Source organism: Lathyrus oleraceus, chromosome 5 (assembly GCF_024323335.1).
Source record: "Lathyrus oleraceus cultivar Zhongwan6 chromosome 5, CAAS_Psat_ZW6_1.0, whole genome shotgun sequence".
NCBI lineage: Eukaryota > Viridiplantae > Streptophyta > Magnoliopsida > Fabales > Fabaceae > Lathyrus > Lathyrus oleraceus.
The window spans coordinates 306,749,340-306,821,428 of record NC_066583.1 but is presented as its reverse complement, the minus strand read 5'-3'; the positions used below and the strand labels follow the sequence as shown (position 1 = coordinate 306,821,428).

At 35.3% G+C, this 72,089-nt stretch overlaps 2 protein-coding genes across 2 annotated transcripts; both read left to right on the top strand.

The window, feature by feature from the left end:
• The first annotated feature begins 28,505 nt into the window (after positions 1-28,505).
• LOC127084189 (probable beta-D-xylosidase 7) lies at positions 28,506-32,041 on the top strand. Its single transcript, XM_051024589.1, has 6 exons — positions 28,506-28,991; positions 29,231-29,530; positions 29,639-29,808; positions 29,897-29,994; positions 30,385-31,155; positions 31,327-32,041. The coding sequence occupies exons 1-6, from the start codon at positions 28,593-28,595 to the stop codon at positions 31,914-31,916; spliced, it is 2,328 nt and encodes a 775-aa protein (XP_050880546.1). The 5' UTR covers positions 28,506-28,592; the 3' UTR covers positions 31,917-32,041.
• Positions 32,042-32,842: 801 nt separating this feature from the next.
• LOC127080353 (uncharacterized) lies at positions 32,843-33,151 on the top strand. The gene has a single exon (XM_051020680.1). It carries the CDS (start codon positions 32,843-32,845, stop codon positions 33,149-33,151), a length of 309 nt encoding a protein of 102 aa, XP_050876637.1.
• The last annotated feature ends 38,938 nt before the right edge of the window (positions 33,152-72,089 follow it).

Genomic DNA, 72,089 nt, shown 5'->3' with positions numbered 1-72,089 from the left:
GTGTTGAATGTGTTGTATTTGTTTGTGATGGTATTTTCTAACAAAGTTATCATATGAAATAAATTTTGTTTTTTATATATTGCAAAAGAGGTACATGTAAATTTATCTTGTTGTACTCGTTTCAACACTAGAACAGTTAATACGATTGTGATCTGGTTGACGACAGGAACTACATAATCGAACCATTTTGTTCGCCGTATCCATTTCGGTTCGAATACGAGTGCTATTTGGGCGACCCTTTTTCTTTCTTCGCATAACTTCATTGTGCCACACAATATCCCCTTGATATTCTGGCCAATAATCCTCTTTTGCAACCACTGAAAAACTAATTTTGTAAACATTGGATAGGCTTATGGCTTTGTAAACGCCAGATAGTAAGTAGGATGCATCCCTTCGAACCTTTGAACATATCGCAATAACATGGGAGCAGGGCGTACGAAAGGCTTGGAACTTTCCGCAGTCGCACCAACCTCTATCTAGTTCCACTATGTATTGTCCCATCAGCATGCCTTCATTGTGATCCATGGACTCAGCAACACTGTACCAACCTTTAGTAAGGTCAAACACCGTGACCACGTGTGTGTTTGCTTTGGCAGCTTCGTGTCTAATGAATTCCATTGAAGCATCACTGAACAACTGCCTAAATTGGAACACTGAACTCCATTTGGAACGTCTGGTCTCAAACAACGTCCCTAGCCTGAAATATGTTGCCTGCACCAAAGCGGTCATAGATAGGTTTCAGATGCCTTTGAAGACAAAGTTCATTGATTCCACAAGATTTGTTGTCACGTGACCCCAACGTTGACCGTTGTCGTATGCCCTAGTCCACTTTTCCAATGGAATACTGTCGATCCACCGTACTGCATCTGCGTTTGACAATCTTATTTCTTTGCGGTAGTGTTTGAAAGAAGGTTCTGATAATGTGTAACCTGCATTGACAACCTTCTTCCGCAACCTTTTGTCTTTGATCTCCCGCAACCTTTTGTCTTTGATCTCCCGCATAAAATTCTGAGCGATATGTCTAATACAGAAGACATGCGTCGACAGAGGATCCTGCCAGTCATTATCAATGTTTTTGTATGCACTGACTATTGAAGGGTGTCAGTCATAGATCAAACATAAGTTAGGTTGAAGAGCAACGTGCAATCATAGATTTCTTAGGAAAAAACTCCATCCCTCAGCAGTTCCCCCTTTCAACAAGGGCAAAGGCGATTGGAAAAATGTTGTTGTTGCCATCTTGTGCCACTACCATCAGTAACGTTCCTTTATATTTCCCGTATAATTATGTACCATCAATTTGTATAATAGGTTTACAGAAAGAAAAGCCTTTGATGCATGGTTGATACGCCCAGAAGAGACAGTGGAATATTCCATTTCTAATAACACAAGTCCCGTCTGGTGTATACGTCGACAACGTTTCCAACTTGATAATAGTCCCTGGAGCATATTGTTTAAGAGCCAACAAGTATTTTGGAAGTTGTTTGTAAGACTCTTCCCAATTGCCATACACTTTTTCAATCGCCTTTGTCCTAGCTATCCAAGTCTTCCTATATGATGGAGTATAGTTGTATTGTGCTACAATATGCGAGATTATTGTACTCACCTTTAACGACGAATTGTCGCTAATGACAGACAAAATTTCATTGCATATTAACTGAGAGCTAAGTTTTCAATGGCCTTGCATTGGGTTCGTGAGCATGCATGTGTGAACTGGACCCATGGATCCAATCTCCTAAAAATCACTCCTCTTCCGGTACGAAGCTGACAACTTGAAAAGGCAATGCTCGTTTCAATAATAAATTATGTACCTTATTGCATTAGTTCTATCAACTCTGTAATCAGCTGATAGTTCCATGTGAAACGTTTTAATAACTTTTACAAAATCTTCTTTTGTACAAAATGTGTCTCCTTCTTTCAAAGATCCTTGAATTTTCACATAAGGATTGTAAGATATATCTGATGAAGATTCATCGACACCCAAATTCAAGCTTGTCATGTGTTGAGGTGGACAATATACATGACTAGTTGGTAATGACTCCTCTTCTTCATCATCATTCACCATTGAATCAACCAAAAACTCGGCTTCTTCTTCTTCCTCATCTATAACATTGACCTCAGCTTGTTTGTCGTCATCAGTTTCACAAAACACTTGTGACTAGTCAATAAACTGAGACACTTGTTGTTGTTGTGGTAATATATGTACAACTCTATATCGTTGTACCAAGATTGTTCGTGACTGAAAACATATGATGAACATCGTCATCATCTCGAATCTTCTTCTAATAAAACTTTACCTAATTATCTGCAAACCACACCATATTTTTATAGATGATTTGGCCCATAGGAATACACTGCAATTTCTTTTCTATTCTTTATTTCAGATGTGAAAATTTTGATCGTCGGTTTATCGTAAACCGAGTTACTTCTGTGTTGTGAAAACAAAAATCGAATAATTGATGCTCAAATATTTCACCTTCGGTACCTATTCAACCTCTACAACACTTACTCATCTATAAATAGGGCATCAAGTCACAACACTCATCATCTGCAACACTAACAATAAACTTGTGCAACACTCCATCTTTACCACACTCAACCTCTGCAGCATTATGTCTCTATTGACCATGGGTGATGAACATCGAGGAACAATCAAAAATATCTCGACATTTATATGTTATTACTTCTTTTTACTTATTTCGTATTTATTTTGTATTTATTTCTTATTAATGTTTTTATTGTATATTACTTCTTACTTATGTTTTATTAGGACCCAAAATGATTTCGATGCCGTGTACATGAATATGTACCCCACGATCCTTTGATAGAACCATATATTCGAGGATGTGGTTTTGAAAAATCTCCTCAACATAGTCTCGTACTCGGTTGACTACAAATTTATTCTTTCTTTGTTGGAGAGATGGAGACCCGAGACCCACACATTTCACATTCCTTTCGGTTAGTGTACCGTCACACTTGAGGATGTCTACATGTTGTTGGGTCTACGTATCGATGGTAAGGCCGTGAATGGTAGAGTTAACTAGGATAACTCTATTTGAAATGAATTATTGGATGCCTCTTTATGTGACGACCAAGCTGCGGGAGAGACATCCGGTCAAGCTAGGGGGCAAGGTATTAATTTAAGATATCTCAAACAATATTATGCGAGTATAACATTGACCGAAGAATCTACCGAGTACGAAAAAATAATTAAATCTCAGTGTTATATTATGATTTTATTTGGTAATTTTTTATTTCTCGAAAGTACTGGTAATATGGTAAATATTATGTATTTACCGTTGTTACGAAACATAAATAAGGTATGCACATATAGTTAGGGTTCAGCTGTTTTGGCCTATCTATATAGTGCGATGTGTAAAAATGTCAAAAAAATACTTGTAACTTTTATTCATGCGCATATTTGCTACAAGCATGAGGTTGGTCAAGAATGCTGTCACTCGCCCCGGTAAACGAGAAACCATTCATATTCCCGTTTGCAATAAAGTAAGTTTAAAACTTTACCATATAATTAATTAGACTTTATATTATAATTAATTGTAAATAGTATTTTTCAATTGTTTTTGATCTAGGTGGTCAGTTAGAGGGATGAACTACGATAAATGTCTGAAACACGCTATAGTAGCCTATCACAATCTATTGGATCATGTAACACCCCGATAAAATAAGATAATTATTTAAATTGAGTTAATAATATATTTATTAATTTAATTAAATAATTGTAATTTTTATATTATTGGAATTACTATTATTGGGTTATTATTTATTGGAATAAAAGTTGGAAGTTAGAAAAAGGTCCCATTTAGTAAAAAGGTTTATTTTTCACGTGAAAAGGAAAAAGGAGACAGAAAAAGGGAAAAGAGACAGAAAGTGGAAAAGGGCAAAGAGAACAAGGGTTGAAGGAAGGAAAAGCTTGAAGCTCAGAGATTGCCGGATTAACTCAGGTAAGGGGGGTTTATCATCGTTTAATGGGTATTATGGGATAATATGTACTGGGTAGTGATAAACCATTGATTTACCTCTGAATTGGATGATTATGATGAAATTGTGAAATTTTGGGATGAACGAAATTGGGTTACAATTGAGAGGAAATTCGTAGGAATTAGATGCAATAGTGTTAGAAATTGTGAGATCGAATAGGTTATGATTCGTGTTAGATGATATGAACAATTATTGTGAAAAATTGGACTGTGGAAGGTTGAATTGGATAGATCTCGTAGCAGAGAAGACCATAGCAGATCTGGAAATCTGGTTTCTGGTCATACGCGTATGGCACTAGGCAATACGCGTATGAGATGGTCTGGTACGCGTATGGCACTAGGCAATACGCGTATGGTTGAGGAAGATGATGTTTTGAACGTGGTTTTGTCTCTGTTGGTACGCGTATGGGAGAGGTGTTACGCGTAGCATACGCGTATGAGATGGTGTTACGTGTATGGGATTTGGTCAGGAGATGGGCCATACGCGTATGGGGTTAGGCAATACGCGTATGGGCAGGATTGTGATTTTCCTGAGCTGTTGTTGTGCAGTTTTTAACTGTTCAGCTGAGTAACGTAATTCAGATGATGTATGGTATATTAGGGATCATTTCCCGTTGTTTTGAGTAGTATAGGTATTAGTAGAGTGTGCTAATACTGTGGTTGTTATTTGGCATGATATGATATGCTTATGTGATAAAATACTGATGATGTATAATAGTATGCATGATGCTGTGAATGTATCAGTTATGTGTGCATGGGTGAATAGATTGTTTTATGGTTTAGAGTATGAGCATATATCTATTCCTGAATTGTTGTTGATGATGTAGCATTGCTAGGTGATTAGCATGCATGTTGTGGCCTTTATGGTGGTAGCTAATTCCCATGGTGAGGAATTAGTGATGAGTTATTGTGGATTGTTGTTGATGTTTGCATGCTAGGTGATTTAGCGTGCATAGCATAGCCCTTGGGGTGGTAGCTAATTCCCATGGTGAGGAATTAGTGATGTGAGTCACTAGGTCTCAAATGAGTGGGACTAGTGAGCTTGGTAGCCGTACCTGGATTTGGTCGGTGAGGTTGAACTATATGTTCACGAGTAGTCGGTACCGCATGCATGGAGTCTCATTGCATAATATATGAATGTATGGCGTATAATATGAATGGATGTATTCCAATATTATATGTGTGTTTTATGGTTGTTTTGAGTTTGAGTATGATGATGGTGATGATTATGAGTTGATATTGTCGTTGCTGAATATGTGTAATCTGATTAGGGTGATGATATGTGTTATATTACTTAGCATTACATGATATTTTATAATGCTTATTATATCGATTGAGGAACTCACCCTTACAACTATGTTTTCAGGTAACGAGAAGTGATTGAATAGAAGCTAGTCCTGGGAGTCTAGTATAGTCCTTAGTGGGTCATGCTCTGGTAGATGTAACATCGGGATGGGATGTTTTACTATGTTTTCTTTTGGTTGTTGAACAACTTTACATGTAATGTAGTACATGATTTGAATGTTGTTATTTTTGTATCCGCTGCGAATTATGCAAAAGTGTCTTATTTTGATTAAATAAATGAGCATGACAGGATATTTTGATGATTGGTGTGAAACGATTGTGTGACACCCTTCAGGGCATAATTACTCTGATTGATATTTTTATTATTCTAATTAAATATTTGGGGCATTTTAGAAGGGTGTTACATTAGTGGTATCAGAGCATAGTCGGTCGAGTCGAGTCGTAATTATTCTGTTTCCCTGTACGGGATAGGTGTTGTGTAACCCTATCAGTACTTATTGTTTTAGTTTGTTGGGTTTTCAGAATAGAGATGGCTGGAAGAGGTAGAGATGATGCTGCAATTGCTGAGGCTCTGGGTATGCTAGCTGGAGTACTTGGAGGAAATCCGAATGTTGTGGGAATGGGAGCTGCTCGTCAACTGAGTGAGTTCCAGAAGAATAATCCTCCAATGTTCAAGGGAGCATACGATCCAGATGGTGCTCAGAAGTGGTTGAAGGAGATCGAGAGGATCTTCCGAGTGACTGAGTGTGCCGATAACCAGAAGGTCAGGTTCGGTACGCATATGCTGTCAGAAGAAGCAGATGATTGGTGGGTTGCTACCCGCACTGAGTTGGAATCTGCTGGGAATGCTGAGATCACTTGGGCTGTGTTCAGAGAGAGATTCCTGAGGAAGTACTTTCCAGAGGATGTCAGAGGAAAGAAAGAGATAGAATTCTTGGAATTGAAACAGGGTAACAGGTCTGTTACTGAGTATGCTGCTAAGTTCACAGAGCTGTCAAAGTATTATACTCCCTATAATGAAGCTGCTGGAGAATTTTCAAAGTGTGTGAAGTTTGAGAACGGGTTGCGTCCCGAGATTAAGCAGGCTATTGGGTATCAGCGGATCAGAGTGTTTTCTGACTTGGTTGACTGTTGCAGGATTTTTGAACAGGATTCCAAGGCTAGAGTAGAGAGCTATCAGCAAAGGGTTGATAGGAAAGGCAAGAATCAGAATGATCGTGGGAAACCGTATGCAGTTGGCAAAGGTTTCCAGAGACAGAGTGGGATGAAGAGGCCTAGTGGGGGAGACTCCAGTGCCCCTGCTAAGTGTTACAGATGTGGTCAGGCTGGACATCGTTTCCATGAGTGTACCAGTGCTGAGAAGAAGTGTTTCAAGTGTGGCAAGGGTGGTCACTTGGCTGCAGAGTGCCGGTTGAAGACTATGACTTGTTTCAACTGTGGAGAGGTGGGTCATATTAGCCCACAGTGTCCTAAGCCGAAGAAAGAGAATCAGTCGGGAGGCAAGGTCTTTGCTTTATCGGGTTCTGAGACTGCGACAGATGATCGTTTGATCCGAGGTACGTGTTATATTAATGGCTTTCCTCTTGTAGCTATTATTGACACCGGTGCGACTCATTCCTTTATATCTTTGGATTGTGTTGTGAAACTTAAGTTAGAGATATCTGAGATGCTTGGAAGTATGGTGATTGATACTCCTGCGAAGGGTTCAGTGACTACTACTTCAGTTTGTTTAAATTGTCCTTTGAGTATTTTTGGTAGAGACTTTGGGATGGACCTAGTGTGTCTTCCACTTGTGCAGATTGATGTTATTCTGGGAATGAACTGGTTGGTGTCTAACCGAGTCTATATCAACTGTTTTGATAAGACTGTAATTTTTCCTGAGATTGAGGAAGGAAAGAGTTTGTTTCTATCGGCGAGGCAGGTGAATGAGGCAGTAGCAGATGGGGCAGAGTTGTTTATGCTGTTAGCGACTTTGGAGGCTAAAGATAAACTGGTGATTTGCGATCTAGCTGTGGTGTGTGATTTTCCTGATGTGTTTCCGGAAGAAGTGAATGAATTACCGCCAGAGCGTGAGGTTGAGTTCTCGATTGATTTGGTACCTGGTACTAGGCCGATATCGATGGCTCCGTACCGTATGTCTGCTGTTGAGTTAACTGAATTGAAGAGTCAGTTGGAAGATCTGTTGGATAAGAAATTTATTCGTCCGAGTGTGTCACCGTGGGGTGCACCAATGTTATTGGTTAAGAAGAAAGAAGGTACTATGAGGTTGTGTGTGGACTACAGGCAACTGAATAAAGTGACGATCAAGAATCGGTATCCTTTGCCGAGGATTGATGATTTGATGGATCAGTTGGTTGGTGCGAGTGTGTTCAGCAAGATAGATTTGAGGTCGGGATATCATCAAATACGTGTGAAAACTGAGGATATTCAGAAGACTGCTTTCAGGACAAGATATGGACATTATGAGTATTCTGTAATGCCTTTTGGTGTGACTAATGCGCCTGGAGTATTTATGGAGTATATGAATAGGATTTTCCATCCGTATCTAGATAAGTTTGTTGTGGTGTTTATTGATGATATTTTGGTGTATTCGAAATCGGAAGAAGAGCATGCTGAGCATTTGAGAGTGGTTTTAGAAGTTCTACGAGAAAAGAAGTTATTTGCTAAACTGTCTAAGTGTGAATTTTGGTTAGAAGAGGTTAGTTTTCTTGGTCATGTGATTTCAAGAGATGGTGTTGCTGTTGATCCTTCTAAGATAGAAGCGGTATCTAAGTGGGAAGCTCCGAAGTCAGTTTCTGAGATAAGAAGTTTTCTTGGACTTGCAGGTTATTATAGGAAGTTTATTGAGGGATTTTCTAAGTTGGCGTTACCGTTGACGATGTTGACTAGAAAGGGGCAAGCGTTTGTTTGGGACTCAAAATGTGAAAAAGGTTTCCAAGAGTTAAAGAGAAGGTTGACTACTGCTCCTATTTTGATATTACCGAGTCCGTCAGAACTATTTGAGGTTTTCTGTGATGTTCATTGTTGGGTTTGGGTGGTGTGTTGATGCAGAACAAGCAGGTTATAGCTTATGCTTCGAGACAACTGAGGGTTCATGAGAGGAACTATCCGACACACGATTTAGAGTTGGCAGCTGTGGTATTTGTTCTGAAGTTATGAAGGCATTACTTGTACGGGTCAAGATTTGAGGTTTTCAGTGACCATAAAAGTTTAAAGTATTTGTTTGATCAGAAAGAGCTGAATATGAGACAGAGGAGATGGTTAGAGTTTCTGAAGGATTATGACTTTGGTTTGAATTACCATCCGGGTAAGGCAAACGTAGTGGCTGATGCATTGAGTCGGAAATCATTGCATATGTCTATGTTAATGGTTAGAGAATTGGATTTAATTGAGCAGTTTAGAGACTTGAGTTTGGTGTGTGAGAGTACTCACAATAGTGTTAAATTGGGAATGTTGAAGTTAACGAGTGGTATTCTGGATGAGATTAGAGAGGGTCAGAAATCCGATGTGCTTTTGGTTGATAAGTTGACTCTAGTGAATCAAGGTCAAGGTGGTGAATTCAGAGTTGATGAGAATGGTGTTTTGAAATTTGGTAATCGGGTATGTATTCTGGATGTTACCGAACTTAAGAAGAGTATCCTGGAGGAAGGACATCGTAGTGGCTTGAGTATTCATCCTGGAGCTACGAAGATGTATCATGATCTGAAAAAGTTATTTTGGTGGCCGGGAATGAAAAGAGAAATTGCGAGTTTTATTTATTCTTGTTTGACTTGTCAGAAGTCAAAGATTGAGCATCAGAAGCCGTCTGGGCTAATGCAACCGTTGGCTATTCCAGAGTGGAAGTGGGATAGTATCAGTATGGATTTTGTTTCTGGTTTACCGAGGACAAGTAAGAATTTTGAAGCTATTTGGGTGATTGTCGATAGATTGACGAAATCGGCTCATTTCATTCCGATCAGAATTGATTATCCGTTAGAGAGATTAGCTGAGTTGTATATTGAGAAGATTGTAAGTTTGCATGGTATTCCGTCGAGTATTGTTTCGGACAGAGATCCTAGATTTACATCGAAGTTCTGGGAAGGTTTGCAGAGGGCTTTGGGAACTAAGCTGAGATTGAGTTCTGCATATCATCCGCAGACTGATGGTCAGACTGAGAGGACGATTCAATCACTGGAGGATCTTTTGAGAGCTTGTGTTTTGGAAAAAGGAGGGGCTTGGGATTGTTATTTACCTTCGATTGAGTTTACCTACAACAATAGTTTTCATTCGAGCATTGGTATGGCACCGTTTGAAGCTTTGTATGGTAGGAGATGTCGGACGCCTTTATGTTGGTATGAGTCCGGTGAGAGTGCTGTGGTTGGACCGGAGATTGTTCAACAAACTACGGAAAAGATTAAGATGATTCAGGAGAAGATGAGAATTGCTCAGAGTCGTCAGAAGAGTTATCACGACAAGAGGAGGAAGTCACTTGAGTTCCAAGAGGGAGATCATGTGTTTCTTCGTGTTACTCCGATAACTGGGGTTGGTCGAGCTTTGAAGTCGAAGAAGTTGACACCTCGATTTATTGGTCCTTATCAGATTTTGGAAAGGATAGGAGAGGTAGCCTATCGTATCGCTTTACCGCCGTCACTTGCGAATTTGCATGAGGTTTTTCATGTGTCTCAGTTGAGGAGGTACATTCATGATCCGTCGCATGTGGTCCAAGTAGATGATGTACAGGTGAGAGATAACCTGACTGTTGAAACATCACCTATGAGGATCGAGGATCGAGAGTTGAAGCAGTTGCGGGGTAAAGAGATTGCTTTGGTGAAGGTAGCTTGGGGAGGACCAGCAGGTGGCAATGTGACTGGGAACTTGAGAGTCAGATGAAGGAGTCTTATCCTGAGTTATTCGCTTGAGGTATGTTTTCGAGGACGAAAACTCTTTTAGTGGGGGAGAGTTGTAACACCCCGATAAAATAAGATAATTATTTAAATTGAGTTAATAATATATTTATTAATTTAATTAAATAATTGGAATTTTTATATTATTGGAATTACTATTATTGGGTTATTATTTATTGGAATAAAAGTTGGAAGTTAGAAAAAGGTCCGATTTAGTAAAAAGGTTTATTTTTCACGTGAAAAGGAAAAAGGAGACAGAAAAAGGGAAAAGAGACAGAAAGTGGAAAAGGGCAAAGAGAACAAGGGTTGAAGGAAGGAAAAGCTTGAAGCTCAGAGATTGCCGGATTAACTCAGGTAAGGGGGGTTTATCATCGTTTAATGGGTATTATGGGATAATATGTACTGGGTAGTGATAAACCATTGATTTACCTCTGAATTGGATGATTATGATGAAATTGTGAACTTTTGGGATGAACGAAATTGGGTTACAATTGAGAGGAAATTCGTAGGAATTAGATGCAATAGTGTTAGAAATTGTGAGATCGAATAGGTTATGATTCGTGTTAGATGATATGAACAATTATTGTGAAAAATTGGACTGTGGAAGGTTGAATTGGATAGATCTCGTAGCAGAGAAGACCATAGCAGATCTGGAAATCTGGTTTCTGGTCATACGCGTATGGCACTAGGCAATACGCGTATGAGATGGTCTGGTACGCGTATGGCACTAGGCAATACGCGTATGGTTGAGGAAGATGATGTTTTGAACGTGGTTTTGTCTCTGTTGGTACGCGTATGGGAGAGGTGTTACGCGTAGCATACGCGTATGAGATGGTGTTACGCGTATGGGATTTGGTCAGGAGATGGGCCATACGCGTATGGGGTTAGGCAATACGCGTATGGGCAGGATTGTGATTTTCCTGAGCTGTTGTTGTGCAGTTTTTAACTGTTCAGCTGAGTAACGTAATTCAGATGATGTATGGTATATTAGGGATCATTTCCCGTTGTTTTGAGTAGTATAGGTATTAGTAGAGTGTGCTAATACTGTGGTTGTTATTTGGCATGATATGATATGCTTATGTGATAAAATACTGATGATGTGTAATAGTATGCATGATGCTGTGAATGTATCAGTTATGTGTGCATGGGTGAATAGATTGTTTTATGGTTTAGAGTATGAGCATATATCTATTCCTGAATTGTTGTTGATGATGTAGCATTGCTAGGTGATTAGCATGCATGTTGTGGCCTTTATGGTGGTAGCTAATTCCCATGGTGAGGAATTAGTGATGAGTTATTGTGGATTGTTGTTGATGTTTGCATGCTATGTGATTTAGCGTGCATAGCATAACCCTTGGGGTGGTAGCTAATTCCCATGGTGAGGAATTAGTGATGTGAGTCACTAGGTCTCAAATGAGTGGGACTAGTGAGCTTGGTAGCCGTACCTGGATTTGGTCGGTGAGGTTGAACTATATGTTCACGAGTAGTCGGTACCGCATGCATGGAGTCTCATTGCATAATATATGAATGTATGGCGTATAATATGAATGGATGTATTCCAATATTATACGTGTGTTTTATGGTTGTTTTGAGTTTGAGTATGATGATGGTGATGATTATGAGTTGATATTGCCGTTGTTGAATATGTGTAATCTGATTAGGGTGATGATATGTGTTATATTACTTAGCATTACATGATATTTTATAATGCTTATTATATCGATTGAGGAACTCACCCTTACAACTATGTTTTCAGGTAACGAGAAGTGATTGAATAGAAGCTAGTCCTGGGAGTCTAGTATAGTCCTTAGTGGGTCATGCTCTGGTAGATGTAACATCGGGATGGGATGTTTTACTATGTTTTCTTTTGGTTGTTGAACAACTTTACATGTAATGTAGTACATGATTTGAATGTTGTTATTTTTGTATCCGATGCGAATTATGCAAAAGTGTCTTATTTTGATTAAATAAATGAGCATGACAGGATATTTTGATGATTGGTGTGAAACGATTGTGTGACACCCTTCAGGGCATAATTACTCTGATTGATATTTTTATTATTCTAATTAAATATTTGGGGCATTTTAGAAGGGTGTTACAGATCACATTGGACCAGATGCTGTAATACTTCTACACAACTCTATTTTAATTTAAAAATAATTATCAAATTATTTATCATCTAATCATGTCGTATTGTTGTACAGTTTATCTGGAGGCCATATATGGGTCTTGATCATCAGGTTAACCATGATGATGTTATAGTTTGGACAACAAAAACACCAATTATCTGGTTCACTACTGTGGAGATGCACCAGAGTGACCGGGTAAAACTGCAGTTCGGCATGCAGCAACAGATTCTAGAACCTCCGACGTGTTTGGGAGATTAGCATAAAAAAAGAGTCGATGCCCAATGGGATTATTCTGACTGGAGAGACTTCGTAAAAGAGATGTGTCGTCATTGGAGGAATCGACGACAACATATCTTAAACAAACCAGTCATACAGGGAGCCAGACCAACTCAACAGTATATGGCATGGTTTAGGTCAGTTGCAAGGCAATAATTTGTGTCTGAGCCAAGGTATTTGATTGATCCACGCCAACTAGCTTCGTCATCATACACCCAACAATAAGTCCCCGTCCAACACCAATGTCAAACCACCCAAACCCAACAATTAACCTCACACCATCACCCTACCACATGCACCCAACAACCAAACATCCAACCTCGCAACCCATTCATGTCAAATACCCAACCTCGCAATCCATTCATGCCACACACCCAACCTCAAAAATAATAATCAAACCCTATCCACCAACAACCATATGCATCCACCATAACAATCTATAGCCCAGATGATTCATACGATTCACTTCATCGTAACCCCCCACCAATGACCACCCAAACATCTCATCACCACAACACCTAACCATTGTTTAACTATACTACACCCCAAGAACCATTTTTTCGTTTCCAAAACGATTCAATGTCCCAATTTGGGCAACTATACCGTCCACAATTCACCCAACCACATCGACCCAACTACGACAACATGGGCACCAAACTCAATTAAGGAAGCGTCGTTGGCCAGAGCCCCCCGACTATTGGGAACAAATGATGACACATCTATCAAATACCGCTGGACCTTCCACCGAACCTTCACACCAGCCACCGTTGAATCATGTTAGCACTCAAAGACCCCAAACATCTCAGGAAAATCGTGGGAGACCTCGAAGACAGACTAACGCACCTGGATGTGGAACATGGGGACGTTTCAATCGAACCGGTCATTGAATTTTTGGTCAATTCCATGTAATTTTTATTATAACATAAATAAATAAAAATTAATATTTTTTTAATTAATTGTTAAATAAACATTTTTAAAAAATTAAAAATTTAAGGTGTATGCGCAAAATGAATTGACGCATACATCAATGCATAAATACACGCGCCATGGTTGCTGGCGCTTCCATACAATGCTTTGGAAGCATGTGCCAACTCTAGTGACACCTCCTCTTAATGTTAAATGGATGCGCCAGATCAACTGACGCATCTGTTTTTGGAAATTTGATTATTTCGGTATTTTTTTTGAAATACTGGTTATTTCAGGATTTAATTTGAAAAATATGGTTATTTTAAAAAAAATTCAAAATTTCTTTCTTTTTTAATATTTTAAAAAAATTCACTTGAATTTAAAAAAAATGACATTTGGACTTTCACATTAGCAAATGTCAAGATTATATGTTGACTGATAAATAAAGAGCCATATAAACAGAATCTAATCACTACAAGGAGAAAATCCAAAAATAAATAAAAACTCGCTAACAATAACCCTTTAATTATTAATGTATCTAGTTTAATAATAGATCATTTATATTTATTATTCAATAAATCTAAAAAGTAGAATTTCTCTTTTAAATAGGATCAAATGGACTACCATTTAAAATTCGATATTGTAAAGCAAGTCTTGATTATGAACTTAAGTCTTAATTTTAGGTACCCATAAATGCATATTATCTCTAGGTTTTCAACTAGAATTATGAACATAAAATTAAGATGAAGAAGACATATTTCTCATTTTATTTTCATGACTCTTTTTATAGAAATGAAATGAAGAAGAAACATTTTTATTTTTATGGTCTTTTTCCTAATAAAGCATAATAAATCAACCAAACCATTTTTACTACAATAATTACATTCAAGTATACTATATTTTTAGATCCTATTAGCATGAAAACTATTAATAAAAAGGGTTAATAACTATTTTACCTCCTTCTATAGGGACGAACATTGAAAAATCTCCATGCAAAGAGGTGCCCAACCATTAGGTTATATGTGTTGGTTGTTTAAAAGTTTGCAGCAAATATATATATATATATATATATATATATATATATATATATATATATATATATATATATATATATATATATATATATATATATATATATATATATATATATATATATATATATATATATATATATATATATATATATATATATATATATATATATATATATATATATATATATATATATATATATTACATCATAGATTTGCAATATTAAAAAAAAAATTATGACTGAATTGAAAAAGAAACAATATTATACACAATACTATTGCATAATTATTTAAAAAATATATTTATTTAAGATTTTTTTTAGATTTATATTATGTGTATTTAGTCCATTGATTGACTATTTCAACCCACAATATTTTTTCATAACATTTTTTTGCTCACAATGGAAGTTAAACTCACGTCCCTTTGTTCAAAACAAACACTTCTTCCACTTGGTCAATCATGTTTTCACAATAATTAAGTGCATGAGATTTACTTATGATTCATAACCCACTTGTGTTTATATATAACAAAGCTCATTTCTTCATTAGTTCCTTGCAAAGCTTTAAACCTCTAAACAAAATATGAAATTTTACTATTAGATGTCTATTGTCAATCTGGATCCAACGTATCTTATTCATTCAACAATCAACAACATGTGTTTACTATTAGATGTCTATTGTCAATCTGGATCCAACGTATCTTATTCATTCAACAATCAACAACATGTGTTTAGCTCAATGAAAACTTCAAGAGATGTCGACATGGAGTAATGAGAGGAATGGTGCACCATTCCTTGCACCTACACAATTCATTAAATATGGGTAATAAATTATGATGATGATAATAAGTGACTATGATCTGAAGAAAATTAAAGCATTATAAATATCAAAATCCAACAAGATGAATCTAAACCATTTTGTACTAAAAAATCTATTGCTTCCTAAATATCTTATCCAGCGTGTGTAACTTTAATATGTCCAACAATACAAAATGAAAGCCTAGTATGAAAGATCCATTGTCATGATTTGATGTTTCTCCTATGTAAGAATCTCATCTCTCTATTTTCCAATGAGTAATAACTAGGTATTCTCTCTACTGCATGACAATACATCAACTATGTATTTTCTGCTTCATTTCCAAAAGTTTATCGAACTAGTTCAGGTATGAATTGTAAAAATCCCAACATAAAAGTTTATGAAACTAGTTCAGGACATTACATCAGCTATGCATCAACTTTGCATCCTTGTAGAAATTTTAAGACCTTGATATTACAGCATGTCTAGATTTTATGTATAAAATATAGAAATTCCAACATGGAAGCAAAAAACTGATTGCACTTCCATCTTGAGAAGTTACTTAGACAACCCACTACATGTTGCTTAGAGAGACGATCATTTAGTGAAAATCAAGGAGAAAATTTTCAACTTCAAAGAGTGTTTAACAGTAGTAAAAGAATCAGCTTTTCATCTTTTATACTTAGAAAACAAACTAAGCCTTGAATTGATTTTGTTGAACCTTGGACTAGGGTTGTTCAACAAACATGGATCAGTGACAAATGAAGATATCATTGCCAACATTACTTCTTTGTAATTAAATAGATTTTTCATCATCTTCATGCATACTTTCAACCCATCATTTCCATTGATATAAGTCGTACACTTGCATCTTACTAAAATCTGCATGCCATTCCCATCAATAAATATCAAGCATTCACCTTCATTTTAAGTCATGCATTTTGTCTAATGAGACTTTAAATCTATCCCACAAAATATTTCAAATATTTGGCCTCATAAAAAGAGTAGAGAAAAGTGATTTATTGGTTTATTGCTTTACCCCTGCAATGTGACTCTTAATAAAAAGAAATGAAAAAAGACTAATTTTAAAAAAAAATGCCACATGACATTTTAAAAATTAAATAAAAAAAAATCTCCTGGACATTCACGTAGGATTATAAAAAGATTATGGGTTGAAACAGTCAACTAAATGACTAAACACACATAATCTAGGCATTTTAAGAGAGAAATTTAAAAAAAAAAATCTTACAAGGATAAATTGAAACTCGTTAATATTACAGGGGGTGACATATATTTAATCATTTGCTTTTTAATATTGCAAACCTATGATCTAATATATATATATATATATATATATATATATATATATATATATATATATATATATATATATATATATATATATATAGAGAGAGAGAGAGAGAGAGAGAGAGAGAGAGAGAGAGAGAGAGAGAGAGAGAGAGAGAGAGAGAGAGAGAGAGAGAGAGAGAGAGAGAGAGAGAGAGAGAGAGAGAGAGAGAGAGAGAGAGAGAGAGAGAGAGAGAGAGAGAGAGAGAGAGAGAGAGAGAGAGAGAGAGAGAGAGAGAGAGAGTAAACTTACTTCAAGAGTTAGTTTTTTTTATCTTACTCCAAATCATAGTCTTTAAATTGAATATAATCTAATGGTTAATTAAGTAAAAAAGCTAATTTAATCATTAGATTAGATTTAATTCAAAGACTATGATCTGGATTAAGTTGATCCTCCACTTATATATATATATTTGTTGCAAACTTTAACAAACAACACATGCAGCTAAATTCATTAAAAGCTTTGGTTTGAGAATTGTGTGATCAAACCCTATTTTAGGTTCGAGATTAACTCGTATTAAAATCTCCTAGGTTCTTGGTCAACTCGATATTAAAACGAAGATGAGGTTAAAGCTTAACTCATGGTAAAATCTTGGATAAGGTTCGAGATTAGTCTGATATTGAAATCTCACAGGTTATTGGTTAGTCCGTGTAAAACCAAGGTATATATGGTTTGTAAGCTCAGCCCATGATAAAAGCTTGCAAGGTTTAAAAAGCTTGAGGATTGGTTGCTCAAAGATTCATGTTTATGGAGAGAAGACTAACCACTTATATCTACCGTTTGGAGAGAAGACTATCTGCTTCAATCTTCTGTTTGGAAGAGAAGACTCAAACTGCTATATTATAAAGTCCTGTACTAGTTTATTGGAGGTCAACCATCTTTCCTTGTATAAGGGGGTTCGTGAGTCTTTCTGAAGGTGATAAAAATAAACAAGAAGAGGGGGGGGGGGTGAGTTATGTGTGGCTAAAAATCGAATTCACTTCTAAACCAACAAGTTCAGATTTCGAACAAAGTTCAGAGTATAATGTCAGAATCAATCACAACAACAGAGATAAAATGTTTAGAAGTAAATGCAATAAACACACAAAGATTATCCTGATTCCTTTTCTCAACTGAGAGTAGTCCATTCTCATTACCTCAACAAGAGCTTTTCACTATAACCAAACAAGTTACACATTGCTCAAGCACACATGCAAGAGACTTCAATACTCAATCAACCTAGAAAAAGACTTCCTTGCTCAAGTCCTCAGACAAGAGACTTCCTTGCTCAATCAACCTAGAAAGAGACTTATGCTCAAGTCCTCAGACAAGAGACTTCATTGCCCAATCAACCTAGAAATAGACTTCTACTCAAGTCCTCAGACAAGAGACTTTCTTGCTCAATCAACCTAGAAAGAGACTTCTTTGATCAAGTCCTCAGACAAGAGACTTCCTTGCTTAAGCACGCAGGCAAGAGACTTCCTCTACTTTAAACAAAAGTTTAGTAGAAAAGATAACTACTATACTTTGATACATAATCAGAAGTATAACAGTTGTGCAGCAATCACAAAGGTTTTACAACCTCTTAAGATTTCTAAGATAAACTAAGATAAGAAATCTTAAGTTCTTTAGGCAATAACAGTTACAAGAAATAACTGCTCAGAGTTATGATTAAGATCTTTCAAATGTGTTGTGATGTTGTAACCTTCCTTTGAGTCTCCAGCTTCCTTTTATAGAGACTGAGAAAGAGTCGTTGGAGGGTTTGAACATAATAAGCAAACTTAGTAAAGAAGAATTCCAAGAGAGACGTTGGAGGCTAGCATCTGGTCAAAAACTTTATCCACTAAATAATAGCATTACTCACAACACCTTTTGAAGTACTAGGTATATACCAAAAGGTAGAACATACTGAATATACCACATCTCTATTCCTCGATCCTTGCAAAATGAAACCCTAGTTAAATTTGTTCAGAAATAAGGGGATTTGAAAAAACAAGTTTGCTTTTGTATGGTGTACAGATCAGATGCCTTTCAACCAAAAGCTGAGTCTTGAGACCAGAGTCTGAACCTTCAGAGTTCGATGCCTTCAACTGCTAATGAACCACTTCATATTCTGATCAATCAGAATTTAGGCAAATATTGCTTCTTCACATATGCTAACAACCAGGACTAATTATATGATTATGATCTTGCACACTTAAACAAATGTTAGCGTACCCATTTGTTCTCTAAAATACTTTGTTATCATCAAAACCTTAAGAGATATGAACAATCTTGTTTCAACACTTTCCTACTAAAAGCTCTTAATGTTTATTAGATACTCAAGATCAATTCTTGGGAATATGGGTATGTCGCTTTCTTGTTTGACCTAACCTTTATACCTCGTGTTGTTCATCTCTTTATCTTAACTCTTTATTTTTTTTGCTATTTATTTTTTGCAAATTTTCGTTCCGCTGCTAATTATTTAGAATATTTTTAAACTCTGATTTTACTTACTAAAGTTTTTCAAAATCACTTTTTTTGAACAACATAATTCACCTCCCTCTTGTGTGTGAAGTCTCAATTCCAACAAGTGGCATCAAACTCTAACTCCTATATAAGGACTAATCGTCTCGGGAGGAAGATGACTTTCGACAAGAAATCTTTTCTAAACACATCACCACTTTTCAATGATAGTAAATTTAATATTTGACAAGTTAGGTTTATAATTTTTCTTCAAAGTATAAATCATGAATTGTGGGAAACAATAGCCAATGGTATGTTTATCCCTACTCATCAAGTAAACAACCTGGGTCCCTTTGGACCAAAGAGGAAAAGAGAAAATTTGAGATAAATTTTAAAACTAAAAGCTTTATAACTATGTCTCTAGATGGTATAAAATTTTACTATGTTCGTCGTTGTAATACCGCCAAGGAAATGTGGAATACTCTTGAAATAATATATAAAGTTTATCTAAATATAAAAAAGAGAACATGAACACACGAGGCAAAGAAGATAAAGATGACAATCATGGATGTTTTTCTAAATATAGAAATATTGAAAATTTTGTTGGAAACTGTACTACTAACAAATATCTAAGAATTAAGAATTGGAAATTTAATCCAATTCTTAAGTCAAAAGATAGGAGCCTTCATGAATTTCAGGAAAAATCAAGAAAGAAGGAAATTGTAGAAAATGTTAACGATCTAGTTCAATTGCTTAAAGATGAAGTAATACAAACTAAATAATCACCATCCTTATTATACTCCTATCATACAACTCCTGTTAAATCCATCAAAAGAACATACTCAGTAGTTGAACGATCCTCGAAAGATTCAACATCAAATGAAGGAGACTTTTGTTCAGGGAATGATAAAGAAGATGAATAAGTTTCTTCAACACTTGAACGAAGAAGAGGAGGAGAGACATCAACCTTTGGGAGAAATATGAAAGAATCTTCTTCCAATGAAGAAGATGAAATCTTCTTAAAGGCATCCCACGAGGGAGATATTATTCCAGGTATCCAACCATCTCATGCTCAACTACCTAGAATGAGTGGTCACTTAGTGGAAGCAAATAATAAACTAAGAGAACATACCTTAAGTATTAAGGAATCTCTGATACATCCCAAGAAATAAATGATTATTCTAAGATATAAATAACTAACCTTAGAAATTTCAAAGAAGAATGTAAGCAGTGTGACTCCTTTATAAAATAAGTAATTGATCTTCATGAAATCCTAGGAAAGTTTACCCAATGGAAAAATAAGTTTACCCTAATTTTATCTAGTCAAAGATCCTCCATGAATACAAATGGTCTAGGATTAAAAAGGAAAGAAAGACTAGAAAAGATATAGATCATAAGAAAAAGAAGTGTATAGTCTATAAGTGCACACACTGTAAAATAATAGGATACATAGAACCTTTTGTTTTGATAAGTTGAAAAGATCTAAAAGTAAGAACCTTAGATCTTCTGTATCTAATGCACATGAACCCAAGAAGATATGAGTACCAAAGGTGAAACCTTAGAGTTTTACAGGTATGCTTTGCAGCTTGGAGTTTTGATAATAATTAATGAAGTTGTGAAAATCAATAATATACTTCCAAAGTATATAATATATATGAAGTCTCTGATCTGAGGATGAACGATGATGACAAATGTCAACTGCCGTGATCTAAGAAATTTCTTTGAGATACCCTCGGATCAGACATATCCTAGGTCCATTATAGACATATCCTAGGTCCATTATAGACATATCCATTCAATTGGCTAGTAAGGATCATATCCTTACTAGTCAATTGAATGGATATGTCTTTAATGGACCTACTCATTTTTTGGCTATTGCCAACTCCTACTTCTAACGATGTGTAGAGGATGATACATCATTTGGTATTTTCCCTCTTTTTGGGAAATATTTATCAAAATTTCTTGATAAAATAGGTACACGTTATTTTAAGGTTGAAATAATCAAGAAAATCTTATTAACCCCTTAAAATAACGATTTTAATTTTTTGCTCATCTAAACATTTTTTTCTATCCCATAAGATGAGCTATGTAAGCCCAATTGGTTAGCACATAATGACAACCGATTGGAAAGTCTTGACACAAAGATTTTTAGATCAAATCCAAGCTTAACTTGTGCCTAAAGCAAATCAAATCTCAATATTAATTAAGATTTTCTAAAATACTGAGAAATTAGAAAATCTAACTGATTGGTTCCCTTAGCGAATCGATTAAGAGGCTCAAATAGAAAAGATTTTGATTGATTTTCGATCAGCACAATCTGCATTGAATGCTTTCTAGGAATATACAGTCAAATCCTCATATGGAACGCTACAAAGAGGTATGTTCCCCTCACTATCTCTTACACCTCATACCTTCTTTCATCCTGTTCTGTATAAACTTCTTTCTGCCTATAAGTATTACAATGGCAACCTCAAGTCAAAAATCCAAAAATACACCAAGAACAAATCCTTTCACTCTAGGAATAATAAACAAAAAGCAAGAAGAGAAGATGATAATCCTATCCAAGATAGTAATTCAACATTGGTACCTTAATTTAAGCCTCTTGAAAAGATACAAGCACTATCACCAAATCTTCCAGGCTTTTCTCAAATAACTCTTCATCCAAATACCCGATAAGACCTTCCCAAGCTTAGTAAAAGAATTCTATGTAAACCTAAGACTTGTAGGATCTTTTCTAAGAACAACTGTAAGAGGAGTGGAAATCGTCATTCACAAGGACCACTTGGAGAACCTTTGAGCTTCCCTCTAAAGGGATGACCTACACTCTTGATAAACCAATAGGATTCAATAACTTTAAGCATTCCACTACCATCAACCACCTAGTAAACAACCCTATGGAAAAGAAGAAAGTCTCTTTCAAAGCCACTCACCTAAAACCGAAGGTTAGAAACTTAGAATCCTTTACTACCTTCTCACTAGAATCCTCTTTCCAAGGATCATAAACCTTGGTTATGTAGTTAGAGAATATATAGTACCCTTATGGCTCTTAACTCAAGAAATACCAACCAATTGGATAGAAGGCATTTTCAAACACATGATCTAGTGCAAAGAAAACCCATATGCAGGACTACCATATGGACCAATAATCACATGACTTCTAGCCACCTTAAATGTTGGCACAATGGATGAAACATAAGACTCAATAAACCATAGGATCACTTATAATTCTTTGAAAGAGATTAAAGTTCACATCAAGCATGAAGAGATAGAAGAAGATTCATCATTTAAGGATAAAGAAGAAGATGAACCAACTGAGGACGAGAGCACCAAGATAGAAAAAATCATCAATCTCTGCCAAACCATAACCGAGGATATGAAGAAATTAGTGGAAATGAATGGTGAAACTTATGGCATATAATAGCCTCACTTTATGTGTTTTTCCTTATTTTTCTTTCTCATTTCCTACAAACTTTAAATTCAGTATTTCCTTTCTTATATTTTCAATTCCGCAAATTTCCTTTATGTAATTTGAATTTCTTAGTAATAATATGAATGTTTGTTTTTCCTTCTCTAAATGTCTAAATTGCCCTTGTTTGCATATTTATTTTTTGCAAATGCATTTTTACCCACCTTTTTTTATTTTGACTAAGAGGGAGAAGTATACTCTCAGAGGGAGTAGGGTATACTCGTTATTTAACTCAGTGGGAGTTTAATTACTCCAAACACATATGTATTATTTTCTTTTACCACCTCCCATGAGAGATCTGTTGTCATCATAAAAAAAGGGAGAATGTGGAACCTTATTTTGTAGGTGATATGCTTTTAACAAAGAAATTAACTTTTGATGATGATAACTAATGTCTTCTAACAAGTCAAGCATAAACAGTTAAGCGAATAAGACGCAAATCTAAGTATTAGGGTTTGATAGACTTGACTATTCGATGATGAAAATCAAATGGAATTTAAGTAGAGACCCATCTCAAGTTACTCAAGCATGTATCTATAAAAGAGAATGCATCTTAAAAAGTCTTGAAGAGTTAAGGATCCTCATAAATTAGTAGTGAATGAACCGATTGTAAATTATAAGGGCTTTATCGTAAAAGTGCATGACTAAAACATACACACACACACTAAAACACTTTTTCAAACTATTTTTCTTCAAGAAAATATCTTCAAAAATATCTTAAAGTTGTGCCAGATGAATTGGGAGCTGTCAAAATAACTATCGGGAAAATTTTGATTTATCAAATCGATTATCACTTTAGTCCATTCAATTAGCACCGTTCAAAATTGAGTCCCAAGTGATTAGGACATCGCCTTAATGATGTACAACGACTAGATATCTTTTCCTTCCTTTTTAAAACTTAATGTTGTGTCAATCAATTAGATTATCATAAAATGCATTTATTCAAAATTCCTTTTTAAGTCAACCTCTAGCCTATAGATAGAGGTCCCTTCCCTCATTTTATTTCGTCCAAAATCGTATTTTGACACAAATCACTCCCTCTCACTCTCTCTCTAAACTTTTTTGTTTACTTTCTCTCATTTAAATTATAGTCGAAGTGCTTCTGCGAGAAAGTTATTTTGTGAGTGAGAATAATATGTAATTCTGGAAGGGTAGAATTGTAAAATTCACCAAGGATTTTTTTATACCTTGGTTGAATATTATCCATTTAGGGATTTTTTTTGTTAGAAGGTAAACCCGTTAAAAGCTTTGATTTGGGGTTTGTTTTTATACCTTTGTTTAATATAATCCATTTAGGGAGTTTTGTTTGGGTATCAGGCCACCTTCTTCCATCTCTCTTGGCACAACTCGTGAACTATATCTCTTGAAACATCTTACCTTCGTTGCAAATTCTTTGATATGAGCCATTTCTCTCATTTCTATAATGGTAAACCATACAAATTTGTCTTGAGCTATATGTTTATCAGGTTGTACAAGAGTCATAGTTATAAGAGCGATATTTTTATAAATCTACTAGTAATTATGTTGCTTAAACTAATATTGAAATATGATGCATGCTCTAGACCACTCAAGATCTTCCCTATCTTTAGATTTTCCTTCTTTCCTTCAACTTATATGATCATTCATCCAAAATCTTATCCCCTTATATGTTTATGATTAAGATCATTTAGAATCCTTCAAAAACTTCCTTAAGAAAACTCTCTACACTTAGGAGGAGACAAACTTTTTCTTCCTTTACATTGGAGATTCAAATCCACTTGATCTCCTTAATTCGATTCAAATGAACAAATGAGTCGATTCATATGAGCAACGATTCAATTGACTTTCAATTTTTATTCGATTCAAATGATATTGCATGAACTTGATGCAAATTGAATCGATTCATGCTAATACATGATTGAGTTCACTTGAATGATTCAAATAGAACATTGAATCGATTCACAAAGTATGTAAGCACTCAAAAACACCTTGAATTGATTCCCACCAAAATGTGTTTTGATTCGTAAAGTCATAAAGAACTCACAAAAAACTTGAATGGATTCAAAATGTACTTGATTTGGCTCAAACATACTATAGACTTTGTAAAAACATACTTTTATGTACGAAAATTCATTTTAGATGCAATGTAAAACATATTCCAACCTAAATGGATTTAACACAAGTTACACTACAAGAAAATTCTCAAAAACAAACTAGTTAAATCTATAAAGCCTGTTAAGAATATGTTATCAATCAATTAGTATTGATTGATATTCAATTAGTCATAACTGTAATTGATATTATTTCCTATTGTATATTCCTTATTTGCATATAAATATACACCATGTGTGATCATATTAGACACACAGAGATACAATTACAATATGGTATCAGAGCCAAGGACCCAAGGACCAAGTGAAGGTGTAGAGACAAAAGCTACAGGATTACCCGACTGAGCAACAGCGGCAGATGATGATTTTTGATGGGCTGCTTTGTATTGGAGGAAATCATTGTAATCAGCGGCGGGAATAGTGACATCTTTAGTGAACATGATGGAAGCGGTATCTCCCATGATATTTGATGGCTCGGAATGAAAAACCGAGAGCAGATCTGGAAAAACGGCGACGGCTGGGGGCAGCGGATGCGCGGCTAATTGTCCGGCGCGTGAGATTCACGTGCGATGAAGGAGAGACGTGTGCGGACGCGTGCGGCGGCGGAGGGCAGTGAATCTGGCCGATCTGTAGGAGACGATTCCGGCGTATAGGAATCTCACCGAAAAGTCGATAGGAGCGGCGGAGACGGCGGCGGCGCTGTGTGTATCCCTTGGCTACTAAACGAGCTTTAAAACGATCAATCTGACCATCTGGTCCAATTTTCACTGTATAAACCCATCGACAGCCCACTGTAGTTTTGTCTGGAGGTAAAGGAACAATGTCCCAAGTGTTATTTGAATGCAATGCAGTCATTTCTTCCACCATCGCCTGACGCCAATTGGGGTCAGTCATAGCTTCACCTGTAGACTTAGGAATAGACACAGAATCCAAAACAGACACAAAAGAAACATAGGAAGTAGATAGACGGTCATAATTTAAAGCGCAAACATATTTAGGATTTGGATTATGAGATCGAATACCTTTTCGTAATGCTATTGGAAGGTCAAGTTCAGGTGACGTAGCTGGAGGAACAATTGGAGTAGGAGATGGTGCTGGTGGATCAATATCATCTCTAACTGCCGATGGACGCGTTGTGCGTCGCTGATATACCTGCAAAGGAGGTTTAATGGGTGTGGGGATGACAGAAGGGATATCTTGATCATCTAAATTACAAATCTCCTGGGAGGACGAAGAGGCAGAGAAAAAAGGAGAACCTTCAAAAAATGTTACATCGGAAGAGACAATGTACCGTTGAAGTTGAGGACAAAAACAACGATATCCCTTTTGTATACGTGAGTAGCCTAGAAAAATGCATTTGAGAGATTTAGCGGAAAGTTTGTCTTTACCTGGATTAAGATCATGAACAAAGCATGTGCAACCAAACACACGAAGGGGAATGGGGTAGAGATCGTGTTCCGGATTCAAGATAGAGTATGGAATCTGATCTTGAAGGACCGAGGAAGGCATTCGGTTGATAAGGTGACATGCGGTGAGGAGAGCATCACCCCAAAAACGAGAGGGTACATTGTGGTGAAGAAGAAGAGTCCGTGCAGTTTCAACTAAATGGCGATTCTTCCGTTCAGCAACACCGTTCTGTTGTGGTGTATGAGCACATGATGATTGGTGAATAATTCCCTGTAATGTTAAAAAAGATTGAAACTGGGATGACATATATTCACGAGCATTATCTGTGCGTAAAATTTTAATGGTAGTATTAAACTGGTTTTTAATTTCAGCATAAAACTCTTGGAATATACGGAAAACATCTGAACGATTTTTCATTAGAAATAACCAAGTGCATCGTGAGTAATCGTCGATGAACGTGACAAAGTAATAGTATCCTAAAGTAGACTTCACACGACTAGGACCCCAAATATCAGAGTGAACTAAAGCAAAAGGTGATGCAACACTTTTATTTACTCGTTGACAATAAGTACTACGAGTATGTTTGCCTAATTGACAGGACTGACACTCAAAAGAAGAAAGTTTAGAAAGACTAGGAACTAAAAGACGCATTTTATTTTGACTAGGGTGACACCTTTTCTCCAGTGGCCAAGATTAGTTCAGTCCGTCTCTTCCTTGCATTGGCTGCTATTAATCATTGGTCGCTTCATCAGTTGGATATTAAAAATGCATTCTTACACGGAGAATTGGAGGAGGAAGTGTATATGGATCAACCTCCAGGTTTTACTATTCCTGGTAATTCAAGATTTGTTTGTCGGCTCAATCGATCTCTTTATGGGCTAAAACAATCTCCACGTGCTTGGTTTGGTCGCTTCAGCTCTGCCTTGATACAGTTTGGTATGACTAGATGTGAAGCAGATCATTCTGTTTTCTTCCTTCACTCTTCCAACGGACAACACATCTTTCTTGTGGTTTATGTTGATGACATTGTTATCACTGGAGACGATACAGACGGTATTCAGCGACTCAAAACTCATCTTTTCAAAAACTTTCAGACAAAAGATTTGAGTCCACTCAGATACTTCTTAGGTATTGAGGTTGCACAGTCCTCATCAAGCATTGCAATTAACCAACGTAAGTATGCATTAGACATCCTAACTGAAATTGGTATGCTTGACTGTCGTCCGATTGATACTCCTATGGATCCCAATGTCAAGCTTCTTCCGGGTCAGGGGGAGTTGTTGAAAGACCCGGGAAGATATCGACGTCTAGTGGGTAGACTCAATTATCTTACCGTCACCAGACCGGATATTACTTTTGCAGTGAGTATTGTGAGTCAATTCCTTAATGCTCCTTGTGATACTCATTGGAATGCCGTTATTCGGATTCTCAGATATATAAAGAATGCACCAGGAAAAGGCCTATTATATGAAGATAAGGGTGATGCTAAAATCACTTGTTACTTAGATGCAGATTGGGCAGGATCACCGTCGGATAGGAGATCCACTTCTGGATATTGTGTTCTTATTGGAGGAAATATGATCTCATGGAGAAGCAAGAAACAAAACACAGTTGCATTATCTAGTGCTGAAGCTGAATATCGGGCTATGGCAGCAGCCTCAAAAGAACTTGCTTGGCTTAAGAATTTGCTCTCAGAACTTAGGTTCGGTGACCTTCAGAACACAAAACTCATATGCGACAATCAAGCGGCACTCCACATTGCGACCAATCCGGTTTTCCATGAACGGACCAAACACATAGAAATAGATTGTCACTATGTAAGAGACAAGGTACTGTCGGGAGAAATAACCACGGAATTCGTAAAATCTGAAGATCAATTGGCTGATATGTTTACCAAGTCTCTCAAGGGTTCTCGAGTGAATTATATTTGTAACAAGCTCGGATCATACAATATATACGATCCGGCTTGAGGGGGAGTGTTAAGAATATGTTATCAATCAATTAGTATTGATTGATATTCAATTAGTCATAACTGTAATTGATATTATTTCCTATTGTATATTCCTTATTTGCATATAAATATATACCATATGTGATCATATTAGACACACAGAGATACAATTACAATAAAGCCTAAAGTCAAAAACAAGAACACAACTACATAGACAAATTACTCATCCCTAAGTTAGACACCAGAGCTTCGATTTTGATATTTTGTTTGAAAACAAGTTAGTTTCAAAAATCAACTCGGAAACAACCCTTTTAACTATTAATTTTAAATATTATCTTTATTAATGAATCTTACTTCTTTGATTATTTATATTCATACTTACACTCAATCCTTAAAAGGGTTAGAGTGATTGAATTGAAAGTTTTACATGTGGGACACATTTATTGAGACATAATAATTAGCAAATAAAATAAGATAAAGTAAGTAGTGATTACCTTTAGTATAGTAACTAGTCTTGTCTCTCTATAACAAGAACAATTTTCAGCTCAATAATGCAAGTTTCAGTTTCACACTCTCACTTCACACTATGACCCTCTCATCTACCACCTTTACCTTTCTCACCATCATCTTCCTTTTCCTCAACCTGGCCCTCACTCAACCACCTCCATTTGCTTGTGACTCTTCAAATCCATCCTCCAGATCCTACCCATTTTGCAACCCAAAGCTTCCCATCACACAACGAACCAGAGACCTTGTTTCCAGACTCACATTGGACGAGAAACTCTCTCAACTCGTTAACTCAGCTCCTCCAATTCCCCGACTCGGTATCCCTGGTTACCAGTGGTGGAGTGAAGCACTTCATGGAGTTGGCAATGTTGGACAAGGCATCTTCTTCAATGGCACTATCACTTCCGCAACTAGCTTCCCTCAAGTTATCCTCACCGCAGCTACATTTGATTCTCACCTTTGGTACCGAATCGGTCAGGTACATTTGATCCTCCAGTCCATATATATAATTGTTAACTAGCACCGACACGTCAACATCAGTAATAATTTGATCGTAATACAGACGTGATATGGACACCAGATACGTCTTTGTTCAGAAGTGTTGGTAATTGTTAGACTAGTTGGGAGTTTATGGTAACAATATGAAATAACTTACATACTAAAGATCCATTTAGCTAAGTGTGTTATTGTTTTTGAATTAATGTGGAAATGAAATAGGTAATTGGGATTGAAGCTAGAGCAATGTACAATGGAGGGCAAGCAATGGGGATGACATTTTGGGCACCAAACATAAACATATTTAGGGATCCAAGATGGGGTAGAGGACAAGAAACAGCTGGTGAAGACCCTATGATGACTTCTAACTATGCTGTTTCCTATGTTAGAGGACTTCAAGGTGATTCATTTCAAGGTGGTAAGTTAAGGGGACACCTTCAAGCTTCTGCTTGTTGCAAACATTTCACTGCCTACGATTTGGACAATTGGAAGGGCGTTAATCGATTTCACTTCGATGCTAAAGTAAGTTCGTCTCTTGATATTACAAAGTCAAACTCTTACTTCTGAGCGTTGACGCCTCATGGACAATTATTGAATTGATACCGAATTGCCATGACTTTTATGATTCAGGTGAGTTTGCAAGATTTGGCTGACACATATCAGCCACCATTTCGTAGTTGCGTAGAGCAAGGACGGGCTAGTGGGATAATGTGTGCTTATAACCGTGTAAATGGTGTTCCAAGTTGTGCTGATTTCAATCTCTTAACGGAAACAGTTAGAAAACAATGGGGATTTCACGGGTGATTAATCACTTTCATTTTTGACCTTATCTATTTCATGGTTGGTTAGTTGTTAATTAAGTCTAATGTTTTGGGGTGAATTAATCAGGTATATTGCATCAGATTGTGGAGCTGTTGGTATCATACATGACGAGCAAGGATATGCAAAATCAGCCGAAGATGCTGTAGCCGATGTTATGCATGCTGGTATATATTTTGGAACCTATCCATCTTTTTAGATTGTTATCATTGTTTTCTTGCTTTGCTTAATTATGTAATAATGCTAATAATAATATCAATACAAGTAAATCTTGGTAATGAGTGAAATGAAATCACACAGTGTAAAGGGTAAATTACCTAACTCGTTAGCTTTAATGCTTACTCATGAAGCATTTGTCACTTATCTTTTGTCTGTTTGTATGGCTTTGAATATCATCCGCATGATAGTAATTATAAATTCATAGTAGGCATAAGAGTCATATGGTTTTGGCCCACCTGTTGTACTATATCACTACATAGCCATGTGTTTCTCAGTCTCCACTAACCCTTTGTAATAATTTAGATGAATCATAATGAACATGCTTTGGAATTTTGCAGGGATGGATTTGGAATGTGGAACTTATTTGACAGACCATGCAAAATCAGCAGTGCTGCAGAAGAAGTTACCTATATATCAAATCGACCGTGCTCTTCACAATCTATTTTCAATTAGAATAAGGCTAGGATTATTTGGTGGAAATCCAACCAAGCTTCCATTTGGAATGATTGGTCGCAACCACGTCTGTTCCGAAAATCATTTATATCTAGCACTCGAAGCTGCAAGAAATGGCATTGTACTTTTAAAGAACACTGCTTCACTTCTTCCACTTCCAAAAACAAGTAGTATTTCCTTAGCAGTGATAGGTCCTAATGCCAATGCTTCACCTTTAACTCTTCTAGGAAACTACGCCGGTCCTCCTTGTAAATATATCACTATACTCCAAGGTTTTCGACATTATGTTAAGGATGCTGTTTTTCATCCTGGCTGTGATGGTGGACCAAAGTGTGCTTCAGCGCAAATAGACCAAGCAGTGGAAGTTGCAAAGAAAGTTGATTATGTGATTTTGGTTATGGGATTGGATCAAAGTGAAGAGAGGGAAGAACGCGATCGCGTTCACCTTGACTTGCCAGGCAAGCAACTTGAACTCGTTAACAATGTTGCCAAAGCTTCTAAGCGACCAGTTATTTTGGTGCTCCTTTGTGGAGGCCCTGTAGATATTAGTTCAGCCAAATATGACGATAAAATTGGAGGAATCATTTGGGCTGGTTATCCTGGTGAACTTGGAGGCATCGCGCTTGCTCAAATTATCTTTGGTGATCACAATCCAGGTGAATTTCCTTCTATAAAATTTGCACACGTGAACTATTGAACAAACATAAAGAGATCAGATATTATACAATTTGGTTCATGAAAATGAGAACTTTTGTCACACTTTTATGCAAAGATTGTTTGTAGATTTACAATTTTATTACTCAATTTTAGTCATCAATGCAATGCAGGAGGAAGACTACCAATTACTTGGTACCCAAAAGATTACATAAAAGTGCCAATGACAGACATGAGGATGAGAGCTGATCCATCAACCGGCTACCCCGGAAGAACTTACAGATTTTACAAGGGTCCTACAGTGTATGAATTTGGCCACGGACTAAGCTACACAAAATATTCCTATGATTTTGTTTCTGTTACACATGACAGACTTTATTTCAATCTATCGTTCACTCATTTGACAGTTGAAAATTCAGAAACCATAAGATACAAACTAGTTTCAGAGTTGAGTGAAGACACCTGCAAAAGCATGTCGGTTTCAGTCACAATTGGTGTCAAAAACCATGGAAACATGGTGGGGAGGCATCCTATATTGCTGTTTATGAGACCGCGAAAGCAGAGAATTGGAAGTCCTAGGAAACAATTGGTTGGTTTTCATAGTTTGTTGTTAGATGCTGGGGAAATGAGCCATGTTGGATTTGAGCTTAGTCCTTGCGAGCATCTTAGTCGAGCGAACGAGGCTGGTTTAAAGATCATAGAAGAAGGGTCTCATTTTTTGCTTGTAGGAGATGAAGAATACCTAATAGATGTCATTGTTTGATGCTACATATTTATTCTTCAACAGGGTAAAGCTAATATCGTGAACCTGTTTATGAAACATTATATTTTTCAAGAATACTAGACCATAAAATGTACTTTAATGTAATGTATATGATGTTTAGATGATGGATGTGCTTCTATTTCAAGTTCTTACATTACTTTTGTCAGGCTTAACTAGTTTAGTGAAGCCAGTTACTTGCATTGCAAGTATCAACTTACCTTTGTAATAAAGCATATACAAAGGCATTTTTCTATCAATGATAAGGCAATGATATTCCATTCTATTCTAACAAGTATAGAGTTGAAATCCCCTCCATTTCTCTAAAGAAATGGAGAGCTCCATTACCAAAGTATCACTGTACATATATATTCTTAAATAGTATGACATGTTTTTGTATAATTTGATTTTTATACAATGAAAACTTTAGTAATGATATTCTCCATTTCTTTAAAAAAAATGGAGAGATCCCAACTCGTGGTATTAGCTCTAACCTAGGACTTGTAGGGTGTCTCTCTCAACAGAAAATAAAATAAAAACAGTTTTTTTAGATTTTGGGTGAGAAAGTTAGTCACGACGGTTATCTTCATCTTTTCCTTTGTTTCTCTTCTTAAGACAATGGCAGAATCCTCCAAGTTTGCATAACCTGCAATTCCTAAGTTCACATAACCTGCAATTCCTAAGTTCAACAGCTTCTATAATCACTAGAAAATGTTGATGGAGAATCTTCTCGGATCAAAATAATATTGGGTTCAAATCGAGAATGACTTGACAACTGCTCCCTCTGATGCCACATCGAAGAAACACAAGCTTGTATGGGAGAGCAAGCTTCGAGATCTCAAGGTCAAGATCTACATGTTTCAAGCAATTGATTACACCATTCTTGAAACAATTATTGTTCGAGATATGACGAAAGACATTTGGGATCAATGCGAAGAAAGTATCAAGGCTCAACCAAGGTCAAACGAGTTCAGTTGCAAGCTCTGCGTAAAGAATTTAAGATTACTGCCATGAAAGATAATGAATTTGTCAATGATTACTTTGCAAGAACCTTGACAATTGCGAATAAGATGACTGCTCATGGTGAAAGATTAGAACAAATCACTACTGTTGAGAAAGTATTGTGTTCAACGATTCCCAAATTCAGTTACGTAGTATACTCTATCGAGGAATCAAAGGATGTTACCATACTCACCATTGATGAACTGCAAAGTAGTTTTCTAATGCATGAACAATGAATGAAGGCTTTGTTGAATTGTAATTCCTTGTGTCGAAGCAGGTTGCTCGGCAGAGTAAGGAAGTGTCAAACCACCTATGCCTATTTAGTAGTGTTAGCTATTTTAGGATTTTATAGTTTTGGGTCTTGGCTTGAGGTCCAAGTTAACCTAAATCTATAAATAGAGGGAGTAACCCTTATTTTATAATAGAGGTGAATAGAGTATTTACAACATATTGTATTCACAGTATTTTGCAGTTGCAAAGTGAATAACAAGTTTTCCACAGTTTGTGGGTAGAGAGAAACTCTGCAAAATTTAATTCTTCTTCTCCTTCATCGTTCTATACACTCTTTATTTCTCCATTGTTCTTCTCTTTTCATTGCTATTGTGTGGGTAATAACAATCTTGTTCATCAAGATTGATTGAAATTCGCCATAGGTTTTGGGGGATTTCCAACATCTGGTATCAAGAGCTCCGGTTTAATTGATTCGTGGGAAGAAAATCATCATGGCAACGAATCATCCAAACGGGCATTTTCCAGCAAATCTTCCGATTCTCAAGAATAACAATTATGAGAATTGGTGCAAGCAGATAAAGGTTGTATTCTGTTATCAAGATCTTTGGGATCTTGTGCAGGAAGGAGTAGCAACGCTTGCAGAAGCCGCGATAGATCAAGAAAAGGTTGCACATAAAGAATTGAAGAAGAAAGATTATAAAGCTATCTTTATAATCCATCAATGTGTTGATACAGATAACTTTGAAAAGGTTAGTGATGCAGAGTCAACAAAAGAAACATGAGAAATTTTGGAGAAATCGTTTGGAGGCGCGAAGAAGGTGAAAGAGGTGAGGTTACAAACTCAAAAAAGAACGTATGAATTGCTTCAGATGGAAGACAATGAAAGTATAACTGATTTCTTCACCAAGATTACGAAATTGGTGAATCAAATCAAGGTATGTGGAGAAGTGTTGACATCAATATCTGTTGTTGGAAAGATCTTGAGGTCGTTGGCTCCGAAGTTCGACCACGTGGTAGTAGCCATAGAAGAGTCGAAAGATTTGTCAAAATTGACAAAGGAAGAGCTTTAAGGGACACTTGAATCTCATGAACAAAGAATGGCTGAAAGAGCTGCAGGAAAATCGAAGAGTGATATGGATTTGCAGGCTCATTCAGCAAAAGAAAGAAAAGGCAAAGGAAGATGGAATGGCAACAAAGGCAGAGGAGGTTACAACAATTCGACTGGTCAAAATCAGCAAGAAGGAAACTGGTCGAATCAGAGAAAACCCTGAAACCAAGGCAACCAAAGAGGTGGTGTTACAGGTAGAGGAAGAGGTGGTGGTCAAAAGCCAGACAAGAGTCACATTCAGTGTTACAATTGTCAAAGGTATGGTCACTATTCTAGTGATTGTCCAGAAAAGTAGAAGAATCAAGAAACTTATGCAAAGCTGGCGAAACATGAAGAAGAAGAGACGTTGTTGATGGTTACAACAAGAGAAGAAGAGAGATTCAAGGACCAGTGGTACTTGGACTCAGGATGCTCATCACACATGTCTGGAAGAAAAGATTGGTTTGTCAACATAAAGCCCTCAATGAAGAACATGGTGAAATTTGCAAATGACAACACTCTAGCAGCTGAAGGTGTTGGTGATGTTCTGATTATGAGGAAAGATGGCAAGAGGTCAGTAATTTCAAATGTGTTGTACATACCAGGCATGAAGAGTAATTTTCTCAGCATAAGCCAGTTGGTCGAAAAGAACTACAAGGTGTTGATCAAAGACAAGATGATGAGAGTTCTCGACTCAAATAGAAGGTTGATCTTGAAGGCTCCAATGTCTCAGAATAGAACCTTCAAGATTGAACTAAATGTGATGGAGTATAAGTGCCTTGCAACAGAAAACAGAGATAAATGGATATGGCATTACAGACTTGGCCATCTCAATTTCAAAGACATCAGAGATTTGAAGAGAAGAAATATGGTTTCAGGGTTACCAGAAATCGACATTCCAAACGAAGTGTGTGAAGAATGTGTGCAGGAAAAGAAACATAAGAACAACTTCAGTAAGGATGCATGAAGCAGGTCAGAGGTAATTCTTGAAGTCATATACTTTGATGTATATGGTCCTCTCCAGGTGGATTCGATTGGAGGTAACAAATACTTTGTTACATTCATAGATGATTTCAGTCGAAAATTATGGTCTTACCTGATCTAGAAGAAAAGTGAAGTGATCGAGGTATTTGCCAAGTTTAAATCTATGGTCGAAAGACAGAGTGGTCGAAAGATCAAGATTTTGAGAACTGATGGTGGTGGAGAATAGGTGTCGAAAGACTTCGATGTATTATGTATGAAAGAAAGGATTATGCATGAGGTGGTGCCACCCTACACTCCATAAAATAATGGAGTCGTAGAAAGGAAAAATAGAACCATTATGAATATGGTTAGAAGTATCTTGAAAGGCAAGCATCTACCCAAAAATTATGGGGAGAAGCTGTATCGACTGCGACATATATCCTGAACAGATGTCCGACGAAGAAGCTAGAAGGAATCACGACGAAATAATGTTGGTCTGGTGTCAAGCCTAGCTTGAGTCATCTGAGGGTGTTTGGATCTATAGCACAGAGACATGTGCCAGATCAGTTGAGAAGAAAACTTGATGACAAGTCCAGTCAGATGATCTTGATAGGATATTAATCGACTGGAGGATACAAGTTGTTTGACCCAGTGAATAAGCAAGTAGTGATCAACAGGGACGTGACCATAGATGAGATTAAGGAGTGAGATTGGACTGAGAATGTCAAGAAATATTCAATAAGAGTCTTTTGTGATGAACCAGCTAGTGAAGTCGAAAGAGAAGTTCGACAAGAAGAAGTCAGAGGTGAAGCAAGTACAAGCAGACCTCAAAGAACAAGTCACATGCCTGCAAGGTTGCAAGAATGTGTGATTACATCGGATGATATGGTCGATGAAGAAGGTGAGTTGGTACATCATGCTTTATACGCAGATATCGAACCTGTCAATGCATCTGAGCCATTGAAAGATTCAAAGTGGATGAAAGCAATGGACGAAGAGCTGAAGTCAATCAAAGTCAACAACACTTGATCACTTGTCGAATTGCCCCAAAATAAGAAGGAAATCGATGTGAAGTGGGTATACAAGGTGAAGTTGAATCCCAAAGGAGAAGTGACTCGACACAAGGCGGGGCTTGTGGCGAAAGGATTTCTTCAGAAAGAAGGAATCGACTTCGATGAAGTTTTCGCACCTGTTGCTAGGATTGAAACAATCAGGTTGGTTGTTGGTCTAGCAAACATGAACAACTGGCAGATGTGTCAGATGGATGTGAAATGTGCATTCCTTAATGGCCCCTTAGAAGAAGAAGTTTATTTTGCACAACCAGCTGGGTTTATGAAACATGGCGAAGAAAGAAAGGTGTACAGGCTGCATAAAACCTTGTACGGGCTTAAACAAGCTCCAAGATCTTGGAACAAGAAGATAGACGACTTTCTAAGGGAGAAGAAATTTATAAAGTGCAAATCTGAATATGGAGTATATGTAAGAAGAAGCAAGAGTGAATTGGTTATACTATGCCTCTATGTGGATGACCTGTTGATAACAGGTAGTTGCAAGAAGGAGATCAAAGACTTCAAAGGTGATCTCAACAAGGAATTCGAAATGTCAGATCTTGGTGACATTTCATATTTCCTTGACATCGAATTCTACAAGAGTGATAGAGGTATGATGATGCACCAAAGAAGGTATGCAGGCAAAATTCTCAAGAGATTTGAGATGCAAGATTGCAACCCAACTTTGACTCCAGCTGAGCCCAGATTACAACTGTCGAAGGATTTAGATGAAGATGATGTCGATCCAACCCAATACATAAGACTTATTGGGTCACTTCGATACCTGTGTCATACAAGGCCTGACTTAGCATATAGTGTAGGTATGGTGAGTAGGTTCATGTAGAAGCCAAAGGTATCACATCTAGCAGCGGAGAAGAGGATACTAAGGTATATGAAAGGAACTCTCGACTATGGTATTTTATTTCCTACAGTTGATGAAGGAAAAGAATGCAAAATAGTGGAATACACCGACTCAAGTTGGTGTAGTGATGCTGAGGATCAAAAATCCACAACTGGATATGTGTTTATGCTAGGTGGTGCACCAGTTGCTTGGAGTTCGAGATAAGATCCAGAGCAGAATACATAGTTGTTTCTCTTTGTGCATGTTAAGCAACATGGATGGTGAATCTGGTAGAAGAGATAACAGCGAAGAGTCATGGAGCTATTACCATAAAGATCGACAGCATGCCAGCTATCAATCTATCGAAGAATCCGATAGCACATGGTCGAAGCAAGCACATCGAAATGGGGTTCCATTATCTTTGAGAGCAGGTAGCAAATGGGAAGATGAATGTGGAACACTGCAGAACTGAGAATCAGATTGTAGACATCATGACAAAGGGAGTGCAAGTCGAAGTGCTTAGAAGACTAAGAGTTATGATGAATGTAGATAGCTTATACACAATGAATTAGGTGGTGTGTTGAATTATAATTCCTTGTGTCGAAGCAGGTTGCTCGACAAAGTAAAGAAGTGTCAAACCACCTATGCATATTTAGTAGTGTTAGCTATTTTGGGCTTTTATAGTTTTTGGCTTTTATAGTTTTGGGCCTTGGCTTGAGGTCCAAGTTAACCTACATATATAAATAAAGGGAGTAACCCTTATTTTGTAACAGGGGTGAATAGAATATTCACGACACATTGTATTCACAGTATTTTGCAGTTGCAAAGTGAATAACAAGGTTTTCACAATTTGTGGGCAGAGAGAAACTCTACAGAATTTAATTCTTCTTCTCCTTCATCGTTTTATACATTCTTTCTTTCTCCATTGTTCTTCTCTTTTCATTGCTATTGTGTGGGTAATAACAATCTTGTTCATCAAGATTGATTGAAATTCTCCATAGGTTTTGGGGGATTTCCAGCAGGCTTGTCAAGAAAAGAAGAAAGAACAGGTGTCGAAAATCTCAAACTTTAGACATCGATATGGGCATAGCGGGAGATGTGAAGGACCATCAGGGTGTGGGAGAGGAAGACAAAGCACAAAATTCATTAAGTGTTTTAAATGCCACATGCTAGGAAACTATAAAAATGAGTGTCCTACTTAAGGAGATAATGATGCAAACTATGTTGAATTTGATGAAAGTGAGAAATTTCTTCTCATGGCTGCCTATGTGCTCAATAGGAGTTAATGGTTGCCTATAAAAATGAGTGTCCTACTTAAGGAGATAATGATGCAAACTATGCTGTGAAAGATGTTACTCCTGAATAATATTGGAGTGATATAAATCCATATGTGTATCATTTTATAGTATTTGGTTGCTTAGTTTTTGTGCACATCCCTAATGTATGAAGTCATCAATGAGATTGACGAGGCTAATGAAAGAGAGGAAAATTCAGTAGAAGAAAATGAAAACATCAAAAATGGTCCTAAAGAACATGCAAATGATCCCTCATAGACCTAAGAAGATGCTAAGCTATCTAAGTGACTACGTGAAAGGTCAAGAAAGTGAAGAAGAAAAAGAACAATTACACAACTTAGTTGTGTTCTGCAGAAGTGGATAACCCTATCACATATGATGATGCAGTCAAGCATGAAACGTGTATAAAAATAATGGATTAAGAGATTCACTTATTTAGGAAGAAAGACAAATGAGAACTAGCCAATCTACTATCAGGAGCGAGAATAATAGGTGTGGAGTGGATTTGTAAGACTAAGTGCAATGAGAAAGGATATATTGAGAAGCATAAAGCCAGACTTGTGGCTAAAGGCTACTCACACCAGTATGATATAGACTACAATGAAGTCTTTTCACCTTTTGTAAAATGAAATACCGTAAGAGCAACATGCAAAAACTAAAAAATGTACCTGTTTGATGTGAAGAGCGTTTTCCTATATGGTGAATTAGTTGAGAATGTTTTTGTTGATAAACCAATAGGATATGAGAAAAGATGAAAAAAAAGTCCATAAATTTGAATAAGCTCTTTTATGGGCTTAGACAAGAACCAAGGGTGTGGTATAACAAGTTTGAAAGTTCCTTCACGAGCACACCTTATTTGCAAAACAAAATGGTGATATGATTTTGATTATAAGTTTGTATGTTGATGATTTTAATCTACACTAGAAATGATGAAGAAATGTTTGAAAGTTTCAAAGACCTAATAAAGAGGAAGTTTGCTATGATAAACCTAGGGAAAATGAGATACTTCTTAGGAGTTAAGGTAAAGCAATGTGAAACTAGAACTTTCTTACATTAACATAAATATGCAATATTGTTATGAGTAGAAAATACAATTACAACACAAATAGATAGGTGTGTGTATATATATATATATATATATATATATATATATATATATATATATATATATATATATATATATATATATATATATATATATATATATATATATATATATATATATATATATATATATATATATATATATATATATATATATATATATATATATATATATATATATATAGAGAGAGAGAGAGAGAGAGAGAGATATTTATTTTGATTAACTCAACAATGGTCCCTTTGAACCACCTCCCTTTTCAAATAAATAAAGATATACTTCTCGAAATTATACCAATTTAACACATGCCACTATTAATGCACTAAACTTTAAATAAAGGGTTGTTATCACCTATGAGGCCAATTCCAAGAGCTTTGAGGTGAAAGTTGAAGATCCTTCACCAAGGGTTTCATCCCTTTTAAATGTAACATTATTTTGCTCTCTCACTCTCTCTGATGTAATTAGACCCATTTAGATGAAATTTCCCTATATTTTTTTGGAATTTGATTCGCTAAGTTCAATTCATCGTAATGATAAACCTCTTTTATTATTCAATAGTATTCATTGTTAATGATTTTTATTCATTGAAGAATGAGTAGAATAAGTTCAAATCGTATTTAATAACTAATCGTAGATAACACGATTGCAACCAATACTATTGAGAGAGTATTTATATTTCTAGACATAAAGTATACTTAGTTATGACATGAGTATTTTAACGTTTGTTTGAATTTTTGTTAGTTTCAACTTTGTCCAAAATATTATGGGATTGTAATTTAACAAAGAGGGTTGCTTAGAAAGACATTGTGCATAATTTTTTTTTGAAATATTCATAATATATGTGAAAATCATTATGGGTCCAAATGAGATTAACCATACAAAGAGATGAAAAGGATTCTATGGGGGCCTAATCATTTTTCAAATTATATTTTGTGTATGCTAAATTATTTTATGCATCTTTCCCTTCACCTTTACCTTTATCAATGTTGTGTACCTGAGATAATTTACAGAGGTAGACAATATCCATGAGTTTAAGGTGTTTTAGTAAAAGAGAGAGGTTTAAAACTATTATCAAGTGTGTGTGGGTGTACGTGTATGTGTGTGTGCCTGCTTGTTGGTGTGTGCGTGTGCATGTTGGTGTGTGTGTGTGTTTATGCGTGTTAGTGTGTGTGTGTGTGGGCGCTCGCGCATGCATGCTTACATCTTTAGAATACAGTGATCACTCAGACACAAGACCATATGAGCTTTCACATTTTCATTCTTTCGCAACCTTGAAACTTTAAGATCCCTTCCTAGATTCACCGTGTATTCAGTACTTCAAATGAGACTTGACTTCTTCTATCTTATGAGGCTTCATATGACTTCTTCACAAATGACATAATTAAAAGTTTCTTGATCATAGATCTTCAAAAATTCTATCGGTCGAATGTCGTTTGACATCAAGTGTTGATAGCATCAAAACCACCAAAGATCATCTGCTACTAAAATCATCAGAAATAATTATACCTCCAAGCACAAAACTCCACAACTAATTAATCAAAATATGAAGGACATTCTCCAATTCTCCTACCCTTTTCAATTAAAGTTAAAATAGTGTGATATCCTCTGTTACCATCACTTGAAACATCATCAATTTTTGTTCAATACGTTATTGCATAAAAATAGGCATCTCATAGATGTATATTAATTGGGGTAAATATCAAGAAGATGATGGTTTACTAACGGGTGCATCCTTATTAGGTGATTTCTTATTCCGATATGAAAATTGTGTAAGAGTAATATCTAAATGAAAAGAGTCAATATACTCATAAAAAGATTGATATCCTTGGTTGAAGCATAATTAAAAGTTCATCTTTCCACCTTTGATGCATCTTTTGATTTTAACGGTATATATATATATATATATATATATATATATATATATATATATATATATATATATATATATATATATATATATATATATATATATATATATATATATATATATATATATATATATATATATATATATATATATATATATATATATATATATATATATATATATATATATATATATATATATATATATATATATATATATATATAAAGAATTAACTTTGTTAAATATTTCATAAATCACTTTCCACTATTCTAAAATAAATATATCTTATTTGACATCATTAAACCAAAGCATTTTCTTGTAAATATTACAAGCATATGAAATATTGTATGTTCTTCATATTATCGCATAGCTTTATAAGAAATAAAATTCAACTACATATGATAAATATTACCAACAAACTGAGAGTATACGATCTTTTTCTTGAACGTATGTTCTAATGGAGTGATGTTGTTTCCAAATGAGTTGGGTAACTCAATATGTTGCAGCATAGTCATGTTGCCAATTTCTTTCCAACCCTTGAAAAAATCAATCTTACTAATCAATGAATGTCATTTCAAACTACCATGAGCAAATTCAATTTTGTTTCTAAAGTGTTTAATCCGATAAGTCCAAACTCGAATTATTTTCAACTTCAATGGTTTTAGTATGGTAGTTTTTAACATATTTTAGAAACTTTGAAAAAATAGCATACACACTTCCCAAATACACAACAGAATCAATGAGATTCCTTGGTAGAAAAATTTATTATAATTTTTTATGATAATATTATGGTATCACATACTTGGTTTGATATCTCAATATGGTTTGGAATGTTAGGATAGATAAAGAAGAGTTAAACATTGAAATCGAGGTAACAAAATATTATGGTATGATTGAATCTTTATTATATTTGATTATTGGTTAGTCGAATTTAATTTTTTTGTATGTGTGTGTGCGGTATTAGTCGTGCTCTATGGAATCCAACCTAAATGCTGTAAAATGAATTTTAAGATACATAAATGGTATAACTAAGAAGTAGTTGTGGTTACACAATTGTAGCTCTTGTAGCTTAGTGGGGTGTTCTAATTGTGATTTTACAAGGAGAAAATCATACATAAAAAGAAAAAATATCAGTATCACATGTCACTTATTTGATCGCTATTTAGTCTCGTGGTATAGTAAAAAAAAATATAAACTTGTTTTGTCTATAGTCGAGATTCAATATGTAGTAGATGGTAGAAGACATGCCATAATAATTTTGTTAAAATAACAATTATTTGACTTTGATTTAAAACTAGTTTAATTATCGATTAAGTGTGAGAAGACAAGTGTTATAAACCTTACTTATAACCCTAATATGTATTTAGGCACTAAAAATATTGAGATTAAATATCACTTCTTTAGAGACTATGTAGAAAAGTGATGTTAGAAAAAGTGATGTTACATTTGAATATGTAGACCCTAATTACTGAGTTAGTTGAAATATTTACAAAACCTTCATCTTCCCTGTGAAATTTGGTATCTTGAATTTGTTTTTAGTGATATTTACAGGTTAATAGTTCATTTTTAGGTTTATACTCGTTTAGTTAAGTATCAATTCATTGCATAATTTTTTGAAAATGATTGCATGCAAATTAGGGGTGCTAAAAAAATCGGTTATTTATAATCAAATTGGTATCCAAATTATTCAACTTTTAAAAAAACCAAATCAAATGTTAAAATAAAAATTTGGGTATACATTTTGTTATCCAAATATAAACCGTTATTCATTATAAAAATCTGATTTTATTATTGGGTATCTAAATTTTATTATACCTTAAATTTTTATATTTTTCTATTTTCATGTTTTATAACATTATAAATTAATTTTATATTTTAAATTTTATAAAAAAATTATTTTATAAAAAAATTCAGATTTTTTTTTCTTTTCAAGAAAAATATTATATTCGGATTTTTTTTTCTCGAAAAATTTAAATTTGATATTCTTTTTCAAATAAAATTATTATTTTCTTCTAAATAAAAAAATATTTTGTATTTTTTCAGTAAAAAAATTTAGATTTTTTTGATAATTTTTTTTATTTCCAAAAAGGTTGTTTTTTCAAATTTTCAGAATAAAAAAACTTTTATTTTTAGATTTAAAAAAAAAATTTATTTTCAGATTTTTTTTTGTTTTCGATTTCCATATTTTTAAAATAATTTTTTTCAGTTATTTTTATTTTTTAGAATAATTTTTTTTTAAGATTTTTTTTTTTATTTTCAGAATATAATTTTATTATTTTTAACTTTTTTTTATATATTTTTTTTCTTTTTTTTGAATATTTGTTATTTTATTTGTTATTTTTTTAATTATTTTTTGTATGTTTTTTAAATTTTCAAAGAAAAAATATTTTAAAATCTCATAAAATTTGTTTATATTTTTAAATTTAAAAATTATATATTAATTTAAAGAAAATAAAATTTAAATTAAATTAAATAATTTTAATTAAAATCAAAACTCATTTAAAACCGGTTCGGAACCGGTTCAAAACTGCTTCGAAATTTTAAATTGATTTTTTGTGAGAAGTGGTTTGGTTTATAAACCATAACCATAAAAATGGATTGGTTCCTACTAAATGGTATCCATACACATTCTAATGCAAATTATTATTTTTAATCATTTTGATTTATTGAATTGATTTCCACATTTGTGGGAATCTAACCTTTTTTAGAATTTGATCAATTATTTAGTTTGCATGAATTCAATCATGTTGTTTTCAAAACTAGTTCAATCCTTCCTATTTATATTAATAGAATCTTGAACTGATTCATAAGAATCAAATCATGATTCTATTTGATTTGAATCAACCCAATTTTTTTAACATGTAAAATCTTTTGATTACATGAATTGAATCTTATATCCATTCACGAGAATCGAATCTGGTGAAATTTGAATTAAGTCGTGTCCGTCTGAATTATAAGAATTTTGAAGATTTTCATTTGAATTAAATCATTCTTCATTTGAATCAATTCACAATCTCAAAAATCCATAATCCATTTTAGAGAGAAGAATTCAAATAATTATTTTATTAAATTGGATCTTTAATCCATTTTTACATTGTTTTGAATGAATTTTTGAGTCCAAACCTCTCTTGTATAAATAGGATAAATGGGTATCAAGTTAAAGTAGTTAGATAGTTAGGAAGTTCATAATAGACTTTGTAGGTAAGAGAATGACTTGTAGCATCAATATTTTACTACTTTGTGTATCACAAAAATCTAGTGGAAGAAATTCTAATGAATTTTCTATCAAGACGGGAAGACCGCATAAGGAAAAAAATAATAGTCTGTAAGATGAATTCAACTCCTTTCAAATGCTTCTTCTGTTTTATAAAACACGTTTATTTTTATTTATCCTAAATTATTTGTATGATTAAAATATCAATACAATATTAATATGATATTTATTATTTTTTCATTAATTAATTTATTTATTTATTATATTTTAATTTATATAATTTCTCTACTACTCATATCTATTATTAATAAAGTTATTTTAGTAAATGACATTCATTGAAATAACAAAAAAATTAAAATAAATTTTTGTACGGAATTTCTGATAAACATGTCAGAATTTTCGATACACACTAAATTTTCGGTAGTTGAGTTATAATTTCCGATATACCGGAATTTCTGAAATTTACATGAACTTAAAAATTTTATCGAAAATTTTAAATATTTCATTTTATAACGGAAATTTCTATTAAAATAAAATTTCGGATACTTCATATTCAATTAAAAAAAAAAATTAATATCGGAAATTTTGAAATTTTTGATAGTATACTTGAAAATTTAAAATTTATGATAGTGTACTTGAATTTTTGAATTTTTCGGTAGTGTACTTGAATTTTCGAAATTTTTAGTAATGTTAAAGAAAGTTAAAAAATTTAAATTTTTTTCAGAATTTCAGATACGCACTAAATTTTCGGTAGTGTAATTATAATTTTCGATATACCGGAATTTCTGAAATTTACATGAATTTAAAAATTTTAAACGTTTCATTTTATATCGGAAATTTCTACTAAAATAAAATTTCTGATACTTCATATTCCATTTAAAAAATAAAAAAAGTTAACATCGGAAATTTTAAAATTTTTTATAGTATACTTGAAAATTTAAAATTTATGATAGTGTAATTGAATTTTTGAATTTTTCGGTAGTGTACTTGAATTTTCGAAACTTTTAGTAATGTTAAAGAAAGTTAAAAAATTTAAATTTTTTAAAAATTCTGATATTGTTCGTATTCTTTCTGAAAATATTGATTTTTTTACCGAAATTTTCAGTAAAAAAAAATGAAAATTTCAGATATTTCTAATACATATTTTAATAAAAATAAGTCAATTTTTTTTTAAAAAATTATAGAAGGATATAATGATAAAAGTATTCTAAATTGAAGAATATCATATTTAATTAGGAGGTATGAAATTAAATAGTCATGCTAATCATCTCCATATATCTACCAGCAACTTTAATGAGCTTCAATACTTGTTTGTTTGAGCCATGACTTGGTTGCACAAATATTTTAAAGGAAGTATATAAGAATAGTTGAAATTCTCAAATTTTAGGAAAGGTTGACAATTAAGAAGAGAGGTGGGACAGTAGGTATTGTCCATTTTCTCATATTCATGAATGACAAACAACACTTTGCTCGCCTATAAATAAATAAATAGAGCCGTGTAAAAATTTCATCCACCTCTTAAAATCTTAAGTTCCCACCTATGTGCATTTAATTTGAATTGATTTTCCAACCATCCATTCTTCATTAAAATTTCAAAAAACAATTGATGTTGGATCGATAGAGAAGATTAGGATTCAATTTCCCGCAACTGCGATAAGAAAGAAGATTGAAATTATTTGATGTTAGAATTAACTTCTGAATCAATTAGTCAATTTAATAGATCGAATACGAGCTGAATATTGATGGTGAATTTTTTTCAAAAAACAGTCTTTCATTTTCTATACTGATTTTCCTTCTTATTGTTGGCTTCGTCTTTGATCAGTCGTGTGAAAAAATTATTGGAATAAATCAACCTTTTATTTAGAGATTAGCGCAACACAATTATCGCATAATATTTCTTGATTTATTAAAAATAGAAAAGTACTCACTCTATTTTAAATTATAAACTTATTTGTTAATTAAATACTATAAACTAAATAAAGTGACTGATTTTATATAAAAAATCATAAATTATTTTATAAAAATATTCATTAATAATATAAAACAAAATTTTATTTTTTTAATGAAAATACTCAAGTATTGATTAAGTGGTTAGGAAACATAATCTCATTTTCCATGTCATTATTGAACATACTTTCCTTTTTAAAGACTTTTCACCTTCTATACTAATGTTGACTAGGTTGATATACACATGATGGAGGTCAATATTTTAAAAGTTGGATTGAATCAAGCGGTTTAATTGGTTAGATTGAAAATCAGAATTGAATCTGATCCGATCAACTTTTAAAAATTGTTAGTGGATCAAAATTAGAGTAAAATCAGAAAGATCGAATTGAATCGTTTAAAACCGTTCGAACCAAAGAATCGGATTCAGTTTTATAATATTGTCCGATTCAAATAAATGCATCAAATTGATCTTTTTTTTTTGAAAATGTTTAATATGTCAATATCAAAGCTTAAAACATTCATCAATCACAAAAAATAATTTGTTCTTTTTTACAATCATACAAACTTCTAAATTCTACCACTCCGTTGTAGTTGTTCTTTCAACCACACTACATCATCATCACGTCGTCTCTTTCAAACGTAGTCACAATGTCCAACTCAATATTGATTTTCACTCAAATCAATATTGTTTGTTTTTGTCAATTATAAATTGTTGGTTGTCGTTCAACTCGAATTTGCTTATTGTTGTTCAATTAAGTATGTTGTCTTTTGTTGGATCATTCTGATTCTGCTTATTCTTGAATGAATTAATATTTTCATTAAAAAAAAGTATGTTGTATTGTTTGTTTTTGATAATTTTATCTTATTTAATTTAGGTATTCTTAATTATTTGAATTTTATTTTAGTTATTATGTTCTATTATTTTAATTTTTGTTTGAATTAGTTTAATTTATTTTATTGCAATTTTTTAATTTGTTTAAATTATTCTTATATGAATATTGAAATTAAGTGTACAATTATGTTGTGTTACTAATATGTACTATTGATATTGTTGTATTATGTTTGTAATAGATTTTTGAAATGTTTATTTTATTAAGTTTTGAACATATGATTGTGTGTGACATATCTATGAAATTTAGTTTCATATTATTAGTTTATTTAATAAACGGTTCGACCGTAGATTTAACCAGTTAAATCAATTGAACCTTAAACTGAATTTTTCACCGGTTCTATCTCTGGTCCGGTTTTTAAAACATTGGTGGAGGCTATCGGTTATTTGGGGCAGTTTCACTCCTAAAAAAGATGACATATTATGTCGGCACTACCATCATTGACCATAACAATAAATCCATCACTTTTAATATTACTAGAGATGAGGTCATCGGTACTTTCACTACCATTTATGTCATCCGCAACCGCTTAACTCGTACCAATTCTTAGAATTGCATTGGAATTGTTGCTCAAGGGTTCACTAACCCTTGGCTAATCATTGGAGACTTCAACGAGACTCTTGTCCTCAGAGAAATGGCACCTTTAACCCCTTTAGAGGTATGAGTTTTGCTAATTTCTTTGACACTTATAACTTACTTGATCTTTCCACTAAATTGGGTCACTTTACCTGCCATCACAACAACCATGGGTATATAATCATCTCTAAAAAGATAGATCGTGAGCTAGATAATACTCCTTAGTGCCTCGCTTTCTCAGGTGTGTTTGTCGAAGTTCTTTGCTAGATTTAGTCTAACCACAACCCTATCCTCCTCTACTTTGGTGGTCTTCCTTTAGTGAAGGACTGAAGCCCTTCTGTTTTGAGGCAACTTGGATTGGTCATGAAGAGTATCATTATGTAGTTGTTTAGGCTTGGTCTTACACCAACATTAATCGTGTGGCTTCTATAAAGAAAGTTTAGAAAGACTTCACCACCTTCAACAATAATGTCTTTGACAACATCTTTTGTCGACAAAAACACATTGAAGCCAAGCTCATAGGGATCCAGAGCTACCTAGAGAGATTTGATTTTCTTTATCATGTCCAACTCGAGTAACAACTGCATAATGATTTTAACCACTTCCTCTTCTAGGAGGAAATCCATAGTCTCATGACAAACAAATCAAATTTTGCGACAAAAACACTTATTTCTTTTAGACTTTGCCCATCGTTATAAGAAATAGAAACAAAATTCATTGAATCAAGCTCGATAATAGATTTTGGACAAATCATAGACCATCATTCAGTATGAAGCTTGGAAGTTCTTTAAAGACCTCTTTTATAGGGGTGGCAAACGAGTATGTCTGTCCTATAAAAGTTGTAAAAATGGGTCGGGTGGGACACACATATGTGAGAGTGTCGGTCTAAAATCTTGGTCGGCCCTGCAAAAAAAATAAGGGTGGGATGGAGCGAACATGCGGGCATGGCACCCATAAAGGTTAAAAATTGCAAAAAAAAAACAAATGTAAATGACCACACACGTAAAAGCCTGCAAAAAAACAGGGTGGGTGGAGCAGGCATATTAGAGGGTGTTGGCTTAACACCTTGTCCCGCCCTGCAAAAAGTGTGGGTAAAATGGGCATGCCCAACGAGCCGAGCCCGTTTTTCCACCCTTACTCCTTTGTGACAACAACATTAGTCAAGTCGCCTCTCAAACCACTTAACATCGTCCATTGATGGATGATGACGATATAACTTCCATCGCCAATCTTGTCATAAAAGATGAATTCACTCACGCCTTAAATTCAATTAAACCTCACAAAACCCCTAGTCTCAATAGGTATTTCACTTTCTTTAAACAATACTGACACATTGTAGGATATGATGTTTTAAACTTAGTTAAAACAACATCTCTATAGAACATTTTAATTCAGTCATCTCTGAAACATTAGTAGCTCTATACAAGATTTAAAGTTTACATTCCAACAACATTTAAATATTTGATACCTATAAGCCTCGGTGACATAGTGTACAAGATTATTACCAAAGTTTTAGTTAATCGTCTTCGACCTATCCTAGACAATCTTATTGAGCACTAGCAAAGCAGTTTTGTGCCAGGTAAGGGACCACCGACAATGCTATTATTTTGCGAGAAATTGTTCACTACATAACAAAGAAGAAAAATGGGTATGTTGCCTTTAAACGGGATCTCGAAAATGCTTTTGATAACATTAACGAGGAGTGCTTCAAAAGTTTCTTGTTGGACTTTAGATTTCCTTCTATCACCATTCAACTCATTATGCACTACATCACCTCATTTTATTTATCTTTTTTTATGGAATAGAATAAGATAACTATCTCCAAGCATTCCCATGGTCTTCTACAAGGGGATATATTATCTACTTACCTTTTCATCATCTGCATATAGAAACTTTATATTTCCATCACCAATGTTAATCGTATTGGTTCTTGGAATCCTATTTTTATCTCTAACAACAGACCTCATCTATTACACGTTCTCTTTGTGGAGGATGTTCTCCTATTTGCAAAAGCAAAGGCGTCTCAAATAAGAGCTAATGCCGAACTCGTGGGCATATTTAGTCGTGCATCATGTCTAAAAATCAACATTGATAAATCTCATGATTTCAACTCTTTTGGCATCCTTTAAACAAAAGTCAATCAACTAACTACAATCACAAGCATTTGAAGTACTATTGTAACGGTAAATTCATGACCATTAAGCTATGGATAAACTCAACGTCAATAAAATCAGATTCACCACCGCGCTTTTATTGTTTCCAAAGTAAAAGGGAAAAGTACGAACAAAACCCAAAGATAAGAAGTTTTCAAATCAAAACTAATAAAATGTCATAGATTACAGGTAAGGGAGTTGGTTACACAGAGGGAAGGTGTTAGCACCCAAAGTGTCCTAGGTACTCCTAGGGAGCCCTTTTTTATGTGTGTATGTGTTTTTGGTATAAAAGATGTTTGCAATAAATAGAGTGTGGGGATGAGAAAAGAATTCATTAATTATATTTTTGTGTTTGACAAGACCTTCGGACTTGTGCCTACGTACCAACATAAAATGAGGGATCAAAACCTCGTAGTTCGTGGTATCAATTTCAAAGTGAGTTGATTGCTTTTAACAAAAATTTAGGTTTAAAAGAGGCCCAAAGTGTAACACCCCGATAAAAATAAGATAATTATTTAAATTAAGTTAATAGTATATTTATTAATTTAATTAAATAATTGGATTATTATTGGGATTATTATTATTGGATTATTATTATTATTATTATTGGAATAAAAGTTGGAATTAGAAAAGGTCCCATTTGGTAAAAAGAGGTTTTCACGTGAAAACAGAAAAACGACTCAAAAGTGGAAAAGGGAAAAGGGCAAAGAGCCAGAGAACAAGGGTTGAAGAGAGGAAGAGCTCGAAGCTAAAGGATTGCCGGATTAACTCAGGTAAGGGGGGTTTATCGTCGTTTAATGGGTATTATGGGATAACATGTAATGGGTAGTGATAAACCATTGATTTGACTCTAATTAGAATGGTGCATGATGAAATTGTGAACTTCTGGATGAACGAGATCTGGGTTTAGAACTGAAGAAAATTCGTAGGAATTAGGTGTAATAAGGTTAGAAATTGTGAAATTGAAAGTGTATGATCTGTGTTAGATAATATGAACAAATGTTGTGTAAAAATTGGACTGTGGAAGGTTGGATCTGAGGAATCTCGTAGCAGAGAAACCATAGCAGATCTGGAAATTTGGTTTCTGGTCATACGCGTATGGCACTAGGCAATACGCGTATGAGATGGTCTGGTACGCGTATGGCACTAGGCAATACGCGTATGGATGAGGAAGATGATGTTTTGAACGTGGTTTGGTCTCTGTTGGTACGCGTATGGGGAAGTGATACGCGTAGCATACGCGTATGAGATGGGGTTACGCGTATGGGATTTGGTCAGGAGATGGGCCATACGCGTATGGGACTAGGCAATACGCGTATGGGCAGATTTGTGATTTTCTGGGCTATTGTTGTGCCGTTTTTGGTTGTTCAGCTGCGTAATGTAATTTAGCTGATGTATGATATAGTAGGGATCATTTCCCGTTGTTTTGAGCAGTATAGGTATTAGTAGAGTGTGCTAATACTGTGATTATTAATTGGCATGACATGATATGATTTTGTGATAATATGCTGATGATGTATGATTGTATGCATAATGCTGTGAATGTATGTATTATGTGGAATGGACTGTTTTATGGCTTAGAGTATGAGCATATGTCCATTGTGGATTGTTGTTAATGTTGTATGCTAGGTGAGTTAGCGTGCATATTATGGCCTTTATGGTGGTAGCTAATTCCCATGGTGAGGAATTAGTGAGTGAATTATTGTGGATTGTTGTTGATGTTTGCATGCTAGGTGATTAGCGTGCATAGCATAGCCCTTGGGGTGGTAGCTAATTCCCATGGTGAGGAATTAGTGAGTGAGTCACTAGGTCTCAAATGAGTGGGACTAGTGAGCTTGGTAGCCGTATCTGGATTTGATCGGTGAGGTTGAACTATATGTTCACGAATAGTCGGTACCGCATGCATGGAGTCTCATTGCATAATATATGTATGTATGGCGTATAATATGAATGGATGTATTCCAATATTATACGTGTTGTTTTGGTGATTGTGTTGAGTATGATTTTGGAATTGATATTGCCGTTGCTGATTGTGTGATCTGATTAGGGTGATTGAATGTGTTAACTTACTTAACATTACATGATAATTTATAATGCTTATTATATCGATTGAGGAACTCACCCTTACAACTATGTTTCAGGTAACGAGCAGTGATTGAGTAGAAGCTAGTCCTTGGAGTCTAGTGTAGTTCCTTAGTGGGTCATGCTCTGGTAGATGTAACATCGGGACGGGATGTTTTACTTGTTTTTCATTGATGATTGTTGAACAAGTTTACATGTAATGTGTTACATGTTTAGCATTGTTGTTAGACTTTATCCGCTGCGAATTATGCAAATGTTTTATTTTGATTAAATAAATGAGCATGACAGGATATTTTAGAAAAACGGTGTGAAGTGTCAAGTGTGACACCCTTTAATTGCATATCTACTCTGATTTATGTTTTGATGTTTTAAATTAAATTTGGGGTATTTTAGAAGGGTGTTACATTAGTGGTATCAGAGCATAGTCGGTCGAGTCGAGTCGTAATTATTCTGTTTCCCTGTACGTGATAGGTGTTGTGTAACCCTATCAGTACTTATTGTTTTAGCTTGTTGGGGTTTCAGAATAGAGATGGCTGGAAGAGGTAGAGACGATGCCGCGATTGCTGAGGCTCTGGGTATGCTAGCTGGAGTACTTGGAGGAAATCCGAATGTGGTGGGAATGGGAGCTGCTCGTCAATTGAGTGAGTTCCAGAAGAATAATCCTCCAATGTTCAAGGGAGCATACGATCCAGATGGTGCTCAGAAGTGGTTGAAGGAGATTGAAAGGATCTTCCGAGTGACTGAGTGTGCCGATAACCAGAAGGTCAGGTTCGGTACGCATATGCTGTCAGAGGAAGCAGATGATTGGTGGGTTGCTACCCGCTCTGAGTTGGAAGCTGCTGGAAGTGCTGAGATCACTTGGGCGGTGTTTAGAGAGAGATTCCTGAGGAAGTACTTTCCAGAGGATGTCAGAGGAAAGAAAGAGATTGAGTTCTTAGAATTGAAGCAGGGCAACCGGTCTGTTACTGAGTATGCTGCTAAGTTCACAGAGCTGTCGAAGTATTACACTCCCTATAACGAGGCTACTGGGGAATTTTCAAAATGTGTGAAGTTTGAGAACGGGTTACGTCCAGAGATCAAGCAGGCTATTGGGTATCAACGGATTAGAGTGTTTTCTGACCTGGTGGACTGTTGCAGGATTTTTGAACAGGATACCAAGGCTAGAGCAGAGAGCTATCAGCAGAGGGTTGATAGGAAAGGCAAGAATCAGAATGATCGTGGGAAACCGTATGCAGCTGGCAAAGGTTTCCAGAGACAAAGTGGGATGAAGAGGCCTAGTGGGGGAGACTCCAGTGCCCCTGCTAAGTGCTTCAGATGTGGTCAGGCTGGACATCGTATCCATGAGTGTACCAATACTGAGAAGAAGTGTTTCAAGTGTGGAAAAGGTGGTCACTTGGCTGCAGAGTGCCGGTTGAAGATTGTGACTTGTTTCAACTGTGGAGAGGTGGGTCATATCAGTCCACAGTGTCCTAAGCCGAAGAAAGAGAACCAGTCGGGAGGCAAGGTCTTTGCTTTATCGGGTTCTGAGACTTCTGCAGATGATCGTTTGATCCGAGGTACGTGTTATATTAATGGCTTTCCTCTTGTAGCTATTATTGACACAGGTGCGACTCATTCCTTTATATCCTTGGATTGTGCTGTGAAACTTAAGTTAGAGATATCTGAGATGCATGGAAGTATGGTGATTGATACTCCTGCGAAGGGTTCAGTGATTACTACTTCAGTTTGTTTAAATTGTCCTTTGAGTATTTTTGGTAGAGACTTTGGGATGGACCTAGTGTGTCTTCCACTAGTGCAGATTGATGTTATCTTGGGTATGAACTGGTTGGTGTTTAACCGAGTTTATATCAACTGTTTTGATAAAACTGTGATCTTTCCTGAGAGTGAGGAAGGAAAGAGTTTGTTTCTATCAGCAAGACAGGTGAATGAGGCAGTAGCAGATGGGGCAGAGTTGCTTATGCTGTTAGCGACTTTGGAGGCTAAGGATAAACTGGTGATTCGCGATCTAACCGTGGTGTGTGATTTTCCTGATGTGTTTCCTGAAGAAGTGAATGAATTACCACCAGAGCGTGAAGTTGAGTTCTCGATTGATTTAGTACCTGGTACTAGGCCGATATCGATGGCTCCGTACCGTATGTCTGCTGTTGAGTTAACTGAATTGAAGAGTCAGTTGGAAGATCTGTCGGATAAGAAATTCATTCGTCCGAGTGTGTCACCGTGGGGTGCACCAGTGTTGTTGGTTAAGAAGAAAGAAGGTACTATGAGGTTGTGTGTGGACTACAGGCAACTGAATAAAGTGACGATCAAGAATCGGTATCCTTTGCCGAGGATTGATGATTTGATGGATCAGTTGGTTGGTGCGAGTGTGTTCAGCAAAATAGACTTGAGGTCTGGGTATCATCAGATACGTGTGAAAACTGAGGATATTCAGAAGACTACTTTCAGAACAAGGTATGGACACTATGAGTATTCTGTAATGCCTTTTGGTGTGACTAATGCGCCTGGGGTATTTATGGAGTATATGAATAGGATTTTCCATCCGTACCTAGACAAGTTTGTTGTGGTGTTTATTGACGATATTTTGGTATATTCGAAATCTGAAGAAGAGCATGCTGAACATTTGAGAGTGGTGTTAGGAGTTCTGCGAGAAAAGAAGTTATTTGCTAAACTATCCAAGTGTGAATTTTGGTTAGAAGAGGTTAGTTTTCTTGGTCATGTGATTTCAAGAGGTGGTGTTGCTGTTGATCCTTCTAAGATAGAAGCGGTATCTAAGTGGGAAGCTCCGAAGTCGGTTTCTGAGATAAGGAGTTTTCTTGGACTGGCAGGTTATTATAGGAAGTTCATTGAGGGATTTTCTAAGTTGGCGTTACCGTTGACGATGTTGACTAGAAAGGGGCAAGCGTTTGTTTGGGACTCAAAGTGTGAAGAAGGTTTCCAAGAGTTAAAGAGAAGGTTAACTACTGCTCCTATTCTGATATTACCAAGTCCATCGGAACCATTTGAGGTTTACTGTGATGCTTCATTGTTGGGTTTAGGTGGTGTTTTGATGCAGAATAAGCAGGTTGTAGCTTATGCTTCGAGACAACTGAAGGTTCATGAGAGGAACTATCCGACACACGATTTAGAGTTGGCAGCTGTGGTATTTGTTCTGAAGTTATGGAGGCATTACTTGTACGGGTCAAGATTTGAGGTTTTCAGTGATCATAAAAGTTTAAAGTATTTGTTCGATCAGAAAGAGCTGAATATGAGACAGAGGAGATGGTTAGAGTTTCTGAAGGATTATGATTTTGGTTTGAATTACCATCCGGGTAAAGCAAACGTAGTGGCTGATGCATTGAGTCGGAAATCATTGCATATGTCTATGTTAATGGTTAAAGAATTGGATTTAATTGAGCAGTTTAGAGACTTGAGTTTGGTGTGTGAGAGTACTCACAATAGTGTTAAATTGGGAATGTTGAAGTTAACGAGTGGTATTCTGGATGAGATTAGAGAGGGTCAGAAATCCGATGTGCTTTTGGTTGATAAGTTGACTCTAGTGAATCAAGGTCAAGGTGGTGAATTCAGAGTTGATGAGAATGGTGTTTTGAGATTTGGTAATCGGGTGTGTATTCCGGATGTTACCGAACTTAAGAAGAGTATTCTTGAGGAAGGACATCGTAGTGGCTTGAGTATTCATCCTGGAGCTACGAAGATGTATCATGATTTGAAAAAGTTATTTTGGTGGCCAGGAATGAAAAAAGAAATTGCGAGTTTTGTTTATTCTTGTTTAACTTGTCAGAAGTCAAAGATTGAGCATCAGAAGCCGTCTGGGCTAATGCAACCGTTGGCTATTCCAGAGTGGAAGTGGGATAGTATCAGTATGGATTTTGTTTCTGGTTTACCGAGGACAAATAAGAATTTCGAAGCTATTTGGGTGATGGTAGACAGATTGACGAAATCGGCTCATTTCATTCCGATCAGAATGGATTATGCGTTAGAGAGATTGGCCGAGTTGTATATTGAGAAAATTGTAAGTTTGCATGGTATTCCGTCGAGTATTATTTCGGACAGAGATCCTAGATTTACATCGAAGTTCTGGGAAGGTTTGCAGAGGGCTTTGGGAACTAAGCTGAGATTGAGTTCTGCATATCATCCGCAGACTGATGGTCAGACTGAGAGGACGATTCAGTCACTAAAGGATCTTTTGAGGGCTTGTGTTTTGGAAAAGGGAGGTGCTTGGGATTGTTATTTACCTTTGATTGAGTTTACCTACAACAATAGTTTTCATTCGAGCATTGGTATGGCACCGTTTGAAGCTTTGTATGGTAGGAGATGTCGGACACCTTTATGTTGGTATGAGTCCGGTGAGAGTGCTGTGGTTGGACCGGAGATTGTTCAACAAACTACGGAAAAGATTAAGATGATTCAGGAGAAGATGAGGATTGCTCAGAGTCGTCAGAAGAGTTACCACGACAAGAGGAGGAAATCACTTGAGTTTCAAGAGGGAGATCATGTGTTCCTTCGTGTTACTCCGATAACTGGGGTTGGTCGAGCTTTGAAGTCGAAGAAGTTGACACCTCGATTTATTGGTCCTTATCAGATTTTGGAGAGGATAGGGGAGGTAGCCTATCGTATCGCTTTACCACCGTCACTTGCGAATTTGCATGAAGTTTTTCATGTGTCTCAGTTGAGGAGGTACATTCCTGATCCGTCGCATGTGGTCCAAGTAGATGATGTACAGGTGAGAGATAACCTGACTGTTGAAACATCACCTATGAGGATCAATGATCGAGAGTTGAAGCAGTTGCGGGGTAAAGAGATTGCTTTGGTAAAGGTAGCTTGAGGAGGACCAGCAGGTGACAATGTGACTTGGGAACTTGAGAGTCAGATGAAGGAGTCTTATCCGGAGTTATTTGCTTGAGGTATGTTTTCGAGGACGAAAACTCTTTTAGTGGGGGAGAGTTGTAACACCCCGATAAAAATAAGATAATTATTTAAATTAAGTTAATAGTATATTTATTAATTTAATTAAATAATTGGATTATTATTGGGATTATTATTATTATTGGATTATTATTATTATTATTATTGGAATAAAAGTTGGAATTAGAAAAGGTCCCATTTGGTAAAAAGAGGTTTTCACGTGAAAACAGAAAAACGACTCAAAAGTGGAAAAGGGAAAAGGGCAAAGAGCCAGAGAACAAGGGTTGAAGAGAGGAAGAGCTCGAAGCTAAAGGATTGCCGGATTAACTCAGGTAAGGGGGGTTTATCGTCGTTTAATGGGTATTATGGGATAACATGTAATGGGTAGTGATAAACCATTGATTTGACTCTAATTAGAATGGTGCATGATGAAATTGTGAACTTCTGGATGAACGAGATCTGGGTTTAGAACTGAAGAAAATTCGTAGAAATTAGGTGTAATAAGGTTAGAAATTGTGAAATTGAAAGTGTATGATCTGTGTTAGATAATATGAACAAATGTTGTGTAAAAATTGGACTGTGGAAGGTTGGATCTGAGGAATCTCGTAGCAGAGAAACCATAGCAGATCTGGAAATTTGGTTTCTGGTCATACGCGTATGGCATAGGCAATACGCGTATGAGATGGTCTGGTACGCGTATGGCACTAGGCAATACGCGTATGGATGAGGAAGATGATGTTTTGAACGTGGTTTGGTCTCTGTTGGTACGCGTATGGGGAAGTGATACGCGTAGCATACGCGTATGAGATGGGGTTACGCGTATGGGATTTGGTCAGGAGATGGGTCATACGCGTATGGGACTAGGCAATACGCGTATGGGCAGATTTGTGATTTTCTGGGCTATTGTTGTGCCGTTTTTGGTTGTTCAGCTGCGTAATGTAATTTAGCTGATGTATGATATAGTAGGGATCATTTCCCGTTGTTTTGAGCAGTATAGGTATTAGTAGAGTGTGCTAATACTGTGATTATTAATTGGCATGACATGATATGATTTTGTGATAATATGCTGATGATGTATGATTGTATGCATAATGCTGTGAATGTATGTATTATGTGGAATGGACTGTTTTATGGCTTAGAGTATGAGCATATGTCCATTGTGGATTGTTGTTAATGTTGTATGCTAGGTGAGTTAGCGTGCATATTATGGCCTTTATGGTGGTAGCTAATTCCCATGGTGAGGAATTAGTGAGTGAATTATTGTGGATTGTTGTTGATGTTTGCATGCTAGGGGATTAGCGTGCATAGCATAGCCCTTGGGGTGGTAGCTAATTCCCATGGTGAGGAATTAGTGAGTGAGTCACTAGGTCTCAAATGAGTGGGACTAGTGAGCTTGGTAGCCGTATCTGGATTTGATCGGTGAGGTTGAACTATATGTTCACGAATAGTCGGTACCGCATGCATGGAGTCTCATTGCATAATGTATGTATGTATGGCGTATAATATGAATGGATGTATTCCAATATTATACGTGTTGTTTTGGTGATTGTGTTGAGTATGATTTTGGAATTGATATTGCCGTTGCTGATTGTGTGATCTGATTAGGGTGATTGAATGTGTTGACTTACTTAACATTACATGATAAATTATAATGCTTATTATATCGATTGAGGAACTCACCCTTACAACTATGTTTCAGGTAACGAGCAGTGATTGAGTAGAAGCTAGTCCTTGGAGTCTAGTGTAGTTCCTTAGTGGGTCATGCTCTGGTAGATGTAACATCGGGACGGGATGTTTTACTTGTTTTTCATTGATGATTGTTGAACAAGTTTACATGTAATGTGTTACATGTTTAGCATTGTTGTTAGACTTTATCCGCTGCGAATTATGCAAATGTTTTATTTTGATTAAATAAATGAGCATGACAGGATATTTTAGAAAAACGGTGTGAAGTGTCAAGTGTGACACCCTTTAATTGCATATCTACTCTGATTTATGTTTTGATGTTTTAAATTAAATTTGGGGTATTTTAGAAGGGTGTTACACAAAGGGCCTAAAAGGGTTTGAATGGGTGTTAGTTATTTTTGTCTTTTGAAATTTTAAGTCAATATGATTAGATTCATTTACAAGTTTGATTTAGAAAAGAGTTTTGAAAATGCAATGGCTTAAGGCTAAAGTTTCTAATTTGCAATAAAGTCTAAGTTTAGAAATCACAAGCATAGAAAGTTTTTAAAAGGGGATAGATTTGTCATTTAAGAAGTGGGAGGAGATGAAGAGACTAATCCTAAGCAAAAATTTAAAAGTTAAGAGTTGAAAAGATTTGACCAATGGGATGCAATCCAATGGACAAGAATGTCATACAGAAACCCATTTTTCCTTTGGACTTTAGAAATCAAGCAATATCAAAAATCAAGCAAGATGAAGAGCAAGACATCAAATAAAGATAGCCACATCCAAGCTAGCAACTTCATAGTCTTCTTCATAATCTTCCCCATATATCAGATGACATACTCCTTTAATGGCTCAGAATAAGGCATTATACACAAGTTCAAAGAGACATTTTGCATCAAGACCATGTAGCAAATGAATTCATAAAGATCTCAACATTTGCATCAGATGAAAGCTCAAATCACCAGAACTTGGTTTCAAAAATATTGACATTGGCCAAGTCCTTTTGCATAGGGAATGTTACCTAATTCCAAGTCCAAGGCTCAGATCAAATCCAACAGTTCACACAAACATTTTTTAGGGTTTTTGTTGTTTATTAGATATTTTAAGGTCCTAAGACCACAAACACAAACAAGATACACAAATAAATATATACAATCACAATATATGGCTCAAGTGAGCAAAGTGAAAATGGCATTAAAATAAACAAGTTAAATGATATGTATAATGGCAAATGATAAATGGCTTGAATTTAAATTGCATAAAGTAAATGACTTGAAATTAAAAACAATAATAACAAAAGTTAGTCAAATTTTTAGTTGGTTAGATGTTAGTGAAGTTTTGCTTTTCAATTGTTTAAGTCATTCTTTGGAGAACACTCAACCCTCTATTCACAAGCATGGATCATTGAACCAACACATTTTCCAAAGGAAATAAAAAAGGCCAAGTTTCCATACAATGCCATGAAAGGGGGGAGACTTACAATCTCACTTACTAGAATGCTATGCTTTTGGGTCAAAATATAACGCTATGTTAAACAATCGTAATTGGACTTATGTAGAAGTCACAATTATCTGAGGTCGGGCAATAAATTTTTTGGTGTTAATGTATGTTAGAGATATGGTATAATGAATCATACTCCTAAAACATACCACACACATAAGTAAAATGATCAAAGGATGAACCTGATCTCATCCATACTTGTATTGGTTCATCTAACATGAAGTTATTGATGAACCAATTAGCCTTAGGATATTGAGATGTCTTTGGCCAATGGAAAGGATGGGATAAAAAAGGATTGAAGATGAGGGGGGGGGGGGGGGGGGGGGAATGAGACAAACACAAATTGATCATGAGAGAAATTTTATCAAATTAAGATCATTCATTCATTTTGGGAGATGAAATATACATTTCATCAATCCCCTAAATTCAATGATTTTAATCCAGCAAAAGTTAAATCAACCTTGACCAAGGTCCAACCACATAGTCAAACTTCATAAGTCAATAAAAATGGCTCAACATAAATTTCACACAATTAAACAATTAAAAAGTCAAATAAAAATGCATTAAATTAAATTACATTTGATCAAAAACCTAAAACCTCTTCAAAACACCAAATAAATGGCCAAGAGATTTATCATAGGTCAAACAAGGTCAAAGGACCTTGGAGAAAAAATTTCATTATTTTTGAAAAGTCAGAAGTATTTTTAAACAATTAAAAATATGCATAAAAACAATTAAATCGTGAAAAACATCAATATTGATCTAAAAAATAATTTTAATTCAGAAAATGAAAGAGAAAAATATTTGAATTTTTTTTGTGAAAGTCCCATATTTTTTGGATCAATAATAAAATTAATATGAATTAATGAAAAATAAGCAATTAAAATGAAAATTCAAAAATTCAAAAAAACGTGGACCATCTGATCTCCCTCATTAATTGAGGTGGCATATCAGATGGTGATAAACGCATGTTCCACATGTTCCCTGATCAATTAGACCACACGCATGGTAATCAGAACCAACGCACGAGATTAAAACAAATTGAAAGGATCATGTGGTTGGGAAGCAAGACACCTCATCGCTAGAGCCAGAGCTCCGGTCTTCTTCTCCGGTGAACCTCACCGGACTGGTCCACCACCAACCATCACCAAAATTAAAAAGTAAGACATGGATTTAAAGAAAAAATGCTCATGAGCTTGAATCTGGCCTCAATTTTATCTAACCCCAAGTATATGAAAAGACACAGGGAGTTGAATTTTGAGGATCATGAACTGAGTTGCTCCGATTTGACCTAAAAGCAACTCAACCTTGTTGCCTATATTGGTAGAACTTCAAAAAACCAAAAATCAACAAGAATAGTGGAGAATAGAGAGAGAATCGAAGAGAAGAAATGACTGAAATCTCACCTTCGAGGAGCTTCAGAATTGCTTGATATGGCTTTCAATTTGGCTTGGCTTGACTCTACAAGCTTGCAGGAGATGATTTGAATGGTTAAAAGGCTTGGACTCTTGGAGTTTCAATCCTAAAACAGAAGGAGAATTGAAACTCGGTTTATCAAGAAATCTTCAAGATTATCCTTTAATGGTGTTTGGGGGAGGAGAGGGTCGAAGCTTCAGCAAGAGGGATCCCATTTTTGATCACCAAGGGTCCTATTTATAGCCAATATGAATGATATTTGCACACTTCCAAATTTGGAAAATTTTCAAATTCTTCCTTGCATGGATGCATGGGCGTGCATTAGGCCCATGAAGTGATATCATTTGATCCAAAGTCCAATGTGCTTCATGCTGAAATCATGTTAGAGGCTCATGCAAAAGTATATGAAAAGTGGAACTTGAAATTATCCAAATGATACCTTAACTTACACCCATGCACAAATCCTTCAATTTTGATCCAAATGAGATGATCTTGGATGTTTTGGAAGGGTGAAAAATCAAGGGGAACAACTTTCATGTTGGGCACTATTTAATTTGAAGCTTGGATCATGATTAATTTTGAGGTGGAAGTTTGGGAAATTAAACATATTTGAAAATTTTCTAAGTCCCAAGTCAAATGTTCACTTCTTCCACCTTGAATAACTTTTCTTATGGACTTCAAATGAGAAACATTCCTTCATCAAAGTTGTATCTATTTCAAACCTATTCAATTTGGTCATGAATTTGACCTTATTTGGATTTGGTATGAAGGAGTTATGCATTTTAGAAGTTGAGGGAAATCACTTGTTCAATGGTATTGACCCAAAATGACCTATAATGTTTCCTCTTGGCACATGCATTTTCAAGTTGAATTTGCACTTCCTCCATACATAAAATTTTAATTAGACATCTTGAATTTGATCATGCAATTTGAATTTATATCATATCATAAAAATTGAGCAAGTTATCGTCTTGGGAAGTTGACCTCCAAACTAGGGTTCAGACAAAATGACATATAATCTTTCACCATAAAAAATGACTTTCCAAGCAAAACTAGCTCTTGACTTAAAGATGAAAGTTGTTTGGAGTGTCATTTAGAGTAAATTTTATCTTGGAATAATTTTCATATGACAAAAACTGTAGGAGATAGGGTCTAGGGAACCCCAGTTTTGACTAGTTGACTTTCTCTGGTCAACCACTTTGAACCAACTTGCTAGCTTGACATCATCTTGACTTTTGGGACTCATGGAGGATAATATATGCATAATATAATGTAATGTGAAGTATACCTTGAAATATTTAATCAATTGTTGAAGAATATTGTTGAAGAAGACACACAAGATACCTAGATGAATTAGGGTTTCCAAGGCAAACCAACTCCAAACTCTTGATGATTTCTTGATGAAAATAACATGTGAAGAACATGGGGATTAATATATGATACTTAGAGCCAATATTAACCATTTCTTGATTGAGCTCCTTGCATTGAGGGTCTTAAACCCTAGATATGAACTTGGTAGAGCATAGGTGAGCATACACACTACCTACAAAAGAGTTAAACTACACAATGACATATTTTTGGTTTTTTGGTTAGTAAATAAAGAAAAATGAAGTATGATACAATCAAATGTGCTTGGTGACCTCTCCCAATGCAAACCTAATGAATGAGGGGTGAGGATGATGCCAAGTTGTGATCCCGATGCTAATGCATATGATGAGATATCATGAGGGATCTTATAGTCAAAATTGGGGTCTTACAACTACTTATATGGATAAATATCTTGGTTTTTCTATTCTTAGAGGTAGAGCTAAAATATCGGACTTTAACTTCATTATGGGAAAATTTGAACACATATGGCTTCCTGGAAAAACAAATTTCTCAACAAGTAGAATAGCTCTTGCTACATCAGTTCTCACCTTCATCCCTTATTACTACACGTAAACCATTTGGTTCCCTCAAAAAATTTGTGACACTATTGATTGTATGACTCGTAACTTTAGTTGGAATGGTACTAACACCATAAGCATTTGATAGGTTGGATGGAAAAAAATCATATGCCCAAGGAAGTTAGGTGACTTATGGATTCGATCAACTAGATATGCCAACATAATCCTCTTTGGAAAACTTGTTTGGGATATGCTTCAAAATACTAATAAGCTTTGGGTACGTCTCCTCCCTCAAAAATATTTATCTTGTGGTCGGTTACTCTTTCTTATGCTACTACAGGTTCCTCCACCTGGAACTTTATTGTCAAAACGAAGAATATGCTAAGAGATAGGTTTGACTTGACACTCGGGCCAGGTTCCTCTTCTTTCTAGTATAGCCATTGGATTGGTCCCCCAAGTGTTCTTGTTTACTATGCACACATCCATTTTTTTAAGAAATGTGCACCTAGTGGGATTCGAACTGAAGGTGTGAAAAACATAAGAAATGGGGGTTTGAATTGGGTTTTACAAACAAAAACTTTTTGCCAACTAAATAACACCACTTAAAAGTTAATAACAAAAGAGATAAAAAATACAAGTATTCTTATCCTGGTTCGCTTGAAACTCAAAACTACTCCAGTCCACACACCAATGTGATTTTTCCTTATACACAAAGACTTAATCCACTATAATCAACTGATTGCAATAATCATAAAGAATAACCTTCTTTGTCTTCTCAAGGATCCTACTATACCCTAGTCTCCTTAAGGATTCACAAAGAACAACTTTCTTTGTTTTCTTAAGAATCTGACTATACCCTAATCTCCTTAAGGAATCAAACAAACAGTTTGAATAATATTTTGTGTGTTACAAGTTTTCTACACAAGCATATTTTACATAAATGATAAACAAATACTTAAAGAAAAATTGTATAGAAAAATGATAGCTTTTCACAAATAAACTTTGTCAAGTTTTACAGCGCTTCAGTATTCTTTTATTGTTGTAGTATTTTCTTCAAGTCTCCAAGTCCTACTTATATAGCATAAGAAGAAGACAGTTGGATGGAAAATGGTGAAACCAAATAGAGCGGTTGTCCACTGTTGGATGGTGAAAGGAGTCATATTGTGTATTATCCTTCGCCCACAAATTCAGTGACAAGTGTGATGTATAGTACAATCCTTGCCCATGAAATCAGGTTGTGGAAAAAATTTGATTTGTATTATGTACTATTTGATCACATACCCATTTGATCTTATGTTCAAGTTCATTAGCTTCTAAGGAAAGTTGATGAAGCATGAAATGAAGAAACGTAAAGCTGGATTTAGAAACTTCATAATCTTCTGTCAGAACCTTGACAACGTCAGCAGTCTGGCTTGAGATCTCCGGTGTCTTCAAAATCTTCAGAATCCTCAGACTCTTCAGTCAGAACCTTGATAACCTCAACGTCTGGCTTGAGATCTTCATAATCTTCAGCTAAGTAACACAAATTCAGAAGCTTGCCATTCTTCAGAAGCTTGATGATCAGAGTCACGCCCAGAAGCACAAACTGAGAGAATGTTACAACAACAACATAACGTCTCCTCAGAAACTTCTCAGGAGTGAATCAGCATAGAAGCAAAAAGAACATTGCAGCAGCAAGCTGATATCTTTCAGAATTTCTCATGATTAATGCAAAAGCAGAATTTGGGACACACTTTTTCATAAACTGATGATGTTGCATGTCATATACTAAGAATCATAATTGTCTATTAAAGCTACACAATAACAAACCATTAGGGTACAAAAATTGTTCTCACACAAATACAACATTGTTATCATAAAAACTCAAGGTATAGATGCATAACCAAATCTTGTTCTAACAATCTACCCCTTTTTGATGATGATAAAAATATGTATTTTGATGAAGAGTTTTGTACAGGGTAATCATAGAAGGATACATCTTACAGAAGCACAAAGCTCCCCCTGAGATGTATAAACCTAAAAAGATAAAATCATAATGAAAGAGAACTTTCCTTATTAACCTTTTTGAAGTACTAGAATGATCTTCCATCAGAATCTGGTTTGTCTTCAAAAATTGTTTGATGTTGTCCAGAGCACTGGTTTGTTAACATCAACATTCTGATAAGCTTCACTTCAGAAGCTTGGTTGAATTTTTTGAAGAAGCTTCAGATCTTGGTTATCTTTAAAAATTTGAATTTTGGCTCTCTTTTAAATTTTCTTTAAGAGTCTGATTACCATGGAATATGAATCGTGATGCTAAGTTCAGAGTCTGTTTTTTAAAACCATGAAGACTTGATGCTTGATTCTGATTCCTGGTTTTTAATCATCAGCGCAAAAGTTTTTTGGACTTAGATAGTAGACCGTTTCTTTAGAAACTGATAACTTACATTCTGATCTTACAAACTTCTGATGTTTTATACTTAACCCTGCAAAACAATTAACAAACTATTCTTCGAAGTAGTTGTTAGCATAAACATTGAACAATGTTTGGATTTTTATTCAAGAATATAGGTATGCCAAAATCAAATTACGATGCTTCCCCTTAGATATGTTTCTCCCCCTTTGTCATCAATCAAAAAGACATAGACAAAAGAAATAAAATAAAAGTGATGGAAAGAAGCAAACATGATTTTCATTAAGTAATGCCAGAAGGCAGAAATGATACAGTTGATTACAAAGACGGAAATACACATAAAAACATAATAGAAATGCAACAGGTATTCCAACAAACATAAAAGGGCACACACAGACTTAGACATAAATAAAAGGCACACACATGTGTGAAAACTATTATTGAAAACTAAGGGTTTTGGGAAGGAGGAGGAGGCGGAACAACTGGGTAGTCATCTGATAGATTTAAGGGATCTACCAACATATCAACATTATCTTCGAGATAGATCTTCATGTAGTACGCTAAGATATCCGTAGAATCGATTTTCGTGAAGATAGGGTAGTCCGGTGGGTTATTACTACCGTTGGTTCCTTTCTTGGAGAGAGGAGTCTTCTTATCAGCAACTGACTGATGAAAAGGTTGATGTTAAACTTCTTGTTGTGGTTGTTATTGATCCGCCATTTAAGGGATGTAGAAGATGAAGAAGAACAATTGCAGAGAGGGTGATTTAGGGTTTAAAGGAGAGAAAGGTGTAGGAGTAAATGTGAGCGTAGTGTGAAAATATGATTGAATTGGGTTTATATAAAAAGAATTGCAATGATGACAAGGTAAAAATTGCGTAGTCATGGGGGGAAGCGTAAAACATTTTAACCTAATTCCAAGAAATGTGAAACCCAATGTGTCACATTATCATCATGCATGCTCAAAAGGCGGGACAATTGTCACCACTTAGAACCACATGATATCAAACGACAAGACAACCATTAAATGCAATAACTGTTCAAAATCAGGAAGATAAATCGATAAGATTGCTTCTGATCATAACCTTTCAGATTCATGAAAATTTCTCACTTCAGAAAGATCATGTTTTAGAATCAACAAGAAATTATCAGAATCTAATCTAGAGTTTTGAAGACTTAAACATTCTGAAATTCATCTTTTTATTTTGGACATAAATCTGTAAATAAAGCTTTCGGAATGAAAACGAATCTATCTTCAGCAAGGAGTTTTGTAAAGATATCATCCCATTGATGGTCTGTATCAACAAATTTTAGGTGGAAAATACTCTTCTAAACATAGTCACGTAAAAAATGATGTTTAATTCAATATGCTTAGCCCTAGAATGCAAGATATGAATCTTAGACAAACAAATAGAAGAAGTATTATCCCAGAGAATATGAATGTCACTCTCAAATATTTGATAATCTTCCAGCTGACTCTTCATCCAGAGTATCTGAGTGTTGCATCCAGAAGTTGCGATATACTCAGCTTCGGCTGTTGAAACTGCAATTATTGATTGTCTCTTACTGGACCATGAGATCAGATTGTCTCCCAGAAATTGTCAACTTCCAGAAGTACTTATCCTTTCTATTCTGTCTCCAGCATAGTCAGCATCACAATATCCTACTAATTTATATTCACTTGATTTTCTATAAATAAAACCAAGATTCGTAGTACCTTTCAGATACCTAAAGATTCTCTTAACAGCAGTTAAGTGAGTCTCCCTAGGATCTAATTAGAAGCAAGCATATAAGTAGACACTGAACAAAATATCAGGTCTAGAAATGGTTAGATAAAGGAGATAACTTATCATACCTCTGAATAGCTTCTGATTTACCTTAGTGTTTACCTTTTCTTTCTACATAATGCATGAGGGATGCATTGGAGTCTTTGCTTGATTGCATTCTAACAAGTTGAACTTCTTCATAAGTTCCCATGTGTACTTGCTATGATGAATGTATGTTCCTTCTGAACGTTGATCAATCCGGATTCCCAGAAAGAACTTGAGTTCTCCCATCATACTCATTTCAAACTTTCCCTGCATTGACTTAGCAAAATCCTTGCACAACGAAGCATTAGCATAACCAAAAATAATATCATTAACATACATTTGAAGAACCACAATATCATTCTTAAAGGTTTTTCAAAAGAGTGTTGTGTCCACTTTCCCTCTAGTGAAATCATTTTCCAAAAGGAAGTTACTTAGTCTATCATACCAAGCTCTAGGAGCTTACTTCAGACCATATAACGACCTTTTCAGTTTAAAAACAAAACCAGGATTTTGAGAACTTTCAAAACCATGGGGTAGGTGCACATACACTTCTTCAGAAATGCATTCGTTTAAGAATGCACTCTTAACATCCATTTGATAAAGGATGATGTTATGATTAACTGCAAAAGAGATTAAAAGACAAATAGACTCTAACTTGGAAACTAGAGCAAAGGTTTTTGTATAATCTATACCTTCTTGTTGACTATAACCTTGTGCTACCAGTCGAGCCTTGTTTATGACAACTTCACCCTTCTCATTGAGCTTATTTCCGAAAAAACCACCTGGTTCCAATAACATGGAAGCCTTTTGGTTTTTGAACAAGATCCCAGACGTCATTCCTGGTGAATTGATTAAGTTTTTCTTGCATAGCCATAATTCATTCATTTTTCAGAAGAGCTTCATCAATAGATGTGGGCTCTATCAGAGATACCAAACCCAAAAGAGTCTCTTCAAAAGGTTTGAATGAAGATCTAGTTCTGATTGAAGCGTCTTTATCTCCCAGAATCAATTCTTCAGAATGAGAAATTCTTGGTTTACATTTCTTCTGATGAGTTGGACCAATGACAACTTTTGGTTGAGTCGCTTATGGGTCTTTTGCTCCAGATTCTTTAGCTTTGCCTTCTGAGTCTTTTTCTCCATAATCATTATCCTTGGATTCTGAAATATTGATCTTCAAATCTGCAAATTTCTCAACTAGCTTTGACTTTTCAGGGTCAAGCTTATCATTGAATCTAACATGAATTGATTCTTCAATAATTCGTGTCTCAGTGTTAAAAACTCTGTAGCCTTTAGAGCGTTCAAAAAATCCTAATAATAAGCACTTATGTGTCTTAGAATCAAACTTGCCATGATTCTTTTTAGTGCTCAACATAAAACACTCACAACCAAAAGGATGAAAATAAGAAATATTGACCTTCGTGTTCTTCCATAATTCATAGGGAGTCTTACCCAGAATAGGTCTAATAGAAATTCTGTTTTGAATATAACAAGTTGTGTTAACTGCTTCTGCTCAGAAATGCTTAGCCATATCAGTTTCTTGGATCATGGTGCGGGCCATTTCTTGCAAAGTCCTATTCTTCCTTTCTACAACTCCATTTTGTTGTGGAGTTCTAAGACAGGAGAAATCATGGGAAATACCATTTGAATCAAAAATATTTTCAAAATGTTTATTTTGAAATTCGCCACCATGATCACTTCTGACTTTGACTATTTTGCAATTCATTTATGTTTGCATTCGTGAGCAGAAAGTAGAGAACACAAAATGTGACTCATCCTTGTGTTTCAAGAACTTTACCCATATCCATCGACTATAGTCATCAATGATGGTCAATCCATACTTATTTCCATTAATAGATGCAGTTTTCATTGATCCAAACAAATCAATATGCAGAAGTTCTAACGGTCTAGAGGTAGAAACAACAGTTTTCGCTTTGAAATATGTCTTAGAAAACTTGCCTTTCTGACATGCTTCACAAAGAGCATCTGAAGCGAACTTCAGGTTGGGTAAGCCTCTGACTAATCTAAGCTTATTTAGCTGAGAAATCTTTCTCATTCTAACATGGCCCAAACGTCTGTGCCATACCCATTGCTCCTCATTAACAGACCTTAAACATTTTACATTTTGATCCTCAAGATCAGAAAGTCTGATTTTGTAAATGTTGTTCTTTCTCTTCCTGTTAAAAAGGATTGTACCATATTTTTGACTAACATCCTTACAGAACTTTTGATAAAAAATGATATCATAATCATTGTCACTAAGTTGACTAATAGACAATAAGTTATGCATCGGGCCATTAACCAAAAGAATATTAGTAATAGAAGAAAGTTTACCATTACCAATATTTCCAATATTTCCTATCTGGTTTCCTCCGAAACCAGCGAAGCCTCGAGGCTTAAGTTCCAAATCTTGGATCATAGACCTTATGCCCGTCATATGTCGCAAGCATCCACTGTCCAGGTACCATGACTAGTGTTCCAACTGAACTGCTAAGAATATCTGCAACATAAACTATTTTATCCTTAGGTACCCACTTTCTGGGTCCTCTTTTGTTAGTTTTCCTAGAGTTTCTCACAACTTTGGATCTTTGAGCCGAAGGATAATCACAAGGTATTTGAGCATCATACTTAGGTTTCAGAACTGAGTTCTTACCCTTTGTATGTTTCTGTGTCTGTGCAGAAACATCATGCTCAGTGCCAACAGGCACGAAATGCTCATAGAGAGGTTTTGGTTTTACCTTCTGACTTTCGTCAAGTTTTATAGTTTATGTACAACCTAAACCTTTCTTGCCATTTCTGCTAACTCCATAGATCAAATAAGTCATTTTGCTTCTATCTATGCTTTTAGCCCGAAAGTAATGGAATGTTATATCATATCTAATGACACGATCAGTACCAGAAGCTTCTGAGACTGTTTCCTCCTCTAGTTTTTAAATTTTGATTTTCAAAGAAAAGTCGTTACTTTCTAAAGAAAATAATTTTCCATTTAGAGAGGAAATATCATTCTCAAGCTCTGTGTGAGTTTCAGAAGAAACTACTTGGACTTGTTTAAGGTCTTTGTACTTACTCTGAAAACTCTAGTACTTTTCCAGTATTTCAGACAGACATAATTCTAAGTCAAAACGACATAGTTCAGAAAATACCTCTTCAGAATCGGAGTTTGATTCTGATTCTATCACCACCTTGACTTCTGGTTCTTCAGAACCTTCTGGATCAGTTGTAGTTGCCATAAATGCAACGTTGGCTTGTTCTTCGTCAGAATTTTCTTCTTCGAATTTTGAGTCATCCCATGTAGCCATCAGCCCCATCTTGCCTTTAGAAAAAATTTGCTTAGGCCTTCTGTTCTTTTTCAGTTTAGGACATTCATTTTTGTAGTGATCTGGCTCCTTGCACTCAAAGCAGATAACTTCTTTTCTAAAACATTGCTTCTTCTGTCCAGACGAAGAATCAGGGATGACCAACAGTCCTTTTGGCTCCTCTAAACTCCCCTGGCCCATTCTGCATGTGTTTCTAGAGTCTGTTGACCCTCTTAGAAATCAAAGACAACTCTTCATCATCATCTGAGTCTTCATCAAAACCTTATGATTCTTCCTCAACTTGATATGCTCTTGTCTTCTCAGGCTTGAACTTTAGCGCAACAGATTTACCTCGTTTCTGAGGTTCATCTTCTTCGAGCTCAATCTCGTGACTTCTTAAAGAACTAACAAGTTCTTTAAGACTAATATTGTTAAGATCCTTTACCAACTTCAAAGAAGTTACCATAGGTATCCATTTTTTAGGGAGACTTCTGATTATCTTCTTGACATGATCAGGTGTAAAGTATCATTTGTCCATAACTTTCAATCTTGCAACAAGCATCTGAAACCTTGAGAACATAATCTCAAATGTTTCATCATCCTCCATTATGAATGCCTCGTACTTCTGGATTAAGGATAAGGCCTTTGTCTCATTTACTTGAGTATTCCTCTCATGGGTCATCCTTAGAGAGTCGAAAATGGATTTGGCAGAAATCTTTGTTTGTTATATTCTCATACTCAGTATAAGAGATAACATTTACCAGTATAGTTATGGCCCTGTGATGATTTGTGAAATCCTTTTTCTGTTGATCAGTCATAGCACTTCTTGCTATATTATTTCCTTCATCATTAACTGGGTGAACGTAGCCATTGACTACAAGATCCCAAAGATTAATATCGTAACCAAGAAAGAAACTTTCTATTATATCTTTCCAATAATCAAATTTCTCACCATCAAAGATTGATGGTTTTGCACTGTAGTGATCTCTCTCATTGTTGTTAACAAT

Excerpts from the sequence above, each read along its gene's own strand:
- LOC127080353 (XM_051020680.1), top strand. The coding sequence starts at position 32,843 with ATGCGAAGAAAGTATCAAGGCTCAACCAAGGTCAAACGAGTTCAGTTG.
- LOC127084189 (XM_051024589.1), top strand. The coding sequence starts at position 28,593 with ATGACCCTCTCATCTACCACCTTTACCTTTCTCACCATCATCTTCCTT. Across the intron at positions 28,992-29,230 it reads TTTGGTACCGAATCGGTCAG|GTAATTGGGATTGAAGCTAG; the intron begins GTACATTTGATC and ends GAAATGAAATAG. Across the intron at positions 31,156-31,326 it reads CTTTGGTGATCACAATCCAG|GAGGAAGACTACCAATTACT; the intron begins GTGAATTTCCTT and ends AATGCAATGCAG.